This window comes from Castor canadensis, chromosome 13, assembly GCF_047511655.1.
Source record: "Castor canadensis chromosome 13, mCasCan1.hap1v2, whole genome shotgun sequence".
NCBI classification, from domain to species: Eukaryota; Metazoa; Chordata; class Mammalia; order Rodentia; family Castoridae; genus Castor; species Castor canadensis.
In genome coordinates, this window is record NC_133398.1 from 98,259,853 (window position 1) to 98,331,941 (window position 72,089).

Genomic DNA, 72,089 nt, shown 5'->3' on the forward strand with positions numbered 1-72,089 from the left:
GCACCAGTCACAGAATAAGTCTAGAGTAAGATGCAGAGCAGCTGCTTTTCCTAATATGTTTATGTCAAATAATCTGTAGGATGTGAGGCTTTTGGATGTGGGAGGATTTTTGGATGAAGGGAGATTTTTGATGGGGGGTTATTGGCTGAAGGGAAATTGCTGTTGGGAGATTGCTGGGGGGAGGGAAATGAACTGCAGAAGGGAGGATTGCTGAAGGGAAAAGAATTGCTAAAGGTGAATTGCTAACAAGTCTGGGGGCTTAGATTCAAAGAAAGCTAAAAAGAAAGCATGGGACAGTGCAAGTCTGGGGGCAAAGACTTTAAGAGAGATAATGCTGAAGAAAAGCTAAAAAAAGCATAGGGTAGTGCAAATCCAAGGAAAGAGACTTTAAAGAACAGAAAAGAACACTTTGGAAGTGAGGTTTTAAAAAACAGAAAGAACAAAGACTTTAGAAGGAAGGTTTTAAAGAACTGTAAAGGAGTAAGGCCTTAAAGAATAAAGATAGAGAAAAGTGGAGGAAATGAAGAGAAAAATAGGGAAAAGAAGCAATGAGACTGCTGTGCATCTGCATCCGAGTGCCTGGAACACTGGGTCTCAACTTTGTATTTGTCTACCCTGTGCTCTTTCTGCATCTCCTGCTGCCTCCAGTTATACACAGTTAGATAGTGAGAAAATGCTTGCTTCAGGCTTTCAGCCCTGAGTATTCAAAGACTGTCAGCAAAGTAAGACTATAAAGGTAGCTTCAGACCTCAGGATAAAATGTCCACAAATTGAAATCATATTTTAATGTGACAGGAGATAACCAAACAGAAACACATTCAGAGAAAGAGAGAGAGAGAGAAAGAGAGAGAGAGAGAAAGATAGAGATTTAAATTTATGGAAAAACATACAAAGAAAACAGACTCTCAGATATTACAGTATAAAATAAAAAGTTTTAAATTAAGGAAAAAGGAAAGTAAAGTGTGAGAAAGCAGAAAATGTGGTCAATAAGGTAGAGGTTAAATAGACTATTAAAAAAGTATGTAAACATATAAATGTACATTTTCTACTTGTTATTATAAATATAATGATTTCCAGAGTAGAAATCATTTTATTTTATATGGTCTCCAAGTGGATGATATTTTTGGATTGTCACTTTAGCTCTCTACAAAATTTTATTTGAATGTCAAATTTTATTTCTAAAAAAATTATTTTCATATAAATGGTAAGAAATGATGAATGTCAAATTATTCATGATGGAAAGACAATTCCACTTCAGTAACTTCATTAAAGAGGCAAGTGACTGTTATCACTATATACTAGAAAAGAATAAGAAAATTCAGAAAGCATCAACAAAAATCTAGCTGACACTATTGTGAATTTGCTATTAAGGAAATGTACAAATGCCTTGATATACTTAAATATTTACCAGAATAGGGCTTGTAACATCTGATAGATGTCCCAAAGGCAAGTAAATTTTCAGGATGTGGGAACCTGCCTTTGAATCTGAGGCATTTTCAGAACTCCCAGGGACCTCCTAAGAAGTTGAAGAATTGTTGCAAGCATCAGGATGGGTCTAGCCTAAGACATTAAATTGCTACCCAAGTGCTGATACATGTGTACAAAAAAATCAAAGGAAAATTCATTCAGACACTAAGTTAGCAATTATTTTTTGGTGAAAAAGGTAAAAATCAGGAGTGTGGATTCAGAAATCTTTTCAGAAGAGTTAAAGAAAGTGAAAGTTCTGTACTTATCGAAATGTACATATAAAATGGAAAACAATTCTTTTAGACACTAAGTTATAAATTGTCCTTTGTTAAAAGTATAAAATAAATAGTAATGTGGTTGGAGGTATAAGAAAATTGGAATTCTTCATGGGAGTACTGAAATAACTATTAAATTTTGAGTATGAAAATATGATAAATTATTGGAAGACATATTAAAATTATCTTCTCCATAGCCTAAAGGAAAGATTATGTCTAAGTCTTCATGCATGATGATAGGAAATTTTAAAGTTACAATAAGCCTGGAATGGCATAAGAATCCAAAAAATGAAACAACAAAAAAAATTTCATGGCAATTATAAATTATTAGCCTGATCTCAACTGACTCTTAAATGCTATTGTATTATGGTTACCATGGTAACAAAGTAATTGAAGAAAATTTCTAACATCACAATGACAAAGAATATCAAATCAGCTACAGGTTACTTATGTCAGGAAATGCAAATCAATTTTTGCAAACATGTACACAATTGGAAATATAAAGATAGAAAAAAGTAGTTTTCAAAATACATTCCACTATTCATGGAGAGTATATTAATATTAAAGAGAAGAAAATAAAAATTTCAAAGTGGCAAATGTGTAAATTTACTACACATGTAAGATACTATTTTGTTTCGAAAAACTAATAACACATTTTGAGGAAAAAAATTCAATTACATTATGTTAATCAATATTGCCAAATACCTAAGAAATATAACAAAGCAAGGATACCAAAGGCAGACTACTATAACATTCAGTAACAAAGATCAAATATAAATCCAGCACAAATCCAGAAAAGATAAATCATTCTTTCCTTGGTAGTGTTCAAAACCAGATCTGAGAATATAATGGCTACCTGGAAAACTTAAAGTGTGATGGAATTTTCAAACCTCAGGTTGAAAACACCAAACAAGGTCAACAGTTCTATTTTCCAGAATGACCCTAGACAAACATAAAAATGTTCATAGAGATAGACTAAAATTCATAAAAATTCAAAAGAAATATAAGCATGTTGATGTTAGAGTACAAAATGCATCAATATGAAAATGTTGAGAAATTATTAACTTGCAAGAAGACACAATAGAATGAATAATTGTCAATAATGGCTTTAAAAGGAACCATTTTGAACATTCTATCAACCAAATACTGTGGACACATGATCCACACTTAACATGAAGTTAAAATTGCAACTCAAAGGTTGCTCTTTGATAAGATAAAAATTCTTGCTTTCACAGTTCTACTTTAGGCAGTTTTAACAGAAATTCTGACAGTGGTGTCTCTTTTGAATTGTATATTTCATTAATAAAGAAGTAATTAATGTTTTAAAAAATGAAAATAATTGAAATGTAAAAGACAAAACACACTGATATGGCTTAGAAATTATTACAGAAAGATGCTAATACCTCAATATGATACACACATTTTCACATATGAAACATTTTTTAAAATAAAATCAACATAACCAATGTAAAAGCTTGGTGGGAAGAGATAATAAGCAAGACTTGTTCTCCCCTTGCATATGAAGAGGACAAAAATCTATTCAAATCTGGTGAACTTGGAGAACTCAAAAGATTTCTAATATTTTGAGGTATGACTCAAATATTATATTGGGCTGGCCAACATCATTTTAGTGAAACATTGCTTAAAATATATGGAAAAAAATCAAACTAAAGAGCACTTTCAGGTATTAACTTACAAATCATATTATAATGAAAGAGGTAATCATTAATTTGGATGGAGCAGATATATATTGAATAGATTGCATGATAATGTTGAAAAAGTAAGCATTATGCTGTCAATTCCAAAAATTGAAAAAGAAAAGACAGATATAAAAAGTTGTGAAGATCAAATCTAAATGCCATAGAAATCTATAAAGTTTAGCAAAACTATGTTATGCAGAAGTGGCAAATTAATAGTGCGGTTTCATATCAACTAAAGCAGAAGATTCACTATATCCTTTTCTTGGATGCTTTTGGAGGCCCAAACAACCTGTTTAATTTTTTAATTTTTACTTTTTTAGGTTTATTAAATGAATGACTAGTTTTTCATGTTGCAACCAAAAGCATCTTGAACACTCTTTAAGTAATAATTGACTATAAAACGACAATTAAAAAGACTCCTTTGATATCTTTTCTGTGAAAGAAGTGTTTATTTAATGTCCACTCTCTTAAGACAATATTCGTAATTTACTTCTTCACTTTCAATTAATCAGGCTAAAGTTTTGATTTTTAAAAGTTTATGATTTGTTTGAATATTATTTCCTATTTTTCTGTCATAAAGATTATTGCTATCTATTGTTACATTTTTCCTTTTTTCTCTTGCTTATGATATATCTTGTTTCTTTTTTTATCAACACATTAAAATTACCAAATGGATATGGAATTATTGTGATATTTACACACATCCATATAATATGATTTGGTCAAAATCATGCCCCTTCTTAACTTTCATCACCTTCCCTTCAAAAATTTTAATATACTTTCTTTCATTACATGCATTCATTTACAGTACTTTTTTCAACCCCTGAATGGTATCCTTTCTCAAATCTATACCTCACTTGTTCCATCTCCCCATCACAGTCCCTGATTTACATTCCTCTCAGACTTTTGAAAGTTAAGGAAGTTAGTTTTCTATAGCAGTCTTGAGAAAAATAGCATTGTCCAAAAGGCTGAATTATGAGATTGCCATACACTAGATATTGCTGAGCATACAAGAAGCTTTCTTGCAGAGCAGAACCTTCAGGCTTTCTGATCTCACAATGAAAAATTCAATAAACTTGGGCATGTTTCCAGTGTCAGTGTGGCCTATTAGAGGTTTTAAAGACTGAGAGGATAATAATAATTTGTAAACAAAAGCAAATCCACTAACAAAATAATGACATACAGATGTTAAAGAAGTTTTGAGAAGGCTTAGAAATAAAATATTTAGAGGAGCAAGTAAAAGTGAAAAATATATACAAAAAGAATGCATAGATATAATGAAACTTCTAAAATTTATGGATAAATTGAAAGATTTATATAACTCTAAAGAAAAAGTTAAACAAAAAGGCATTCAAAATATAGTATGTCATATATTGTGTATAAGAAATGAACAATTTGAATAAAGAAAATAAGAGGAGCTAAATAAATTGGGGTTGCAATACATCTATACTTGGAATTATCACAAGGAAACTCATTGTGTAGCTACCTGTATCTCCAAAAAACAAAAATATCATGGTTTTCATTTTATCTTTTCTCTTTTTTCTTCTACAGAATTGGAGAATAGGAGGGTGGAACAGGTCTTGCCTGGGGGAGTGGTACCAGTAAGAAGGGGGAAATGGTGGGGAAAGAGTTAGGAGGCTGAATGTGATGCAAAAATGTGTACACATGTACATAATTGGAAACATAACACCTGTTGAAGCAATTCCAGGAATGAGGGAAGGCAGCACAAAGGAGAGTAGTGGGGGTGAAATTAAGTATGATATATTTGATACACTGTAATATCCTTTCTAAATGCCACGATGCACCTCTAACAATAATAAAGGAACAAAAATAATACTAAGCATTTAATTTCAAAAACTTAAAACAAATAGTGTTTTTAAAAGACTACAGGAAGACACAAACTTACATGAAAGTATGACAAATGAATCATTTCAAAAAAGAAGTAAGAAATTACTGAGAATCAAATAAACCCCAATATATAGCAGAATGGAAGGTGAATTTAAAATCCCACTAAGCCATAGGAAAAAATATATTACTTTAAAAGAGGAGTAGACAAAAACCCCTAATTTGACTTTTAATAACATGTAGGGGAAATTTACCTGGAAAATATGTAATTTTCAGGAAGACACTTAGCTTAAAATGAAAAATCCAACTAAAACAACATGTTGTTGGTGCTCACATGAGCCCAGACTAGACAATTGTATTAAATGATTATACTAGCAGTTGATGCAATTTTGAATGCATGCACAAGCAAAACAGGAAATGCAGATACTATAACACAAAATATATTTTAACTCAAGGAAATAAAGAATAATTTGCAAATAGAAAAATCATAATGAAAAGTATTAATGAAAAACTTGTGAAAAGGACCATTTCAACTGGAGCATTGACAGGTGAAAATTGAGGGAATCACATATAGTAAACACTGTAGTGCATATCACAGTATTCATAAAAGTGATACAGATACATAGATATTACTTAATATAATTTTCTAATGTCAAAAATGAATTTAAATGCAGAAAAATTTCCAAACAATTCTATGAAGTGCAATACGTGAAAAAGAGTGAGTTATAAGGCAGGCCTATGCAATATGTTAAATACTGTAATGTACGTGAATAGGAATTGAAAAATTTAGAATTTTGAAAGAAGTTCAGAAATAAAAATGAAAAATTATTCCAAGAAGGCCACATGTTTTCATTGACAAAGTGAGCTTATTCTGTATATTAGAGATGTATAGTTATAAAATGTCAGCTTAAAAAATACAACAATAACATTCAGAAATGCAGTAGAACATCTTGTTGGTATGTAACAAGATATGAATTACATTGAAGAATCAAAAATAAAAGCTGAAATAAGCATTAACAATTAAAAAGTATTACCATGATTCATGGAACACAAATTAAATTCTAAGGAGATATCTGTGACACGTCCAAGTTCCTCAAATTCTCATATGCTGTGGTCATGTTTATAAGTCAGGTTAAAATGACATGATAAGATAATTCACATTTTTCACTCTGCTTTTGTTTTAGAGATGCTTATTGTATTTCCGAAATCATTCTTTTGTAAAATTTGAGTAGTATATACATATATTCATGTACTATTTAATAAATATTCAGGCATTGGTTTGTTTGTTGGTTGGTTAATTGGATTAAGCCTTCTGAATTCTTTTACTTTCTTTGCCAGCATGTCATGGCAACAGATTCTTTTCATCCATTATCTGATGAGTACTTTTCTATACTTTTTATTTTGAATTATTCATTTTTCCCTGTACTTACATGGATGTTTTTAAATGGATATCTAATGTTTGAACATTTTATTTCCCAGTTTGCGCCTTATTTGTAACTGTAGCCCATTTTCCAGGTTTTTTTACTCCATGATATGATACTTCCTGCATATTTGAAGTTTTAATATTTATATGCAGAGATGGACATCAAATCAATACTAGATGATTTTTCGTGCTCCCTTGGGAAATACAATTTTCCTTTTCTGGATTTTAACTGGCTTTTAATTATTTTCTTCCTAATGAGAATTATAATAGAGCTTGAGTAGGTTGTGCAGTGATTACGTTGGAGAACGTTTTTCACATCTTGTTTCAATTAACTACTGTGATTCTATTTTACCCTAAAATTATCATTTTAAGACATTATGCCACATATATCTTATTTTACCCCCAAAGCACTCATTTTCTTCTCCCTCTATTCAATAATTTTCTTAAAAGTGGAATATATTTTAAGATGTAGTTGTTTTTTAAATTCCACATTCATTTCTATAAATCTTATATTTATGATTTCTTTCTTATATTTATGATTTCTCTCACAGGTACACTGGAGGTAACTTGCTTTTCTTTGATATGGTGATAACAGAGGGATTTGCACAATATTTTGTTCTCCCAGTTACCTTCATGTATACAGTGTTTATCAGCAGAAATAACTTTAGTTATCATTCCATGTAACATATTTATGGATATATTTTCTAGATTTCTGAAGCTTTGGGGCTTGATATTGGAGTATTGAATGTTCCAGGATTCTATACCTACATTTAGATACTGTATTTTTGGAAATGGGACCAAAACAATGACATTTTAGGAAGAAAGGAAAATCTTCAGAGGACCTAAACAAAAGATGCACTTCTTACATGATTATTAAGCAAGATGCCAATAGGTAAATATACCACACAAATTGTCATGAGAATAATTTGGTTAATAATCAACATATACAAAGCAAAATATAAGTGGGTAAGATGAATTATCAGATTTTCCTAAGCTCTATTCTAAGCACATTTCACTGAATATGACCAAGAAATATTACAATCTGAGGAATCTGAGGAACTCACAGGAAAATTTCCTAAGAAATTTTACTTAAGTTCCAAGCATCAGGATGGAACCTGAATAGGGCCTTACATGTTTCTCCAAGTGAAGCTAAAATTGTGCAGACCATTTTAAAGAAAAAAAGGAATTTCAAATATTGAATTATAAATTATAATATGATTAAAGAAAAAGAAAATTCACAAAGATTGAGTGATAATACACTGAAAAGTATGCAAAAGAACAGAATACATGTTAATCTGAGGAACATTGTGAACCCATAAAGAAGTATCATAAACAGAGTATTTATTCCAAGCATCAGTATATTGGTATGTTTTTAGTATATTTCTGAAAATCATTTTTCTATATTGTGTATTTTAAGTTATATTTTGTCATTTATATACCTGTAGTATCAAAAAGGAGCTCAGTCTATCAATTATACGATGTGGTCATCATTGGCTGATTTCTCATTTTTATATCTGAAAATATCTTGGAATTGTGTACATAGTATTTAAGAGCCAGGATAGCATTATCCCATAATTCACACTTTCCAAATGTTATCCTTTAGTGTTTTTGTGCTTTATCTGATTTTAAAATCATCCTTTCCTTTTAAAAGTTAAATTGACTAATACCTGAATCTAATAGTCATTTTATACTTCATTTGTGCTGATCTATTTTTCAACAGTGGTCTCCTAAATACATTTTACTGTATTATATCTCTTTACAAAGCATTCATTTTTCTTCTTTTAATTATATTTTGTACTATAGTGGCAGTATATCATGTTTTGCTTGTTTCATTATTTACAATGATATCTAATACTATTGAAAACCTTTAAGATGATCATGTAAACTAGTTTCCACACAAGAAACATGTGTCTAATTTAATAGGCTTTTTCATTGTCAGTTCAAAATCTTCCTGAAAATTATACATTTTCTTGGTAACATTTATCTTCACACTGCTTAACAGCCAGATTAGGCTTGCGTGGCTTTTTATCTTTTCAAGATTATATATGTTTCTTGCTGATTGCAAGTGGCTCACACTTGTTAACTTAGTTACTCAGTAGGCAGAGAACAAGAGGATCATGGTTTGAAGCCAATGAGGGCAAATAGGTCATGAGACTTTATCTAGAAAAAAACCCATCACAGAAAAAGGTCTGGTGGAGTGGCTCAAGTTGTAGACCTTGAGTTAAAACCACAGTACTGAAAAATGATACACATATTTCTTATTCTCTAGTTTTGTAGGATCTAAAATTCAGCCTTTGCTTTAAAAGTTCTTGTACAGTATTTCTTACTACATGCATCATTCAATTTGGTCATATTGGTATATGATGGAGTAATAGTTTGAGATTTTGAAATTTTCAACTTTTCAATGTAATTTTAATGATTTATTTTTATCAGTCTTTCATATACTATGGTTAATTTTTATTTCTTACAAGATATTTATTTTATAATCACAGCATATAACTTACTGTAACAAAAATGTATTTTTGGTTGATTTTATTTTTAAACTTGTGTATATCATTGTGTGAATAATTGATATTCTACTCTAGTCCTAACTTAGCACTACAAATATGCTCCCAGTTTGGCTGATGTTTCATTTTGAGCTCAGAAACTGCATCACAATCTTATATTTTATTTGTAAACTTAAACTACACTGTGTTTAAGAGCCAACTTAGAACTGCTGATAATTTACTCTTCATAAGCAAGATATTCTCTACACATATTGCTTTTTATACAATTTTATGTTTATTCATGAATTATACAATTTCATTAGAATTTCCTTGCAGTCTTTTTTTTACTTTGGCATTATTCTAATATTTGGTGGGATAACATTTAATTTATATCTGCTGGAACATTTTCAGGGTAATTGTATTGGTATGTTTTTCAGCAATGTCACACATACATTTTTCCTCTTTATTTTCTCTTCTATTCATTTATAAATTTCCTTCTCAAAATATATTTTGTTTGCTAAATTAGAATGTCTTCTCGGTTGTGGCTTTGCTTCTCTTTATTACTTCATAGTTTCACTTAATCTTTATATCCTAGAATAGACTCACCCCATCTCTGCAAATATGTATCCTTCTTGATTGGCCTTTACATTGTGATTTCAGAAACTGTCACATTTCTATTGTCAGGGTAACCTTCATGAAAGCTCCAGTATATGCCAATTCTGTAACTCATTCTTTCCAGGTAACAAGTTTTATGAATTTTCTAAATTGTTATGGTAACCTTTCCTTGAATATCAAAAGTTCTAGTATATCTAGGTTTTGGCATCCTTTCTTCATTATGTTTCATTGTTGCTTGAGGTAATTGTTTAATATATATCTTCTGAAATTATTTCATTCTCTTACTTATTATAATTTGAATGGTCTTTTCTTCCAACAGTGTCCCACATATACACAGCAGTGTGTTATTGTTCTTTCTAAATTATTTATTTGTCTCTGTATTCACAATGTATTTTCCCTAATATCTGAATATATTCTTCAATTTATGTATCTAAATTGTGACTCTCTTTTATAAAATTCGCTAAATTAATCTGGTCTGAGAGTGGTGGAGAGATGAATTCAATATGATATATTTGACACACTGGACCTTTGAAAATGCCACAATGTACCCATATGAAGATAAATACAGGAAAAAAGAAAAAAAATTATCATATTATAAAAGGGAAGAAATAAGATCTGATAGGACTCAGCAGTGAATCTATCATATCCTTTATTTTCTCTTATGAGAGAATCTATATTGCTGCTTCAATTTCATTGCTCATTATAGATATGTTGAGCAATGTTGGATGGTCATATTTGTTTAGAAATTGTCCATTCCTTCTAGATGTTCCAATTTATTTGAATATAGGTTTTCAGTGTAGTACCTAGTAATTCCCTGGATTTCCTTTTTATTTAAAAAAATTCAATTTAATTCCCCTTTTTCATTTCCAATTTTATTAATTTGAGTCTTTTCCTCATCATATTAATCTGACTTGTCAGGGGTTGGTCAATCTTATTTGTCTTCTTAAAGAACTAGCTTTTTGTTTAATTGGTTCTTTGTAAAATTTTTTGTCTCTATTTCATTAATTTCAGACTTTCTTTTTATTATTTTTCTCCCTCTGCTACTTTTGGTTTTAGCTTACTCTTGTTTTTCTAGGAGTTCGAGATGTTTTTCTAGGAGTTTGAAATCCTTCTGTGCTTTTAATGTCTGTACCCATAACTATAAACATTCCCCCATAGGACTGCTATTGCTGTGTCCCATAGGTTCAAATATGCTGTGCATTCATTCTTGTTAAATTCCAGGAAATTTTTTATTTCCACCCTTATTTCTTTCATGATCCATTGATTATCAAGCAAGGTGTTTTTCATTCTCTAGGTTTTTTAGTATTCTCTGCTGTTTCTATTGTTTGTTGAGTTGTAGTTTTATTGCATTGTGGTCAGACAGTATGAAAGGTTATTTTTTCAATTTTCTTATATTTGTTATTACTAGTTGTGACTGTAAATATATTCTAGTTTGAAGAAAGTTCCATGGGCTGCTGAGAATAAGAATAATGTGTTTAGTATTGTTGCAGTATTGAATACTCTGCAGACATCTGTCAGGTCCATTTGATCTATGCATTTATTCAACTTTAGATTACCTTTGTTAATTTTTTGTATTGTTGACCTATCTGTTGTTGACAGAGAACTGAACTTCACTTCCACAACTGTGTTTGGTCTATCTGTGTTTTATGTTCAGAATATGTCTAGTGAATTGGGATGAATCAACATTGGGCTCACATAAGTTAACAATTATTGTTTCCTCTTGATGTAATGTTCCTTTTATTAGTATTTAGTGATCTTAATTTTCTCTTCTGACTAATAATGTTTGAAATATTTTTTATCTGATATAAGTATTGATACTCCTGCCTCTTTTTATGGTCAATTAAGTCAGATGGTCATATAATTAAAAAGATGGTGGTAGAATTGATGGCAGTGAAGGGAGATTGGGTGAGGGAGTGATGAGGTATGAGGTTTGGAGGCTTCAGGGTAATAAGACACCAATGTATGTAAGGCATAGTTCAGTCATTATGGAGGAAGGTACTATTGGCAGGGATTGCAGAGGATAGGAATAATGGGAGTAATGTGTAATGTTGTTTTACTATTTGGTGAGTGGTGAGTGTGGAGAAGGTAGGGACAGTGTGAAGAATGGGGGAATGGTGAGAGAAACTTAAGAAGAAGATGAAGAGAAAAGTAAAAACAGAAAAGAAGAAAAATTAAGGGGAGGGAAAGGAAAGTGGAACAGAAGAGGGTTATGCACATTAATAGTTTGACAGAATGGAGGAAGGACATAGGTATCAACAAATTTTTTAATTAATTCAAAATAATTAAATAAAATTTAAAGATTGAAAGTACTAAATCATATATATATATTAGTGTGTATTTATCCCCAAAGTTCTTCCTTGTTTGGGAGAAGAATCTGTGAATGTGTATACTCTCAGTTCAGTAAGAGCTCTAGGCTCTTTCCTATGATTTCTACTCATGGGTTAACTCTTTGACTTTGCATCTCTGCCCCTTCTTAATGTTGGTATTCTGGACTGTGTGTCCATGGATGTCACACTTCCTTATCAGATAGTTTGGGGAAATCAGCTCAGAGTGTTTGAGCCCAGGCTTCCTGTGGTGGATGGGCCATCTGATGTAGCAGATTCTCTAAAGCAGAGCTGGTATGTGAGCAGTCCCTTGTCCACAGCCTGCAGGGCAAGTCTGTGAGGTAGAAGAGGGATTTTATTCAACTAATTTTTCTCTTGGAAGTCTTTCAGTTTCCGCTCACTACCATTTTCTCCAAGATGGATGAATATGGTGCTGTAGTTTTCACCAGAATGCAGCTTAGCCGCCCTGCCCCCACATAGGCTGAGTCAGCTCAACTTTCTGCCCCACATCCAGAATGCAGAGGTGAAATTTTCTGCCTGTTTATACCCACCAGTTTTGTCTGGGTGTGATTCATGCTGCCCATGTGCTACACTGGATTAGGTGGTTCCCTCAAGAACAAATGATGTGTCACACTCACCTGTCAGGGTGGCAGTTACACTAGGAGGAATGCAATCAGCTCCTGGATTGCTCAGGCAGACAGGAGGCCAAGGTTCTTTGTCCATGCGTTATGGTGGATCCAGAATGTCCCAGAAACTTTCAGAACTTATTATACAGTTCACTGTGTTGTGTTTGAGCAAGAGAGGATAAAAGAGGCCAAAAAAGGAGAAATGGCTTTCCAGCAGGTAACCAGCAGCTGCTGGTCCACAGCACCTGGGATTCTAGGGTTGTGATGGGATATAAAAACGAATTTCAATCATCTTATTTTATGTGTACACTATATATTGGTGATATCTTAGTTAGCAAAAAAGCCATGTTACCTAATCCTTGTTACCTTGAATCTGAAGTATTCCTCTATAATCTTAGACTTTGATACCAGAGACCTTCAACTATCCACTATCTTGAACTTTCCTTTCTATATTCATTCTTGTATAGAATGTACATCAATGATACTCGCCTTCTTAACTTCCTTTTACCCTCCATCTCCTATAATGACCACATCATTATTTATAATATTGCTTATATTTGTATTTTGTGCGTCACCCCCTTATGAGAGAAAACATGGCATTTGTGATTTATTTTAAATTTATTCCATTATGAATTTTTCATTCATGCATACAAATGTACTTTGATCAACCTCTCTCTTTCCCCAGTAATTCTCCTTTCAAACTCATTTACTTTTTGACAAAACATTATTATTTGCATAAGCATTATGCAAGGGGTTTCTTTATAATATTTTCATAAGTACATATATTGTACCTGGTTTAATTCATTCCCCTCCATTACCAGCTTCTTCCCTCATTCCCCTTCATAAAATGATTTCACGGTTTCAGGTTTCAATGTTCCATATTCATATATTTGTAAAACATACATTGTCCACATTCACCCTCCTTTATCCTCTCTACTTACTGTCCCTCTCTCACTATCACCCTCCCCTCACATTGAAAGAAAATAGTCACTCAGATATTACAGTAGTAACTATTTTGATATGAATATGATACAAATGGCTAATTTCAAAGAAGTCATAATGAAGGAAAAGTACTTTTCAGTACCTATAGGAAAAGGGATGATTATCACAGGATTATAGAGAAGAAAGAAAATATTTTTGAAGGCATAAATTTAAAATCCATGGGCATGTGCATGAATAATTATTCAAGAAAAAGAAACATGTTTAAATTCAAAATATTTAAATTTCCACAGAAGAATGATTTGGTAAAAAACAAATTACCTTCTATAAGGGCATAAACATTGTGGAGAATGGCAAATTAAAAGGTTCCCACAGCCTATGTTCTATTCACAATACATATGAAGTTGATCAGGATATATTAGAATTGTGTAATTTATATGATTCACAAAGAAATAAGCTAAGAAGATGAGGACATATTCTAAGCATCAGGATAAGCAAGTTTGATGATAATATATTTTCATCCAAGTGCTTATTTAAATGCACACATAAATCAAAGAAGGAATGCTTTCAGATATTAACTTATAAAACAATATGATAAGAATGTACAAATCAGTGAAGTGATTGGAGCAAAAACATATTGAGAAGTGTGCATGAGTGTTGATATAATAACCACTAAAAATTGGTTACTCAACATGAAAAATGCCATGCTACATTTATATATTGTATTCCATGCACTAGAAGAAATGTCAAAGAAAAATTATACACATAATCAGATGTATTCACTTACCACTTTCAAGTGTGGAACAGATTTTGAAAAGATGTTTACTTTTAATTTTAAAACTCCTTTTGTGTAAGATTTTGTATACATATTGGTTACTTTGTACTGATATCCCATGGCAACCTTGATATTTTTGTCAGTGTAATTCAGAATCTTCCTCAGTTTTCTACATTTTCCTGGTTAACTTCATGCACACAGTGTTTATCAGCCAGCAAAAATTACTCCAATAACTTATTTCCTACACAAAATATTTTTTATTACATTTTCAAAGTTTCTAGGACTTTTTGTCTTAATACTGGATGTCTGAAAGTTCCGGGAGCATACACCTGAACTTAGATATAATGCTAGTTATGAATATTCTAGTATATGTACAGTAATTATGTAAAGTTTATTACTATGTGCATGCTCAAATACACTTCTCAATACAATATTGCTCTACCCACTTTTCTTATTTTTGTACTCTTTCACCATAGGGTAATTTATAACCACATATTTGAAAGCATTTTCTTTTTTATGTGCATTTATATTAGAAATTGAGTGAAAATAAAATGTCCCAGGCCATTCCTTTTCCTTGGATCATATTCTTCACTTTGTAGGAGATTATTTTCTGTTCTTCAAGTTCCTGAAAATCTATGTTCTGGTCCCATTCGTGTGCATATTATGACATTTTATGACAACCTTATGAATAATTTCCACACAATTTTTTATCCTTTTATATGCAGTTTGGATTTTAAGTAAATTCTTCTCTTCTGAAAATTTAAATATAATATATGTAGCCACTGATATCTTTTGTGGGTATGCATTATGCATGTGATATTGTTTTTCTTCGTGACAATACAAATTTTTTCCTTCTTTTCCAGAATGTAATGGTATTCACTTCTCTCCCACCCTTTACTGGTAAGAAACTTTTCTTCCAGTGTTCTTTGAAATTAGTGATTTCTTACCATTCTCATAACAGCATGTTCTCTACTACAACAGTTGAGTCTCTGTTTCCTTTCTATATTTGATGATGGAGTCTATATACATTTGTTATACATTGTTCTCATTCTATACACTCACATAGAAATATGGCCTTCCTTTGGCAACCTGGTCATCCTGATATCTGAATGTATCCCCAGGATATTTTCTGACCATCTTTATTTACACAGCTCTGAAATTCAACTGAGTTTTGGTTGAACTGGCATGATGTCAGGGAATCTAATTTTTTTTTCCTTTCAGATTTGGTACTGGTTTTAAAATTATTTTGCTTTGTGGTTTGGAATACTTGTTTTGAACTGTTTATCGTATATGTTGCAGTACTGATTAAATATGTTGCTGTATTTTTACTTTGAAAATATAATGAAAAACTGTTCAATTTTATCTCATACATACATATGTATTAGGTTTTTTCCTCTAAAATTTTCATTTATCCCTGTTTGATCTTACTATCTTTTACCTAAATAGTATATATATATAAGGGAATATTGTATATATATATATATGTATATATATATATATAGACATACATATATGTATATATTTATACATATATATGTATATACATATGCATACATATATACATATATATTTATATATTGGGGATTCTTACACAGATAACATATATTCAACTTGATTTTCTTTGTCATTTTAATATCAGGAGTTCTTCAAAATTCTATGTTGTCCTGGCATTCTTCATGTAAACAGTGTTTACAAACCAGGAGTGATAATGCCTCTTTGTACTTTGAATACTTCTTGTTATAATTTCAAGTTTTATATGTCATTTTGAGTTGATCATGTCCTTCAAAAAGTTCTAGGATCATAATCTGGTTTTAGATATAACTTCTTTCATTAATAATCTGCTATGTGGTTGGAAATTTTTCAATGTGTATCTAGTGTTTTTTTCCTTGCTTTTGCAATCGATTTGTGTAATACTTATCATTTTAGCATTGTCATGCACATGTCTCAGTAACACCCAAATGACTAAATTTTCCCTTTCTTGTGACATGAGACACCCAAATTAATGATTTTTACCTTTCTCTTGTATGATAAGTTATTCATTATTTTTAAGCATTTGTTTCTTTGATTTTGTCTGTACATATCTATAAGTACTAGAGTGACAATTTAATGTTCTAGGCCACTCCCATCCTTGTTGGAATGCGTCTCCAAATTCTTTATGGACTTCCCTTGAGATTTCTGATATTTTCTTGCATGCATTGTGGAAAATATGTTTTTTTCCATTTCTGGGTTTGTAATGGGTTTCAATATTTCCCTCATTGTGAAGGTTAGTGTGGAGTTCATTCTGGTTTTATTCTGTGGGGCTTTTGTACATGTTGCTATTTTTATTAATTTATGTGATTTGAGTTCATTTTATTTTACCTACAAGTGTGATCATCAACTTTTAAATTTTACATCACATATATATTTAATGTGATTTTTGTGCCCTCTCAACAGCTTCATTTTTCTCTACTCTTTATGCATTTTCCATAAATAATGGTATGTATCTTAAGAAGGAATTTCATTTTAATTGCCTATCCATTTTTAAGTTATTACTTTGATACATTCACAATTCCTAGCATAGTTAACCTGTAGCCACCTAGCTATGCTTATTCACTATGATGTGACGTACCTCATTAAAATTCTCTAATATCTTGCCTGGTTAACATTAATTTACACAATGCTTAGCATCCAGCTGAAAATGTTTTAATAATATACCATTTCTATTTAGTTATTTTTTTCCTACAGTTTTTTTAGATGCTACGTTATGACAACTTTGAAAGGACTTGGTGAAAACATAATGAAGGCAGGTAAGATATAGGTGAAGCCAAGGACTTTTCTTAATAGCAAACCAATTGCTCAGAATATAAACAAGAATTGACAAGTTGAATTGCATCACGTTAAAATACTTCTGTGAACTACAGGAAATAATTGCCAGAATATAGTAGTGACCCATAGAATCAGAGACAAATTTTGTTAACTATTGAATGGGCAAAGGATTAACATCCAGAATACAAAACATTCAAACAATTAAACACTAAAGAATAAAAAACCAAATCAATGAATGAAAAATTGAATAGATGTATCTTTAATGAAGAATTACAAATGCCAAAAAAATACATGAGGAAAGGTTTAACGTCCAGAAAGTTTTAATACCCAGAAAGAAAATTTTAAAAAAGCTAGAAAATGAAATTTAAAAGGATACTGAATTTGAAAAATCACCCAAATCAGAATGGCTATCTCTAAGAAAATGAACATCAACAAATGCTTGTGAGGATATGATGGAAAAGGAAAATTAACATTCTTTTAGTGGGAATGTAAATTAGTCACTAAATGTGGGTTGCAATACACAAATGCATGGGAGCAATGCTAGGAATCTCTCTATATAGCTCTCTTTATCTTAAACTAGCAAAAATCCTATGTCTTTCTTATTATCTCCTATGTTTTCTCTTCAACAAATTCAGAGAACAAAAAAGCTGAAAAGGTTGTGCCTGAAAATGGGTGTTGGGGAGCCGGAGTAGTGGGGAGGTGGCAGAAACAATGTATACACATGTAAGTAAATGTAAAAATGATAAAAACAATGCGTAAAAAAAGAAAATCAGCTTAGAATTTCCCCCAAGAAGCTGAAAATCAAAATGCTATATGATCTTGCTGTAACATTTATAGGCATATGTATGAACAAAGGAAAGAAAATATTATTAAGTGAAATAAGTCAGACATAGAAAGATAAATGTCACATGTCTTCTCTACATGTGAAATCTAAACTTAAAAAATAACATGAATGAAAAAGGGGGAATGTATGAAGGAAACCAGAAGAAGGTAGCAGCAGGAAAAACATAGGGTTATATGATCAAAATACTTTTCATGTACATATAAAGACAGAATTCTGAAACCCTTTAAAATGTTGAAAAGATGGGAGATAAAGTGCTGATTTTGGTCAAAATATATTATATGTATATAATAATGAAAAACCTTTTGGCAATTAATATTTAATAATATATAAATTATCTTGAAAATGAAGATCCCTAAAAAAGAGAAATGAAACACTGAATACCAGTAATCATTTCAATTAAAAAGAAATAAAATTAGTAATCTATAAAATAATGAACTTTATGTGACATTAATGAAATTGATAAACTTCTAATCTATTAAAAGATTATTAAAGAAAAAGGAATAAATTGCCAATATCAGTCATAAAAGAAGGGGCACCAAATGGGTATATAAAGCTCTCATTTAAGATAGTGCTACTTAAATTTTCAGTGGAAGAAGGTTATCTCCTACAGGTATTTGGCTCCACCTAAGAAAGTAATTAATACTGAAACAACTTTAAAAACTTATCACATAACAAAACTGAGCAATTTGTGTCTTTATACCTGCTCAAAAATCATTCAAAAAAGAATATGATTAATATTATTTCCTTGATACACTTGACATAAAAACATTTATAACCTGGGATTTAATTTAGTGTTAGAAAGATAGTATGCCCTGGGTTTGATTAACTGTATTTTTGATTAATATTTTAATGTTAGTTATGTTATCTATACTAATTTTGAAAAACAGGGTTTCACAGATTATACTTGAGAAATAGCTCAAGTATTCTTGAGAAATTTACTTCATAAATGACATTTAACATCAATAAAAGTACTTGGCAGGGGAGTTGAGGAGGCTAAACCAAGGAATTTACTTTCCTTAATATATATTATAGTACTAAATATTTAACATTTTCCAATTTTAAGTGACTGATGTGTAGTGCATTATGATTATCTAAAAAGAAATACAGTGAAGACAGGTAGTTCTATTGATTTTTGCAAAAAATTAACTTAATTCATTTCATCAGTAGAGGGGGCATCATGGCTGTTTCCATAGCTTAGCTAGTATGAATAATGTAGCAATAAGCAATGGTGTACAGGTAACCTGATTGAAACCTGACTTAAATTACTTTGGGTATATTCCTGGTAGGGAAATTGCTTTATCACATGGCTGTTCTTTTTCTATTTTTTGAAATTTTTTTTTCACTTATTCATATGTGCATACAATATTTGTGCCCTTTCTCACACCTCCCCCCCACGTCCTCCCTTTCACCCATGCTCCCACCCTCTCTCTCCCTACCTATCACTTCCAGGCAGAAAGGGTTCTGCCCTTATCTCTAATTTTCTTGAAGAGAAGATATAAGCATAAAAAGGAAGACAAAGAGTTTTTACTAGTTGAGTTAAGGATAGCTATACAGAGGGATTCCTATAGCTCCATGTGTGTATGCTTTACATTCTAAGTTGACTCTTCTCAAACTGACCTTTTCTCTAGTTCTTGATTTCCTTCTTTTATTGGCCTTGGTCGCTTTAAAGTTTCTGCATTAGTTCCTTTGCCTTGAAGACATCACATACTGTCATGTTTTTTGGGTTTCTTACCTATCCCCATACCTACCTTTTGTGCTCTCTCCTTATCATGTAACCAAGATCCAATCACCTTGCTGTATTGTCCCTTGATCTAAAGTCCACACATGAAGGAAAATGTATGATTATCAGTCTGCTGAGCCAGGCTATGATATTCTCCAGTTCCATTCATTTACTTGTGAATGATAAGATTTCATTCTTCTTCATGGCTAAGTAGAATTCCATTGTTTATAAATACACATTTTCTTAATCCATTTGTCAGTAGTGGGGAATCTTGGCTGTTTCCATAATTTGGCTATTGTGAATAGTGCTGCAATAAACACAGGTGTGCAAATGCCTCTGGAGTAACCTGTGTCACATTCCTTTGTATATATCCCCAGGAGTGGGATTGCTAGATCAATGGCAGGTCTATCTTTCGATTTTTAAGAAGCCTCTAAATATTTTTTCCAGAGTGGTTGCACTAGTTTGCATTCCTACCAGCAGCATATGAAGGTTCCTTTTTCCCACATCCTCACCAAAATCTGTTGTGTTTTTAGTGTTTTTGATGATGGGTATTCTAAGCGGAGTGAGGTGGAATCTTAATGTGGTTTTGATTTGCATTTCATTTATAGCTAGAGATGGTGAGCATTTTTTCATGTGTTTTTTGGCCATTTGAATTTCTTCTGAGAAATTCTGTTTAGTTCACTTGCCCATTTCTTTATTTGTTTATTAACTTGGGGAGAGTTTAGTTTCTTAAGTTCCCTATATATTCTGGTTATCAGTCCTTTGTCTGATATGTAGATAGCAAGTATTTTCTCTCACTCTGTGGGTGACCTCTCAAGTTTAGAAACCATTTTTTTTGTTGTGCAGAAGCTTTCAGTTTCATGAAGTCCCATTTTTCTATACTTTCTCTCTGTTGCTGAGCTGCTGGGGTTCTATTGAGGAAGTGATTGCCTAGATCTATTACTTCCAAGGTGTTTCCTACCCTTTCCTTACCAACTTTAGAGCTTGGGGTCTGAAATTAAGGTACATGATCCATTTTGAGTTGATACTAGTACAGGGTGATAAACATGGACCTAGTTTCAGTTTTTTGCAGACAGCTGGCCACTTATCCCAACAAATTTATTCAAGAGGCTGTCTTTTCTCCATTGTTTATTTTCAGCATCTTTTCAAAAATAAGTTGGATAGAGTTGTTTGGATTCATATCCAGTTTCTCTATTCTGTTTCACTGTTCTTCATGTCTGTTATTTTCCCAGTACCATGCTGTATTTCTTGTTCTTGCTTTGTAATATAGTTTGAAATCAGGTATTGTGATACCTCCAGCATTGTTCATTTGCTGAGTATGGCCTTGGCTATTCACAGTCCCTTGTGTTTCCAAATGAATTTTAGGTTAGATTTTTCAATCTCTGTGATGAAAGTCATTGGGATTTTGATGGGAATTGCATTAAACATGTAGATTGCTTTGGGTAGTATAACCATTTTTACTATATTGATTCTACCAATCCATGAGCATGGTTGATCTCTCCACCTTCTGTACTCTTCCTCAATCTCTTTCCTCAGGGTTTATAGTTCTCCTTGTTGAGGTCATTCACATACTTTGTTAAGTTTACTTGTAGGTATCTGATGTTTTTGAGGCTATTATAAATAGAATTGTTTTCATATATTCTTTCTCAGTTTGTCCATTATTAGTGTATAGAAAAGCTAATGAGTTTTGTATATTGATTTTGTGTCCTGCCACCTTGCTGTAGCTGTTGATGCTGTCTAGGAGTTTTTGAGTAGAGGTTTTTGGGTTTTTAAGGTATAGGAACATATTGTATGCAAATAGGGATATTTTGACATTTTCTTTACCTATTTGCATTCTGTTTATTACTTCTTCTTGACTAAGTACTCTGGTTAGATATTCCAGTACTATGTTGAATAGGAATGAGGATAATGAGCACCCTTGTCTCATTCCCTTTTTTAGGGGAAATTGTTTCAGTTTTTCGCCATTGAGTATGATGTTGGCTGTAGATTTGTCATATACAACTTTTATAATGTTCAAGTATTTCTATTCCTAGTTTTCTTGGAGCTTTTAATATGAAATGGTGTTGGATAATGATGAAGGCTTCTCTGTGTCTATTGAGATGATTAAGTTATTTTTGTCTGCTTCTATTAATGTGCTGTATTACATTTATTGATTTGCTTATGTTGAACCACCCCTGCATTCCTAGGATGAAGCCGACTTGGTTATGGTGAATGACCTTCCTGATTTATTGTTGAGTTCAGTTTGCCATTATTTTATTGTACATTTTTGCATCAATATTCATTAAAGAGATTGGCATATAGTTCTCCTTTTTGGAGGTGACTTTGCCTGGTTTAGGGATGAGTGTGATACTGGTTTCATAAAATGAATTAGGCAGTTTTCCTTCCCTTTCTATTTCATGGAACAGTTTGAGGAGAGTTGTTATTAGTTCTTCTTTAAACATCTGATAGAATTCAGCAGTGAATCTATCAGGTTCTGGACTTTTATTTGTTGGGAGACACTTTATTGCTGTTTCAATTTCATTGTGTGCTATGCATCTATTCATGTGATTAATGCCCTCTTGGTTCAATTTTGGATGATCATAAGTATCTAGAAATCTGTCCATTTCTCCAAGATTTTAAAATTTATTGGGATATAGATTCTCAAAGTAGTCTCTGATGATTTCCTGGATTTCTGTGGTGTTTTTGGTTATCTCCCATTTTGCGTTTCTGATTTTACTGATCTGGATTTTTTCTCCCTTCATTTTAGTCAGGTTTGTCAGAGGTCTGTCAATCTTGTTTATTTTTTCAAGCAACCAACATTTCATTTCATTAATTCTTTGTATGTTTTTGTTTTGTTTTTATTTCATTGATTTCAGCTCTTATTTTTATTATTTCTCTCCTTCTGTTTGTTTTGGGGTTTGCTTGTTCTTGTTTTCTGGAGTTTGAGATGTAGCATTACATCACTGATTTGAGATATTTCTGTCCTTTTACTATATGCACTCATGGCTATAAACTTTCCTCTCAGGATTGCCTTTGCTGTGTCCCACAGGTTCCAGAAGTGGTGTTTTCATTTTCATTAACTTCCAGGAACCTTTTAATTTCCTCTTTTATTTCATGAATGACCCATTGATCACTGGGCAATGTGTTGTTCAGTTTCCAACTGTTAGCATATTTCATATTTTTTGCTATTATTTTTGTTGAGTTCTAGTTTTAATGCATTGTGATCAGATAGAATGCATGGTATTATTTCTATTTTCTTATATTTGCTTAGGCTTGCTTTGTGCCCTAGGATATGATCAACTTTGGAGAAGGTTCCATTGGCTGCTGAGAAGAATATATATTGTGTAGAAGTTGGACGAAGTATTCTGTAGACAGCAGCTAAGTCCATTTGATCTATGGTATGATTTAGATCTAGGATTTTTTTATTAATTTTTTGTTTGATTGACCTACCTATTGGTGATAGGAGGTTATTAAAGTCTCCCACTAGCACTGTGATGGAGTTTATATATGATTTTAGGACCTTCAGAGTATGTTTGATTAAACTGGGTACATTGATATTGGGTGTGTATAGGTTGATAATTGTTATTTACTTTTGGTGTATTTTCTCTTTTATTAGTATGGAATGTCCTTCTTTATCTCGTTTGATCAATATAGATTTGAAGTCTATATTGTACGAGGTAAGTTTTTCTACTTCTGACTGTTTTGGGGGACCATTGGCTTGATAAATCTTCTTCCAGCCTTTCACCCTAAGCCTAAGCTTGTTCCTGTTGATGAAATGGGTCTCATGTAAGCAACAAATTATTGGATCTTCCTTTTTAATCCAGTTTGTCAAACGGTGTCTTTTGATGGGGTAATTAAGTCTGTTAATATTCAGTATTAATATAGGTATGTTGTGGTTCCTGTCATTTAATTGTCTTAGTTGTTTTAGGTTTTGATTGTGTGCAGCTAAATCGATGTTACTCTCTACTTTCTTGCCTTTTCTTCTCCTGTGCTTTGGTACTGCCTGCCCTTTCATAATTTTGTTTGCTTTCACTTTGCAGAATTTCTTGAAGAATCTTTTGTAGTTGTGGCTTTGTGGTCATATATTGTTGTAGTTGTGCTTATCATGGAAGACTTTTATTGTTACATCTATTTTGAATGATAGTTTTTCTGAGTAGAGCATCCCAGGGTTGAAGTTATTTTCATTCAGTGCTTGGAACACCTCACTCCATGCTCTTCTTGCTTTGAAGGTATCCTTTGAGAAATCTGCTGTGATTTTGATGGGTTTACTTTTGTGTGTTATTTGTTTTTTCTTCTCTTACAGCCTTCAATATTCTTTCTCAATACTCTGTGCTTGATGTTTTAATGATGATATGTCATGGGGTGGTTCTATTTTGGTCAAGTCTTTTTGGTGTTCTGGAGGCTTTCTGTACTTGATTGCCATTGTTTTCTCTAGATTTGGGTTATTTTCTGTATTTATTTTGTTGAATATGTTACAAAATTCTTTTGTTTGCACCTCTTCTCCTTCTTCAATGCCCATGATTCTCATGTTTAGTCTTTGATTGAGTTGGTGCATTCTTGCATATTCCTTTCACAGGTCTTGAGTTTTCTGACTAGTAGTTCTTCAGTTTTTCCTTAATTAAAATTTCATTTTTGAGTTCTGAGATTCTGTCTTCTGCTTGTTCTAGTCTGCTTGTGTGGCCTTCCATTTTGTTTTGCATTTCTCTTTTGTTCCTTTTTTCTGAAGTTTTCCATATCATGGGTCACTTCCTCTTTAGTATTGTCAATTTATGGTATTCTTTTTTTAACTTTGGTGTTTATTCAGGGCTTGTAATATTTATTTTTGTTGTCTTGGAATTTCTTCAGTGTCTCCTGTACAATGTGGTTGACCATATCCAGGATCATCTCTGTGAAATTCTCATTGATTACTTGCAGGATTTCTTCTTTCAGAATGTTCTTATGGGCTTTCCTGGGTTCCTCAGTATAGTTTTTCTTTGTTTCGCTGGAGTCTGAATCTGAGTATCAGTTTTCTTCAATTCCCTCTGGTTTCTGTACTAACTTGTTATTGGGGGAAAAATGATTTCCATCCTTTTTCCTTCTTCCCTTCATTCTACTTGGTGCTGTTACTGTCCCTGGACTGTGTATAATTTAGTATAATCTACCTTGTAATAGTAAAGTTAATGATAACTACAATGGAAGAGTAAGAAGAAAAAGAAAGAAAAGAAAAAATAGAGAGCTGAAGAAATTAATGAGTGTTTACTCTTGATGACTGTATTCATCAACAGTAAACTAAGCAAGTATTTAGAGAAAAAGAGAAAAAGAAAAAAGAAGAGGGAATAAGAAAAAAAAATCTTTTTCAATAAAAATTCCAGTCTTAATAACTCTGGTGTTAATTGTTCAGTAGCCAGTCCTGGTTGGTATTTGAGTACTAGCTTTGTTTTTGTCTCACCAGAGGGAAAAATTAATATTAATAATGAAAAAAGAAAAAATAATTTAAAAAATAGAAAAGATATATAAAACTATAAAAAATTAAAATTTCAGGTCCAGAAACAATGATGTTTCAGTCTTAGTAGTTCTGGTATTGCTCTTTCAACATCCAGTCCTGGTGTTGGTATTTAAGCATTAGCAGTGTCATTGTCTTGCCAGGTGGTTGGGTCAACTATCAGCCTGTTTCAGGCTGTGGTTCATCTGCCACCTACTTCCTGCAGGCTGCTGTTGCTGGCTTTATGTATTTAAAATTTGCTGGGAGAGTTTTCACACCCACCTACTGCAGCAAGTTTTGTTTATTTAAAGCTCATGAGTGTGACTGCCCCTTCCCTCTTCTCCAGTGAAGAGTGCTGCATGTCAGCTACTGTTGCAGGCATTATTCAGTAAAGTTCGCTTGGGGGAGCCATCACACCCACCTTCTCTAGAAGGCTTTGTTTATTTAACGTTGGCTAGGGATACTGCCCCTCCCCACTTCTCCAGCATTCTCAATGCATCCTGCCCCCTTTGCTACATGTCCTTTTCAGTTCCTTGCTTATTGTTCAGTTTTTTCCCCAAGGGCATGGGTCAGACTGTCCAGGGGGCTATGCTGGTTTATCCCAAGTGTGGCTGTGGGGATGTCCTGTGCCACTTATTTGCTCACCTGTTGGTCTGTGTCTCCCAAAAATGTTATGAACTGGTGTCTGGAGGTGCAGGAGCCCTCCTGGTTTCTCTGTGTAAGGTGGCATGCAGAAGCTCTGTGTAGGCTGGGGGTTCAGGGTGTCAGAGTTGTTCTTCTTTTGGTGGTTTTTCAGGCCAGGTGTGTCTCCAGCATCTCAACAAGATTTTTGCTTTACAGAGCTCATGCTGTCAACTTCCTCTATCTAGTTGCTATCTTGGATCTTTTGAGGAGTTTTGATTTTGTTTTTCATGTGATTTTTACATACACTGGAATTTTTTTGAGCCACAAAGAAGAATGAAATTTTTCCCATTGGCAGGTAAATGGACAGAACTGGAGAACATCATCTTGAGTGAAGTTAGCTAGATTCAGAAGGCCAAAAGCCATGTTTTCTCTCATCTGTGGAATATAGAGTTAATACAAATGCATGCAATATTATGAAAAACAGGTCATGCTAAGCAGAGATCAAATATGAGAGTTTTCTAAACATTCATGCAGAAATAAGTTTTGAGCAGAATAACAAAAAGATATTTTAGAAAATATCTGATTTCTATTCTATTTAATGTTTCTCTGATTTGTATTATAACTTTCTGTAAGCACAAACTTCTATTACAAGTTTTCAAACCTAACTGGTGTGACAATTTTATGGAAGTGCTGATTTGCCTCCATTTCTTTTCAAAGAATCAGCTTTTTGTTTCTTTGATTCTTTGTGTGTTTTTGTTTGTTTCTATTTCATTGATTTCAGCCATTATTTTAATTATTTCTTTCCTTCTGCTTGTTTTGAGATTTGCTTGTTCTTTTTCTAGTAGTTTGAGCTGAGTATTAGATCATTGTTTTGAGATATTTCTGTCCTTTTAATATATGAACTCATGGCTATATACTTTCCTCTTAGGCCTGCCTTTGCTGTGTCACACAGGTTCGGATAGCTTGTGTTTTCATTTTCATTAACTTCCATGCATGTTTTAATTTCCTCTTTTATTTTATCAATGACCCATTGATCATTCAGCAATGTATTGTTCAGCTTCTAATTATTTGCATATTGTTTACTGCTGTTTTTGTTGTTGATTTCTCACATTGAGTTTAATTGATGCCATCATTTCAAGAATACATCAGTGATTGTCCCTTTTCCCCAAATGGTTATGAGTAGTTTCCTTCCCATTATGACTTCTCCAAAATTACTCATTTATTGCCATGGTCATATTAATGTATTTTCTACTGTCTTATCTAAGTGACCATATTCTTACTGTTTTTATTTGAGATTAAAATTATCTGTATGAATATGGTTAATATCTTGGTTTAGATCCCATCTGGCTTATGGGAATGGTAGACTCCTTTTTTTAGATTTTCATCATTAGGTCTGAAGATACTACCATTTTTACAGCTTCTCTGGTATCCTTTGTTTACACAGGGTTGAAGGCCAATTTAACATTAAATTTGGATCCTAAGAAATGTTTTTTCTTTGAGTGCTGCTACCAGTTTTTAATTTTTTTCCCCTTTTTTAAGATAGGTACAATGGAGTACATAGTTTGCAGCATGACTTTTTGTCTACATGACAGTATTGATTAATTTATACCAACAGATTACTTTTTTCCTAAAATGCAATAGTTAATCTAATATACATTACATATAATTGAAAGATTGACGTGTGGATGATGTTATTTTTAGATACTTCCTGTTTCTCCTTCTTTGATCTTAACACATTTGCCTAAAGAGTAGAATGTACTTTGAGTCATTTCTTTTCATATTATGTATCACTTATGTACATATTTTCTTTGACGGACTATTTGTGGTGCAGGTAACATAAGAGCATCATGATTTTCTTTGACATTGAGATGTAAGAAATTTCCTCTAAATTATATTTTGTCCTGGTAGAATTAATGTACAGTATTTAAGAGTTAAGTGAAATCACTATAATAATTTACCATTTCCACAATCACATTTTTATACCTTATAGATTTCAGTTACAATTTATATTGATCATAGAATCTTGAGAGTCTCAGAGGGTACATTTTGACACACAAATAAAATTTCTTCATGATTAGTCTGTTATATTTAGAGTAATTAAAGATACTTGACTTTTATTATCACATTTTCTGTATTTTGGAATTTTTGTTATTTCAGTGCTGTCATGCACATTTCTCAATATGTTATCAATCCATTCAAATTAGTGATCGTTTCACTTCTTTTATCATAGAAAAATTCAATGCTTAATATATGACAACTGTTTTCCTTTGAATTTATCAGTACATTTGTGTTAGCCTTTGGGTAAAGATTTAATATCTTGGGCTATGACAAATCTTCCAGTTGGAACATGTCCTCAAATTCTTTGGAGATTTCTTGGTAAATTGTCTGAATTTCTCAATTAGTATAATATCCCAACCACCCACATGCACACTATTGATAAAAACCAGGTTGTAAAAACCCAATTATTTATCTCTGCACTCAGTTTTTACATTGGTTATGCTGAATGGATTTTAATTAAATCTTTCTCTTATGAAAATTTAATTGTAGTATCCTTAGGTATGGAACATAATTTAAATAATTATTCAAACATGTAATATGAATATGCATTCATTTAGAATGCAGAGCCTATGGTTCATTTAACTCCAGTTGCTCATATGCAATTTTCCTTCTAGTATATCTGCTTTGAATTGAGTAATATCTTACTTTCCTTAAACAAAATATTTCTAATGTAATTTATATATTTATATGAAATAAAACAATAAAACTTGTTGTAATTGTTTTAAGTAGGTGAATGGAAAAAAAGGGAAGATTTGGTGGAGCAAATCTAACTAAGGCACATCATAAGCATGTATAGAAATGTTACAATGTTTTATTTTTGCCACTGCACATATTTTATTTTCTTCTCTGCTTAATCACTATATATATATATTCTTTTGTAAATAGAGAAATTTGTTTAGGGAAGGACTTTGGTTTTAAATGTATATATCCTTTTGTGGAAAAATTTACTTAGAGTGAAATTTCCTGGCACAGTTATCTTGTGGCCTACTTGATTTTCTCTCCATTGTGATGTCACAAACATCCATGAAAATCAGTGTTGTCCTGATAAACTTCATGAACATAGTGTTCAGTAGCCAGCTAAAAATCTCTGTAATAGTTTTTACTTCTATGGAGTATAGTTTTGTTACATATTCTAGAGTACTATGATATTTTGAGTTCATCCTTGATGAACTAATTGACATTTCTAGTGGAAAACACTTAGATTTAGAGATAAACATTCTTCAAGATTATTCTGATATGTGAAGAGAAAAATTTTTGTCTGTCTCTGGACAGTTTTTGGACTTGTTTACATAATAGTTCATACAACAGTACTGTCGTGCATACTTCTCAATAGACTACTGTTCCATCAAATTATTGATTTCTTTACATCATTTACCACAGAATAATTTATAACTTAATATTTGAAAGCATTATTTATTTGATTTCTTGGTACATTTTTTTCACTAATGTAAAAATTTACTATACTAGGTCTGGCCCATTCCTATACTTGGATCATGTTCTCAACTTGTTAGGAGTTTTTATTGTGAGTTCTTTGAGTTCCTTACACTCTCAATAAAATTGTTTCTCCTCTTTACTGGATTGTTGCTGGGTTTAAGTTTTCTTTGTCAAAGTTGCCATAGAGAATATCTATGTTGCAACATCTTCATCTTGTGATTTATTATGTGTGTGTTGTAGTATTAATTAATTTGACTGAATTTTTTTCTTCTCTAAATATGCAATTGTAAATTTTAAAATTTTGTCTCCCATGTATATTTTATTATTTTTTGACTTCCCAAATTTCACTTATTTACTTTTTATTCTCCATATATTTTCCTCTATAAAAAGGTATTATGAGGAGTTTATTTTTGAGTCACATCTTGTACTATATGTACATTGCATAGATACACTGGTGATTTCTTGAGGCAGATAAGATGTGACCATCCTAATGTTCTTATTCATTGTCATGTCAGAAGATCCTGTAAATTTTAAGATGCGCTAGTGATATTCATATGCAGTTACACGAAACCATGCCAATATGTAACCTCTTCTAAGATTCTTCTAAGATTGAACATTCTGTTCAAACTTCCTAGATTTATAGGTCATTTTGCATTGACTCTTACTTTTTAAAATTACAGAAGCAAACATCTGGATTTGATATAAACTTTCATCATAGTTCTTCTGATGTATGGAGTATAATTTTTATCACTAAGTCTTCTGATATTTTCCCTTTCTTGTATTTGATTCTGTAGTGATTTTCTCCTATATTCTTATGTAAATTCCTCAATATACTCTTGCTCCATTCAAGTTATTGATTTTTATGAATATTTTAAAGGAAGAGCAATCCTATGGCACATATCCACAAAATACCTCAAACAAAATAGAAACTGAATACTATAAAATTTTGTATCACTTCAAAAGATATTAGAGACAATTTGTTGATATGGATGTATAATATGGCATGACATTTTTGTTTTACTAATTTGTTCCTTTATCCCTTTAGTGAAATAAAGAATGATAGTGATAATATATATACTATGTAGCAGCATTTATTACAAACCTTTATAAAATTTACTTGGTTTGCTAATGAATATACAGGTAAAGTACAGTTTAGAGTTATGTTTATTGTCTCCACATCTTTCTTAATTATCTGGAATTCATGAAATGAAATGAAAACTGTTCATTTATTGTAGGTTAGAAACAGCCTGCAGTTTTATCCTTAGACAAACACACTATAAAAAATGCAATATGTTCAAGCTATTCTAAAATATCCAGAACATAATTTATATTTTGGTATCAACACAATAATTCTTTCCTAAAATAGGTTAGATATTAACACATATCACTTAAATTTGGAAGATGAAATTTCATATTTTAAAAATGTGTGTATAATTATAAAAGTTTTGATAAAATCATACTTGTGGAAAAAAGAAATTAGCACAAAAACAGAAAAGTCAGTTATATTCAAATAAAATAGTGTTTGATTCAAATTATTCACTTAGGAAGTAGCATGATAATTTTCTAGAACAACATAAATGTTTATGAATATAAAATTCTTGGGCTCAAATACATTATAAAGTGATAGTGATCACACAAAAAGTGTTGCTTTGCCTCTTAGCCATTATGTAGCTTAACAAGATGAATAAGAGCTATGATATTTATTTTTGGATTACAAACAAAGTGTTTCTCTTAGCTTTAGTTAAATTGCAAAATCATTACATCTTTGACCACATCATGATTTCTCACTTAATATCTGAAAGCATTTGTTTCTTTAACTTTTTTCAGTACATTTCTATCAGAAACATGGTGAAAATTCAGGGTCATATGCTAGAACAATTATGATTCTTTGAGCATCTGTTCAAAAACTCAGGGGATTTCCTTGAAAATTCACTGAGATCCTGTTTCCAAGGTCTCCTTCTCTCCTTTACATTCACTGTCAAGACAATTCAGTTTATAACATCTTGTTAATTCACATTTCCACCCAGTTTTGGGCTTTGAAGATGCTCATAGGGTTTTTTTATGCAAATTTGAGTATATTATTCTTAGGCATTGCCATTTCCTTTAATAATTGTTCAAGCATGTGGCAGTGGCTATTTTGTTTTCACCTTCTATATTCTTCTGTCTTTTGTAGAAATTATGAGTAATAGATTTTTTTCTTTTTTTGCTGAATAGTTGCTTTCTTTCCACTATCTTCTTCAAAAGTAGTAATTTATTAACATTTCTATACCAATATATTTCACTTTTCATGTATCTCTTCATAATGGCTCCCTTTCCTCAGTGCTTGATGATTATATTTTCTTCCTATAATTCATTAGTAAAATTATTTCATTTTTAACAATATCATACAAATGATTTGCTTACAAGTCAAACATTTTATATTTATTTTTATTACCATATTATTATATTAATGGGTGTACATTGTGAGATTTAGAAAAGTGTTTTACAACATACAATAGTTGAATTCACCCTCCATCATTCTCCTTTATGTCTTCCTATCCCCATTCCTGGAACTGTTTCAATACATCTAATTTTTACATTTCTTATTTGAGTACATAATGTTTCCCTATATTAAACCTCCAGCACCCTTTTCTTATACTGTCCTGCCTCCCACTGATACCAACCCCCAGATAAGACTTGTTTTACCTTCTTGTGCTTTTTTTGAAAAAAAAATGCATTTATGAGTGCTTAAGATAGCTATACAGGTCGTTTCATTCTGACATTTCCCTATGTATATGTATTATTACCTGAATTGGTTCACACATTCTGTTTTTCTCATTTCTGCCTTAGTCCCCTTTTTATGCTGATTCCAACAGGTATAAAATTATATAGTCTTTCTTCCCAACTATACATCTGGCAAGGGATTAATAACTAGAATATACAGGAAGCTCATAAAAAAATCTCTCCCCAAAATCTGCTACTCAATGAAGAAATGACCAAATTAGCTGAGCAGAACTTTTTCAATGAAACAAGTCCCAAGCGGCCAAATAACACATGAAGAAATGCTCAGAATTCCAGTCATAAAGGAAATGTAAAAGATTCCACCTGACTCATGTTAAACTGGCTATCATCAAGAACACAAACAACAAGTGTTTGCAAGGATGTGAGGAAAAAGAACCCTCATACACTGTTGGTGGGAATGTAAGATAGTACAATCACTATGGAAAACAATAGGGAGTTGCCTCAAGAAACTAAAAATAGGACTCCCATATGCTGCTCCAATACCACCCTAGGGATATACCCAAAGGAATGTAAGTCAGAATACAGCAAAGACTCTTCCACACTGATCTTTATTGCAGCAATATTCACAATAGCCAAGCTATAGTAACAGCCAAAATGCTCTAAAATTGAGGAATGAATTAAGAAGATTATATATATGAATTAAGAAAATGCTTGTGTGTGTGGAGGTGTTGTATTCATTAGGAAGAATGAAACCACTTAGTTTGAACATGAATGGATGTAGTTGAAGGACATAATGTTAAGTGAAATAAGCCTTGTTCATAAAGAAAAAAAGTGTATTATTTCTTTTATATGTGAAAGATAGTCACAATACAAGTGCAAAAATATTAAAATTGGGTTAAGGGGCAATAATGAATGGAAGAAGGAGGCTAAATGAAGGAAGCTAAGAAGGTGAGTATAGTTGATGTGCTTTCTATAAAAGTATCACTATAGAACTTATATCAGTGTATTTTATAAATATATGTGAGTGACTATTTTGTTTGTAACTTTTTCTTTAAATTTTAATAAATATCTTTGAACACGTTTCTTCTCATTTTCTTTGCACATTCTGTCACTTGTAAATGCAATGTTTCTTTTAGGCCTTTTAATTCTGAGGTCAGGATCTTCTTCTATTTTCTGTGATTTCCTGAGAGTTTTTCTACACATTGCAAAAAGTCAAAGATAAAATAAAGTGCATATAATTTGTAGCACCCTGATTAATTAAGTGGCTGAATTTTTTCCCTAGAACTGCAGTAGTCAATTTTTTCATTTACATCCTACATAAAAATTTAATGTTATTTTTTCTTTACTTCAATTTTTTTTCTATGTTCTCTGTTCAATCTCAATAAAACTTTTCTAAACCATGGAATGGATTTTGTACATATATTACAATTTAAATTACATGTTCTACTTTGTGAAGACTTACTTAGAATCTTATTCTTAAACAAGTATCCTGTGGTCATGTTGAATTTCTTAGTGAGAAGTCAGAAAGTTCATAGTAATTATTTTTCTGGAAACCTTACTGTACACAGTGTTTGGAAGCCACATGAAATTATACCAACGATTGACCATTGTAATGTAATAATGTTTGTATACTTTCTAGATTTATTTGGCATAGAATTCGTTCTGGCTTATAATAAATTTTAAGGCAAAATTTAAGGTTTTATATATAAACTTCCTTCCTGATTTTTCTCCTAAGTGTAGGATAATTTTTATGATACCTGTCTTCTGCTTTATTTCTGTGGTTTTGAATTCATTTTTCACATTTTATGTAAGTATTCTCATTCACAATTTTCAATAAATTATTGCTTCATCACTGATATTTTATGTTTCAATACATGATAATTTATAACTGAAAAAACTGACAACTTGTATGTTCATTTCTCTCAGTTCTTAGGGTATTGTTTAGTGTCCTAGAACATCCACCAGGACTCTTGAAATTTCTCTGTGAATGATCTCTGTTCCTACAAATCTAATATATTCTGGCCATTGAAAAAAATCTATTACATACATTTATGAATAACAAAATACATATAAAAATGTCAGAAAATATAGGTGCCATAAACAACATAGACTCTATGTAGCTTATGTAAGACATGGATAAATTCAAAATCAATACCAATCTAGAAAAGAAAAAATCTTGTTTTATTAATTCAAAAGTTCTAGGAGTAACTGAAATTCTTACATGTCCTGGTCACCTTCTTGAGCACTATGATTAAAAATAAGGATATGCCCATCTGATAATTTACATTTATTTCTGTGATAATTTTTAGTGATTGGATTTTAAGTAGACTTTTGCCTTCTGAGTATTTGACTGGATATTTCCGTATTGCCATTTCTCTTTCACAGTTACTCAAACTTGTGGAAGGAAGCTTTTAATCTTTACCACAGAAACTGTTTACTTCTTTTCAAATGCATTGGTAAGTATTCCATTTCAGTACTCCTTCATACTCTACATAAATTTTGATTTCTTGTCTTTTATTCAAACTTTATAGCTCTCCTCTAAATATACTTTGCACTTGAATCACTGAATCCTTATTTTGATCCTAAATTGCTATCACTCTTTGGTGATTTTTGATATTCTAGGCTATGTCCATCTGAGCACTTTGAGCATGTGATATTAGTGCAACTTTAGGAATGATCATGAATCTCCTTGAGTTTGGGAGTAATTTTCCTATAAAAATTGAATTAGCAATATTTACCCTTCTTTCACTGGTTCTTTTGAGTAAATAATATTGGACCATAAAGTGCTTTCCTCTAACTATAAATCAATGTAAAATCAATAGCATTATTATATACAATAATGAATAGTCTGAGAAACATATAGGAAACAAATACCATTTACAATAGGTTCAAAAAATATAAAATACCTAGGAATAAATTTAACAAAGGAAGCAATCAACCTATAAAGTGAAAACAAGTCATGAATGAAGACATCAGAAGATGGAAGGACATCTCATGTTCATGGATTGGCAAAGTCAATATTGTGAAAAATATCTTCAGTCCTGACATCAATCTATATGATCAATGCAATCCTTATCAAAATCATAAGGAAATTCCTCACAAAGATAGAAGAATATCAATCTTAAAGTTCATTTGGAAGCACAAGAGACCTTGAATAGCCAAAGCAATGCTGATCCAAAAGAGCAGTGCTGGAGGTAACACAATACCAGTCTGCAAACAATACCACAGAGCTATAGTAATAAAAGAAGCATGGTAGTGGCAAAAAAAGACCAGAAGACCTATAGAATAGAAGACCCTGACACAAACCTATGCAACTATAGCCATCTGATTTTCAACAAAGGTGGGCAAAATATAAACTGGAGAAAAGGCAGTATCTTCAACAAATGGTCCAGGGAAAACAGGATTTCCACCTGTAGAATACTGAAACTAGGTCACGATCACCTTGTACTAGCATCAATTCAAAATGGGTTAAAGATCTTAATGTAAGATCAGAATCAGTGAAAGTAATCCAGGAAAAAGTAGGGAACACATTGAACCACATAGGCATGTGTAATAGCTTTATGAAAAGAATTCAAATAGCTCAGCAATTAAGACAAAATATTGACAAATGATACTACATGAAACTGAAATTTCTGCACAGCAAAGGAAACAATTACTAAACTGAAAAAACAGGCTACATAATGGAAGAAAATCTTTGTCAGCTGTACATCTGATAGGCGATTAATAACCGGAATATACTAGAAGTTCAAAACACAAACCTCTCAAAGAATCAACAACACACTGATTAAATGAACTAAACAGACAATTCTCAAAAGAATAAGTACAAATGACCAATGGACGTGTCAAAAAATGGCCAACTTCTTTACTACAATGGAAATATAAAGCCAAACTACATTGAGATTTCACCTCATCTCAAATAAAAATGGCTGTTGCCAATAACACACAAAAAAACAAATGACAGCAAGGATGCCTGAGAAAAAGAACACTTCTCTTCTGGTTGTGGGAATGTAAATTAGTGCAACCTCTGTGGAAAGCAATATGTAGGTCCCTCAAAAAACTAAAAATAGAACTAACACATGATATACCAATACCACTCCTAGGCATATATCTGAAAAAATGTACTCCAAAATATGATAAGGCAACTTACACACTCATGTTTTTTGTGGCACTACTTATAATAGTCAAATTTTAGAAGCAGCCCAGATGAACCAAATTTATGAATGGATTAACAAAATGTGGTATGTATACAAAATGGAGGTTTATTCAGCCATAAAAAGAATGAAATAATATTGTTTACAGGTAAATGAATGGATCTGGAGAACTGCATGGTAAGCATAATAAGACAAGCTCAAAAATCAAAGGTTGCGTGTGTTCATATGTGGAAGCTATACATATAAACTATATATATATATATAATACATAAGTAACATATATATATATATATATATACATATATAGTCATATATATACATATATGGTAACAGAGAAAACAAAATTGTAGTAGTGAGTGTGACAGGATACTACAGGAGGTGGGAGAGAAAGTGTTAAAGAATGAAAAACTTTGAAATAATCCATCTATATATGAGTATAATATAACTCACTTTATAGTAATCTGTTGAATACAAGGGGAGCATGATGAAAGAGAATGAGTAATTAACAGTGGGAGGGGGTTACTTTGATAAAAGCATGATATATACAGACCTGAAGGAAAAGTGTGAGCTTCCTGGACTCTCAATATACACTTAATTTAAAACTACAAAGGCAGATCCAAGATGGCAACTAGGACAGAGCAGCAGACCTCATGAACTCTTGAACCAGGGACCTTGCTGACATGCTGCAGATACATTTGGCTGAGGTAAAGCACTAGGAAGAGCCAAAAATACAGCACTCTAAACCCTTAGATCATGGAAAGCTTTCCATGCTCTATCTAATAAAAGAACAGCTGGCCTGCCAAGTACCGACCCCATAGGCCCACAGAGCTCTTGCTCAGCTCCGCTGGGCTCTCTGCACCTTGGGCTGTGCCGGGCCACAGCATCAAGCCAGATCAATGCACCACTGGGCTCCCTATCCCTAGTGCCTTGCTGGGCCTCAGCCCCACACAAATTCCACACTCTACTGGGGTCAATGCCCCTTGGGTTCCCAACCACTCAGACCCTGCCAGATCCCATCTCTGTGTGGAATGATCAGAGCCATGCCCCACTGGGATCCCCACCCCTCAGGCACTGCCAGATCCCCACCCCACCAGAATCCCTTCCCCTCAGGCAGAGCCAGGCCACAGCTCTACAGGCTTTCCAGATAACTGCTCCATCAGGCTACTGCTCAGGCCACCACTAGAAGGCTCCAAACCTGCCTAAGAGACACACACAGACAAGACTGGTTGCTAAAGGAGTAACATCAGAATAACTAAGACTGCAATTCTACTATTCCAGAACTGGTGATATTTTTTCTTCTTTCATCCTTCTTTAAAAGTTTGGCTGCCTGGTTTGCTGTTTGATCAACCATCTCCTCTCTCATTTTTTTCCCTCTCTTCTCTCTTCCTTTCATCTTTCCTTCTCTTATTCTTTTTTATCCTTCTCTCTTGGTTTTGTTAGTATCAATATTGTAACCCACCTAATAGTAAATTACACACAGTCCAGGGACAGAAACAGTACCTAGTGGAAATATGGGAAGAAGAAAAAGAGATGGAAATCATTCTCCCACTAAAAATAAAGTACTACAGGATTTAGAGTGAAATGAAGAAAACAGATACCCAGATCAAGACTCCAACAAAACAAAGATAATCTACACCAAGGAACCCAATGAAGACCACAAGAACAACCTGAAAGAAGAAATCCTACAAGTAATTAACAAGAATTTCATAGAGATGTTACTAGACATGGTCAACCAAAACTTACAGGAGCCACTCAAGAAATTCCAAGAGAACAAAAACAAAGAATATGAGAAAACACAGAAACAAATAAATGAAATCATAAAAGTCCTAAATAAACACCCAACTGCAACTGAGATCACAATAAATATAGAGATAAATGAATTAAGGGTAAAATTTGACAATATTGTAGAGGAAGTAACTCATGATATGGAAAACCTCAGAAAAAATAATGAAACAGAAATGCAAAACAAAATGGAAAGCCACTCCATCAGAATAGAACAAACAGAAGACAGAATCTCAGAACTTGAAGATGAAAGGGAATTAAAGGAGAAACTGAAGAACTATTAGTTAAACAACTCAAGACCTGTGAAAAGAAAATGAAAGAACTCATTGACTCCATTAAAAAAACAAACCTGATAATCATAGGCATTGAAGAAGAAGAAAAGGGGCAAGCAAAAGGAATGGGTAATATATTCAACAAAATAATAACAGAAAATTTCTGAAATTGATAGAAAACTATGTCCATTCAGGGAAAGGAAGCCTCCAGAATACAGAACAGACCTGACCAAAATAGAACCACCCCATGTCATATTATCATCAAAACAACAAGTAAAGAGACTAGAGAAAGTGTATTGAAGGTTTTAAGAGAGAAATAACATACAAAGGTACACCCATCAAAATCACAGCAGACTTCTCAACAGAAACAATAAAAAAAAGAAGAGCATGAAGTGAGGTTTTCCAAGTACTGAATGAAAATAACTTCAAACTTAGGATACTCTACACAGCAAAACTATCATTCAAAAGAGATGAAACAATAAAAGTCTTCCATGATAAGCAGACACTCAAACAATATATGACCACCAAGCTGCCATTACAAAAGATTCTCCAAGGATTTCTGCACTCAGAAAATGAAAGCAAACAAAACCATGAAAGGGCAGGCAATACCAAACCACAGGATAAGAAAAGGCAAGAAAGTTAAAAGTAACATTGATTCAGCCATACACAATCAAACCCTTAATCATCAAAGATAATTACATGACAGTGATCAACACATAATTATCAATGCTAACATTGAATGTTAATGGACTAAGTTCCCCCATCAAAAGACACCATTTGGAAAACTGGATTAAAAAGGAAGATCCAACAATCTGCTGCCTACAGGTGACCAACCTTACTGAGAGAAATAAGCAATGGCTGAGAGTAAAAGGGTGGAAGAAGATTTACCAAGCCAATGGTCACTGAAAACAGACAAGAATAGCAATATATATCTCGAACAAAGTAGACTTCAAACCAATACTGATCAAATGAGATAAAGAAGAACACTCCATTCTAATAAAAGGGGAAATACACAAAAAGGAAATAACAATTATCAACCTATATGCACCCAATGTCAATGCACCCAGTTTTATCAAACATACTCTGAAGGACCTAAAACATATATGAACTCCAACACATTCATAGTGGGAGACCTTAAAACTCCCTTATCACCAACAGATAGGTTACCCAAACAAAAATTAATAAAGAAATCCTAGAACTAAATTGCACCATAGATTAAATGGATTTAGTTGATGTCTACAGATTATTTCATCCAACTTCTGCACAATATATATTCTTCTCAGCAGCCCATGGAACCTTCTCCAAAATTGATCATATCTTAGTGCATAAAGCAAGCCTCAGCAAATATAAGGAGATAAAATTATCCCATGCATTCTATGTGACCATAATGTATTAAAACCAGAAATCAACAACAAAAACATTAGTAAAAAACATGCAAACAATTTTAAGATGAACAACACATTGCTCAATGATCAATGGGTCATTGAGGAAATAAAACAGGACATTAAAAGATTCCAGGAAGTTAATGAAACTGAAAACAAGATGTAACAGAACCTATGGGACACAGCAAAGGCAGTCCTGAGAGGAAAGTGTACAGCCATGAGTGCATATATTAAAAGGACAGAAAGGTCTCAAATCAATGACCTAATACTACAGCTCAAACCCCTAGAAAAACAAGAAAAAGCAAATCCCAAAAAAAGCAGAAGGAAAGAAAAAATTAAAATAAGGGCAGAAATCAATGAAATAGAAACAAACAAACAAAAAAAGCATACATAGAATCAATGTAACAAAAAAGCTGGTTCTTTGAAACAATAAATAAGATTGACAGACCCCTGGCAAACCTGACTAAAATGAGGAGAGGAAAAACCCAAATCAGTAAATTCAGAAATACAAAAGTGGGGATAACAACAAACACCATGGAAATCCAGGAAATCATCAGAGACTACTCTGAGAGCATGTACTCTAATAAATTTGAAAATCGTGAAGAAATGGACAAATTTCTAGAAACTTACAAGTACCCAAAACTGAACCAAGAAGATATTAATCATCTGAATAGATCTTTAACACAAAAAGAAATTGAAGCAGCAATGAAGAGCCTCCCCCAAAAGAAAAGTTCAGGACCTGATGGATTCACTGCTGAATTCTATCAGACATTCATAGAAGAATTGATACCAACCCTCCTTAAACGGTTCCATGAAATAGAAAGGGAAGTAACACTAACTCATTTTAGGAAGCAAATATTACTCTCATCCCAAAACTAGACAAAGACACCTCCAAAAAGGAGAAAAGGCCAATTTCCTTAAAGAATGTCCATGAAAATATACTTAATAAAATAATGGCATACAGAATCCAACAACCCATCATAAAGATCATTCCAAATGACCAGGTTGGCTTCATCCCAGGGATGCAGGGGTGCTTCAACATACGTGAATCAATAAATGTAATATAGCACATTTGTATGCCATTTCTTGTCCTGGACCTCAGTGACCAGAGCCAGAAAAAATTAGTTGATGACCAAGTGTGTGCTCAATAGTCACTTTAATGAACATTACTTCTGATTTTTATAAACTCCTTTTTCACAGAGAGCATTTGGTCAGAAAAAGAATGCCAAGTATTACATGGCAAGCTTACATTAGTACAGGGAAGCACAGTTAAAATTAACTCTTTGTTATGTCCCCTTTAAAATGGGAACAGAGAAGCAGAAGAAGCACATGGTCAGCATAACTTTTCTTATTTATATCTGAAGGACACGAAGCTATCTGGGGAATCTTGATCATTGTTTTTCTGGATGTTTGGTTCTGTGATCTTTGCCTCAGTTCCTTAGAGCTTTCTCACAAGGCCAGATACCAACTCACACAGGCATGGTCCCACTGCCTGCTCCAACACACATTAATAGAAACAAAGACAAAAACCACTTGATCATCTCAATATATGAAGAAAAAGCCTTCGACAATATCCAACACCATTACATGATAAAAGTTCTAAGAAAATTAGGAATAGAAGAAATGTACCTCAACATTGTAAAGGCTACATATGACAAACCAGTTGCCAACATCATACTTAATGGTGAAAAACTGAAACCATTCCCCCTAAAATCAGGAATGAGACAAGGGTGCCCACTATCTCCATTCATATTCAACATAGAACTGGAATTTCTATTCAGAGCAATTAGGCAAGAAGAAGAAATAGAAGGAATACAAATAGGTAAAGAAACTGTCAAAATATCCTTATTGGAGATGATATGATCCTATATATGAAAGACCCACAAAACACTACCCAAAGACTCTTAGACACCATTACCAGCTACAGAAAGATGGCAGGGTACAAATCAACTTACAAAAATCATTAGCTGTTCTATACACCAACAATGAAAAAACTGAGAAGGAATACATGGAAAAAATTCCATTCACAATAGCCTGAAAATAAAACCAAATACCTAGGAGTAAATTTGACAAAGGATGTAAATGACCTCTACAAGGAGAATTACAAACTCCTGAAGAAAGAGATCGAGGAAGATTACAGAAGATGGCAAGATCTCCCATGATCATGCATTGGTAGAATCAACATAGTAAAAATGGCTATACTACCAAAAGCAATCTACATGTTTACTGCAATTCCCATTAAAATCCTAATGACATTCATCACACAGATTGAAAAATCTACCCTAAAGTTCATTTGGAAGCACAAGAGACTGCGAAGAGACAAGGCAATTCTCAGCAAAAAGAGCAATGCTAGAGGTATCACAATACCTGACTTTAAACTATATTACAAATCAATAGCAATAAAAACAGCATGGTACTGGGAAAATAACAGACATGAAGGCCAGTGGAACAGAATATAGGACCTGGATATGAACTGACACAACTATACCCACCCTAATTTTTGACAAAGGTGCCAATAATATACAATGGAGAAAAGACAGCCTCATCAACAAATGTTGCTGGGATAAGTGGTTACCCATCTGCAAGAAACAGAAACCAGATCAATGTAAATCACCCTGTTATTGTATTATCTCAAATTGGATCAAGGACCTAAATATCACACCCAAAACTCTGAAGTTTGTACAGGAAGGAGCAGAAAACTCTCTGGAACTAACAAGTATAGGCAAAGACTTCCTCAATAGAACCTCAGCAGCCCAGCAACTAACAGAAAGGATGGACAAATGGGACTTCATAAAATTAAAAAGTTTCTGCACAACAAAAGAAATGGTCTCTAAACTGAAGAGACCACTCACAGAGTGGGAGAAAATATTTGCCAGCTATACATCAGACAAGGGACTGATAATCAGAATATACAGGGAACTTAAGAAACTAAACTCTCCTAAAATCAATTAACCAATTAAGAAATGAGCCACTGAACTAAACAGAACTTTCTCAAAAGAAAAAATTCAAATGTCTAAAAAGTACATGAAAAAATGCTCAGCATCTCTAGACATGAAGGAAATGTAAATCAATACCACACTAAGGTACCACCTTACCCCTGCTAGAATAGCCATCATCAAAAACACCACCAACAATATGTGTTGGTGAAGATGTGGGAAAAAAGGAACCCTGGTACACAGCTGGTGGGAATGCAAGTTGGTGCAAGCACTCTGGAAAAAAATTTGGAGGCTTGTTTAAAATCTAAATATAGATCTGCCATAGGAGCCAGCAATCCCACTCTTAAGGATATACCCAAAAGAATGCAACAGAGGTTACTCCAGAGGCACCTCCACACCCATGTTTATTGCAGCAGTATTCACAATAGCCAAATTATGGAAATAGCCATGTTGCCCCATTACTGATAAATGGATTAAGAAAATGTGATTTTATACACAATGGAATTTTACTCAGCAGCAATCCCACTCTTAAGGATATATCCAAAAGAATGCAACAGAGGTTACTCCAGAGGCACCTCCACACCCATGTTTATTGCAGCAGTATTCACAATAGCCAAATTATGGAAATAGCCATGTTGCCCCATTACTGATAAATGGATTAAGAAAATGTGATTTTATACACAATGGAATTTTACTCAGCCATGAAGAAGAATGATATCATTTGCAGGTAAATGGATGGAACTGGATTGCATCATTCTGAGTGAGGTCAGCCAGGCTCATAAAACCAAATATCATATGTTCTTCCTCACATGCAGAATTTAGATCTAGGACAAATGCAGCAATGTGGTTGGACTTTGATCAAATGACAAGGGAAGGCACATAAGGGAGATATAAGAATAGGTAGAAAACCCAAAACATCAAAACATTTGATGTCCCCATTCCGGAGGAGATAATACAGAAACCTTAAAGTGACAGAGGTTATCATGAGAAGGGGATCAGTAACCAGTTTAAAGATTACTTAGAGATGAATTAACATGGGTTATAACACATGTGTACACGAAAGCAATGCTAGGAATATTTCTGTATAGCTCTCCTTAACTCTTCTAGCAAAAATGCTTTGTCTTCCTTATTAGGCTTGTCTTTTCTTCAACAAAATTAGTAATAAAGGCAGAACAGGACCTGCCTGGAACTGAGGACAGGAAGGTGGGGGAGGGGAGCCATGGGGAGAAATGACTCAGAAATGTATGCACATGTGAATAAATGAATAATTTTTTAAAAGAACTACAAAGGGCAGGAGAGAAAAATAAATCTTTTCTGGGTTTGGGTATCAGTGAGAGGGGTTGGCACAAGAAAAGGATATTTAGCATGCATATGTTAGATGTATTTTATATCCATATATGAAAATAGAAAAATAAACCTTGTTGAAATTGTCCCAATAATGGAGGGAAGGCTTAAATATATGCACAAGAATAGGTAAATGGATGATGAAATTATGGTGCACTTACACAATGAAATATTATTCATCCATAGGAAGACTGAAATTATGTCATTTGCAGAAAAATGAAAGGAACTGCAATCATTAGATTAAGCAAAATAAGCTAGACTCAGAAAGACAAATATGTGTTTTCTCTCATATGTCAAAAACAAATAAGAGTGTACAAAGTGTAATATTTGCTATTTCTAGAGTCAGGAAGAAGGGAGAGGGGAACATAGACCCCTATGTATTCTAAGTTTGATTGAAGTGTATTGTATGTAATCATGAAAATACTGTAGTGAAATTCACTTTTATAAAGTAAGTGAATCCAGTTAATATGAAAATGAAAAGCTGAAGTTTCACATGTTGAATAAATCAAAATTATTTATTGATCTTTTTATGAATCAAAATTATTGTGCCTAAACTTGGAAATCTTCACCTAATATATGATCACCAAAATATTCTCCCTGTTTTCTATAATATTTTTACATTTTGGATTCGTCTATTTAATAATTACATTTAAATGCATTTGAATTTACTTTTATTTTTAGGTTATTTATGGAGGAGAAATAAATTGGAAAAAGTGGGTAACAGGTATACCTTTCCAAGCCCCTGGAGAGTTGATGGTCCAACTGAACCCATTCGTTCCAAACCCAAGTGGCATCCCTTGTACCATGGGGGATGACTTCATTTTTGTTTATGGCAAGAAGTATAGAAACATTTTTTTGCCTGTGAATATTCAGTGTTTCTAATATAATTTGCTGAATAAACCTATCCTTTTTACTCTCAAGTATGATTGAACCTCTTCTAAAAATCAATAATGTGTGATATCATTGGTTTATTGATGTGTATTGGCATCAATACCACACTTCATTGGTTATTGTAGCTTTATCATAAGTGTTGAAGTTAGGTATCAAAGATTCTCTCTCACATTTCTTTTCCTTTTAAAAATCATTTCACCTCTTCTTTATCCATCGAATTTCCTTTTATATTATACCTTCTTATAATACCTTTTGGAATTTCTTGTGATTGCATTGAATCTATTTATCACTTTAGAGATGATTGATATTTTTGACCATTCAAACTGTTCCAATCATGCCCATTTATATATCTGCAAATTTTCTGACCTTTTGAAAATTTCCCCAACACTGTTTTTAGCTGCTAGTGCCTAATCTTCATGACTTTTTTCAAATCTATTATTTCCTTTTTGCAATGATTGAAAAATTTTAATCCTACATCCATTCCTGGGCTAAAATAAAGAAAACATCACAACAAAAGAAACTCATCAGTAAAATTAAGAAGTTTAAAACAATATACGAAAATCATTCAACTACAGGGAAGAAATGGTGAAGCTCCAGGCTAAGGCTCAAGGTTTGGAAAGTCCCTGAACAGTTGCTGGAGTTCATCCAGAATGGAAGGCTGAAAAATGTGTAGTCTGATTTTTATGAGTTATGAGAGCCTTAATAGACACTTTTTTCAAGAAGAATAGAGCTTACACTTACAGACTGGCTTCATTCTACCTGTTCAAACTAAAAAGAAGGATCTTTACTAATCTTTCATTTTCATATTTCAGGCCATAAGAGTAAAGTTTAAAATTATTATACTTAATTATAAATATTTTTTCAAATACTAACAGAATCAGATACACAAACACACACTCTGTCCTCTGGACAGATTATAATTTATACATTCATTGTACCTTGACTCATCAGAATCATCACACATGTATCCATATCAATTCATAGGACCTCATTCTCTTCAAAAGAGTGACTTCACCTTAATTTTAGACACCACCTAAGGCAAAGAGTTAATCTGCATAATTTTTCACTCCATAACTATGCTTGGTTTTAGGCAGCTTCAGACTTATTGCCAAAGGAGAATCTTTTTCAGGGCACACAATCAAGACTTTAGGTTATTTATACACTCCTGAGACTGGGTAATTGAATTTATTAGTTCATTCATATATGTAATTTCTTTTTCCAGAGATGTAAGAAGCAATCATCTGATATTGGTTATGTTTATTATATTCTTGGCTTTCCAGAAATGTTCAAAGGGTCTATGTAGACTCAATACATCCCTTCTCTCTCACATGTGGTGATTTAGGATCTTCAAAGGTATTCATTTTGTTCATATCAAAGATTATCATTGTTCAGTATACCACAATAAGGATATTCTTTAGGAAAGGTAATTCTAATCAAATTAGAAAGCCAACTACAGAAACCCCTAAAGGCAATTGAGTTAATTTATCCTTATAATTAAATTTCACTAGAATCAATTTCAGCCCTAAATATGTCTTAGCTGTAGGTTCTATAGAGGAACAGAAAAATTAGGATTTATTAAATTCTCTTATAGGAATTGAAGCCACATATCCAAAGGACTGCTGTATGTATCCTAAAGAGACAGAAAACCCAATAATTCCTTAGACAACAAAGCTGGATGCCTGAGAAGTGATACCAATATTGCAGCTCCAGTCTGAGGATGAAGTCCTGGAATCTCTGCAGAAAATCACTTATGTGAGGCCACATTAAAAGGCTGAATAGCTGGGAGTCTGAAGCATATAGTTTATGATACCCACAATAGACACACCTGTTCAGGAAGAATGGTGTTTTCTTGAGATGGATGGTTTTCCTCATTTCACATGGAAATCTACAAAATTGGAAGTTGCAAATCACATGCAGGTTAGGTGTTACCTCCTCATTTTCTGTCCCATGTGCCAATTATTCCTGGAAACACACTTACAAATACAACCAGAAATATACTTTAATAATCTCCTAGGATTCTACAAATCAACTAAGTAGACAATTAAGACTAACCACTACAATTTGAATTCACAGATGAAGGGCTTATACATGTAGAAAATATTATGAAATGTGCAAAACCTTTTCTATAATTTGTGAGTATTTAAAAGGCTTCTGTGTAAATGGTCAATATGCAAATATCAATTACACTTTTATAATGATATAGAAAGACATGTTATTAAGTAAAATTGCAGTACCAACCATTTCCAACTTTAGAAGGAAATGTGTATACCATGAGAGTAATATTTTGCATTTAATGAAAAGTATTTTTGCTAATTTTGAAAGAAGCAATTAATCTGAGATACAATGTAATTTGATGCTACAATAAAAATTTAGAGCTTGTTTATTTATGACATTTATTTTAGCTTACTCATGATACAATCATTAGATAGTATTCAATGGTACACAGAGAAACACATTAGATCTCTTTGTCATAACCTTGAAATCACAAGCAAACAAATGGATCAATGAACTATTTGCTTCCTGTAGAACTGCAATTACAGTGAATAAATGCATTAATTCCTTAACTGGTAATTAAAATGTATTGACTTATTATCATAGAAAAAGCAAAAAATAAAACCCAACAACTCCAGGTGGTTTTAAGAGCCAAGTAAACAAGGAACAACTATACAGTCTTCTGTATAGTCTATATAGACTATAAATATAAAGTAAGTTTAGATTATTTCAGAATGACCTTTTGAGTGGCTGGGCTGCCAGCCAGAGGTGCCACCCTAGCAGTGGCATCTGATTATCTGGACCTGGTGGCTGGCATGGAGTCTTCACACTATTGCCTCAAATCCCATAGAGACAGTGGCTTTGAAGATGCGACCATGAAGCTTCAAACTTAAATTGTACAATCAGAGGGTACTTCTGGAGAAGAAGCAGTGAAAGAAGTGCCTAGAGCCCCTCATAGTCCAGCCAAAGCACTTCAGGCTCTGGTGTCTGAAGCCAAGAGGTATCTAGGAGCACAGGCTTCTGGTGGATCCTCAGACCCCATATACCAATGTCATCCTCCATATTGTGTATTTAGGAAGCTCAATTCTGTGGTGGTACCCTTTTCCAAGACCTAAGAGAAGGCAGGAGGAGTCTGAGATGGACAATAAGGACCAAGTTAGCATCCTTCCAGGCACTGATGGTCTAGCTGCCTTCTTGAAACCAGATACTCACTGTTTAGAAACCAAACTGCATGTTCTCTCAGTGGGCCCCTCTGCTATGGAAGAGCACACTGAAGGAAATGTGGATGAGGAAAGTGCTCTGTACACTGCTTCCAAGATGGACCTTCAAGAAATTCTCCAAAAGCATGGTATCTCTAGTAGCTTGACCTTTGACAAGAAGACCAATGGTGAGGAAGACAGAGAAAAATAATTTTGCAATCACTGTATTCAGAAACAGAGACCCAATTCTGCATCCATCTAGAAATTAACCACAGATACAGGAGCTTTTAGTACAATAGCCTAACAAGTGAACAACCAGCTGGGAGAAGTGGAAAACTTAAAGGACTTTGCATATAGCACCCCCCTCAATCGATCACCTTAAAGTTTTGAGTAACCAGGGACAAGAAAGGAATGGATTAGTGTCTCTTCCCCACCTACTATATGCACTTGGAAAAATACAAGAACCAGAAGATATTTCTTCTTTCAGGTAGAAAGTGTAAAAAGAGCAAAACATCAAATTATCTTATCTCCACTGACCCAACAGATTTATCTCAAAAAGAGGACTGCTACATTGACAAACTTAGATCAAACCTCATGGGGACCAAGTTCGCAGTGTATGACCATGGTTTCAGTTCAGTAACAACCCAGGGCCAGGTAGAAAAGGCCCACACCCAGCAGAAGCTATCAGCCATTTGTTATGAAACAAATGGGTTTGGATTTAAAGGTCCTAGGAAGCTGTGATTATTTCATGGATGAATCTGAATCATGAATGGATCCTATTACAGCCAAGGAATGACCAGAGAGTTTGCTTTCACAATGGTAAAACAAAACCATGGAGAACTTGTTTGAACTGCTCAAGACCCCCATGTGGAACTAAAACATTCAATCCTAACACAACTTCCATGGTCGGGCCACTCAGGCATCTGTGAAGAACTTTCTGATAGTCCACGGGATTGACCCTGATTACATAGTCATGGAATTTGGATGTGTGGCAGAGGACATCTTCACACTGGACTACAACAACAATACGCTTTGTGCACTTCAGGCCTTTGCCATCAGGCTTTCAAGCTTCAACAGTAAGTTTGTTATGTGAACTATGGACAGCCAGCAGATCTAGGACTTTTCACTGCCTTCCTCACCCTGCCCCAGGATGTGGAGAACAACAGTTTGCCCCTTTTGGAATAACCAAACACCAAGTGGGTGTCCCATGTGCATGTGCATCTGTTTTTGTATCACACACATATGCATACACACACATTTTCTCTGGGCTTCAGAGACCTGGTCAGTGATCATGGCTTAGCATGGAAGAGAGACTGTTGAAAGCACAGATTGGCTATCATCCAGGGCACATCCAGGACTTATGAGGTCACTGCCCAACAGACACTGCCTCAGGAGTGAAGTTTCCATGGGATGGGGAGGTGCTCCATGGTGAGACTGCAGGCCTAGCATGCCTGAGGTCCTGAATGCAATCCCAGCACTGCAGAAGGGGTGTGTGTGTGTGTGTGTGTGTGTGTGTGTGTGTGTGTGTGTGTGATTTCCTGTGTTAGGAAATGTGCAGCAGAATCAGATTCTATGATTAAATACTTCAGTCACTTTTTTTGAAGACCTTTTCAGAGAGGTCATAGAGGGACTGTCTCAAAAATTGCATTTAGTATTCAGGACAGGAGCCTGAAAACATTTTCCACCAATGGCCTCATAGTCTCTCTCACTCTACTCACATCTGCTTTGGTAGCACAAAAGCAACCATAACCCTTTCACACAGGAATGTGGCTGAGTTCCATAAAACTTTGTTGACAAAAAGGCAGCAGGCTAGACTTGACATGTGAGCTCTGGTCTGCTGCCCTTGCTTCAAGTATGTCTGTATAATCTGTGGGCTTGAGCTTCTTCCAGAGTGGACCTGAGCTTGTGAAATCATGAGTGAGGACAGACACAGAAGCCCTGTGGATTAAGAGGCACTCAAACTGTAGCACTGTGGCATAGCTTTACCTCCTTGTGGTGATGATGGTTCTGGAGTGTCATCTACTATTAGGGCAGAGAAAAAAAGTCTATTCACCTGGACTCCCCACAGGTGACATCATTCTGGGAGAGGGCAGTGCCTGCACTTGACCCATACACTAGGAACAAACCTGGACTTGGGCTTCCTCATCTGAGGGAGTGTGACATTTGCTTTTACAAGCTGGCTGGTTAGTGTGGGCTGAGAAGTCTCTGACACCAGTCTCCCTTCCTTGTCATCCCACAGAGCAGGTCAGGGGTACCAATCTCAGTTGAAGTGGCTGTGGCCAAATCTGTTAACAATACTGGAATTTTCTCTAATTGTCTTCATTTAAGTTTTGGCTGAAAAAATTCACTCTTCAGAGGACTGAGGGGCATTTGATAGCTGCTTTCACAGCTGAAGGAAGACTACCACACTGTTATTATGGTGCCACTAGCATGGAGGTCACACACACTTGCTGCAGGGTAGGCCAGGGAACCTAATGCACAGAAAGTGTCTATGTCACGGCAGGAAAGGCACAAGAGGGCTTGGTGAGAAGCAGCTCACAGACCTCGCTCTGAAGAACTTCTTGGGCCATGTGGGGCCCTTTGTCCAACATCCACTGGTGCATGGGTGCTGAGATTCCTGCTGAGGCCTTCTGCATCCCAGACTTTCCAGCAGTTGACAACTCTTCATTGGTTCCTTTCTCATCCCATCTTGAGAATACCTCCACAGTCTAGGTCCCAAGCTGCTGCTCCAAGGTACTTGCCCTTCCTCCTCACTTCCTGTTTCTCCTCATGCCATATCAAAGCCATGTGACTCACAGAAGGACAGTGGGAGTTGGAACCCCTGCTGGGCCCCATCTGCAGGTCCTACTTGTTTGTTTTGACATGACTTTCCACCTCAGGCTTCCTTCCTATCAAGTGCCTCATTTATAAAATTGCCCCGACACCTGTCACACCCCTATTGCAATGTCCTGACACACTAATGATCCAGAGCATGTCCACTTATCTCCATTTGTGGGTATCACAGTGTTGGGGTCAGGCCCACAGCAGGACAACAGGCTCTAATATGCTTCCTCTTGCTCTCTCCAGCTTAGAGCTGGAGACCCCAGTTCCATGTACATTCACCTCAATCACCTGCTTGAGTGTGCAGGTGATTGGTTTTGCATAAATTTTATTTATACATTTTGTATGCTACATAAATAAAAGAGTATACATCTTTATATCTCAATATAGATATATATATATGATAAAAGACCTTTTGAGATGAAAGCATCCAACAAGATATTGACAAACTCAATTATATTACTATAAGTGGTAGTGTTCAGCAAAAATACATTAGAAATGAAACTAAAACAATCCACACATGTAATAAAGAAATTTTCACTCTATAATTTACTAAGATACTACAATTAAGTAGAACAAAGGGAAGGTCATTGTTAAAACTGTAAAAATTCATTTCACAAAAGAGGACTATAAATGGTCCATTTTCTGTTAGAAGTCAGTAAAATTCATAATAAAGGAAATGAACATTTAATTAAATAAGATTATAAACACAGTAGATTGCAAGAGTAAATGAAAATGTGCTGGTTATTATTTGTATCACTAGAATATTTTAACTGGAGGGAAAATTGATTCAACTATTGTTTTTTGGAACAACCCAAAGAAAAATAGGTGTTACTATATACCAGTAACTCTCCTTCATTTACCTGCATTTCCCAAAGATGGAAGTTACAATAATCTTTTTGACATCAAGCACTTGAACAAAGGACATTTTCCCTCATTACCTAGAGAAAGAGATTTCCTTATAAACATGAATCCATTGAAATCCAGAATTTTATTCCAATGTGAATAAGAATGGCACTATAACTCTTCCAAAAGCTTATAACCAATCAATAAGGAAATCCAAAAATCTTGATAGTTGCAGTGTCTGACAGAGAAATAAAAAAGTGTAACTTTAAAAATTATTAAGTAACCTAAAATATTGTAAAAAACATCTGCGTGAAGTACAAAGTCAATTAATGACGTAGATGACAAAGACAGAAAGATGAGTGAAAAATCAGGAGGAAATTGAGAATATGAAAAGCACCAACATGAAATGTAAATGAGATTCAAACATTAACATAGAAACACAGTATATAGCATGAACAATACACAAGATCAAGCAGAAAACAGAATATCAGAATTTTAAGGTAAGTTCAAGAAAATATTACACTGAGAGAAAATAAATGAAAAATACTAAGCAAGCAAAACTACAACTTTCAAGACTTTTGGGACACAATCAAAGACTAAACTTAAGCGTTTGAAGGATAGAAACTGATTTTTTTTAAATATAAAGGTATAGAAAACATATTCACTGGCACTATATCAGAGAACTCCAATCTACAGAAATTACATGGACAACTAAACATATGAGGTTGTTAGAACCTTAATGAACATAGCCAGAAAAGAATTTCACCATGTGACTTGAGAGTAAAATGCCAGGATTACAAGATAAGGAAAAGATGTTGAAAGCTACAAAATAGTAAATATCAACTTATTAACAAAGACATTCACAACCGACCTATTAGCAAAAACATTAAAAATCAAGAAATTGTGGAATGATATATTTCAAATCCTACAAGCAAATAACTTTTAGCCAAGATTACTATATCCAGCAAAATAATATTTTAAAGCCAGCAAAAAATAAACATCTTGCAAAACCATTATTTTAGTATAAAAACATTTATGATTACTAAGCCAGTATTACAGAACATATTTAAAAGTAGCTTACACACATATGAGAAAGAAAAAGTTATAAAATACATTCTCAGGCAAATATAAATTTCATGATATGAATTGCTGAACACACAGGAATTAAGAAAGAATCAAATATGTTCTACTCAGTAAACAGTAAATTCTCAAGATAAATAAGGAAGAAAGAAAGGATCAAATAGTACTCAAATCAAGCAGTAATAAAAACAACAACAAACCTCACAGGAATTCAAAAATACACCTCCAAATAAAGGCCATGTATCAATTCAAATTGTAATACATATATGCATGGTAATGTTACAAGAAAATTTCCTGTAGAACTCTCTTTTTTCTCACCAATTTTTATTATCGTGCAGGGTGGGGGTACATTGTCACATTTAAAAAATTTCTTACAATTTATCTGATATGTCATTTTTTTAAATTATTCATTTAGTCACATGTGCATATATTGTTTGGGTCATTTCTACACCCTGTTCCCCGCCCTCACCCTCTATCCTGCTTCCTCCTTGCTTCCAGGCAGAACCTGTTTTCCGCTTTTCTCCAGTTCCACTGAAGAGAAGATCTAAGCAATAATAAGAGAGACATAGCGGTTTTGCTAGTTGAGATAAGGACAGAAATACAGAGAGATTCCTAGCATTGTTTCATGTACAAATGTGTTACAACCCAGAGATGTGATTCATCGCTAACTGATCTTTACACTGGTTCCTGATCCCTTTCTCATGTCGACCTCTGTCACTTTAAAGTTTCTGTAGTAGTTCCTCTGGAGTGGAGACACCAAATGTTTCATGTTTTGGGTTTCATTCTTCAATTCACCCCCTCTATCATATTCCATCATCCTTCCCTTACCTCCATTCCTAAAATAATTTCAAAATGTAATTTTTCCATTCACATACATGTGTACACAGTATCTGTACCATATTCACCCTCCTTCACCATCTCCACACCTTCTCCCCCTCCCACTGGTACCAGCCCCTCCAGGGAGGACCTGTTCTACCTTCTTGCTTCCTTATTTTGTATAATAAAAGAAGAAAAAATGACACAGAGAGTTTTCTTGTGGTGCTTCCATGGTTATATGTATGATAGCCTGATTTGTTTCATCTCTTCCATTCCTCTTCTTTCTACCTTAGTTCCTTTCTTATGGTAGTTTTAACCAGTTTAAAAAGTACATATTGACTACTTTATAGAGAGTACATCAACCATATTCACTTTTAACTTCCTTATTTTACCCTCCCCATCTCGATTGTGACTGCCTTTCATGACCTGTTTTCATGGTATTGCTATATTTGTGTTAGGTCTATATTCCACATATCCCAGAAAGCATGCAGTGCTTGGCTTTCTGCACCTGGTTAACTTTACTTAAAATGATGCTCTCTAGATCCATCCATTTATCTGAAAATGACAAAATTTCATTCTTCTTTGTGGCTGAATAAAATTCCATTGTATGCAAATGCACATTTTCTTGATTTATTCATCCATAGTGGGGCATCTTGGCTGTTTCCAAAGCTTAGCTATTATGAATAATGTTGCAGTACACATACATGTGCAGGTGCCTTTGCTGTAACCTGAGTCACATTTTTGGGTGTGTCCCTGGAAATGGAATTGTTGGAACATACAGTAGTTCTATTTTTAGACTTTTAAGGAGACTCCATACAGTTTTTCCATAGTGAATGTACTAATTTACATTCCTACAAACATTGTATGAGGGTTCCTTTCTCTCCATGTTCTTGCCAAAATTTGTTGTTTGTGTTCTTGTTGGTAGTCATTTTAACAATAATGAAATGGAATCTTAACGTGATTTGGATTTGAATTTCTTTTATGGCCAGGGATGTTCAGCATTTTTTCATATGTTTTCTTAGCCATTTAGACTTCTTCCTGTGAAAAAGCTCTGTTCAGTTCATTTCTCCATTTCTTCACTGGGTCTTAGATTTTGAGGAGCTTAGATTTTTTGAGCTACCTGTGCAATTTGGCTATCAAACCCTTGTCAGATTTTTGCTGGCAAAGATTTTCTCTCATTCCTTGGGCAGCCTATTCAATTTAGAAACTATTTCTTTTGCACATGCTGTGCAGAAGCTTTTTAATTTCATGTATTCCCATTGGTCAATCCTTTTACTTAGTTGCTGAGCCACTTGAGTTCTACTGAGGGAGTCTATGTTTATGCCTATTATTTCCAGTGTATTTCCTGCTATTTCTGCACTAGTTTCAGTTGCAGATCCTATATTAAGGTCCTTCATAAAATTTGAGTTGATAATTTCACAGGGTGACAGAAATGGATATATATTTTCAGTCTTCTGAAGGCAGATATCCATTTTCCCAGCAGCATTTGTTGAATATTCTGTCATTTCTCCATCATGTGTTTTTGGCACCTATGTCAAAAATCAAGTTGGCATAGCTCTATAGATTCCTGTCTGGTTCTTTCATTCTCTTCCACTTATTTTCATATCTATTTTTTGTGCCTATAGCATGCTGTTTCCATTGCTATGGTTCTGTAGTGTAGTTTGAAGTCAGAAATTGGGATACCTCAGACATTGCTCTCTTTGCTCAGTATTGCCTTGGCTATCCATTGTCTTTTGTGCATCCAGATGAACTTTAGGATTGATTTTTTTCAATCTCTGTGATGAATATCCTTAGAATTTTGATGGCAATTTCATTGAACATGTAGATTGCTTTTGGTAATATAGTCATTGACACTATTATTCACCCAATCCATGAGAAAGAGAGATTTTTCCATCTTCAGTAGTCTTCATCATTTTCTTTCTACAATGGTTTATAGTTTTCCTTGTAAAGGTCCTTCACATCCCTTTCTATGTTTATTGCTAGATATTTTACTTTTGAGGATATTAAATGGAATTATTTTCTTACATTCTTTTTCAATCTGCTCATCGTTTGTGTATAGAAAAGCTAGCGATTTTTGTGAATTGATTTTGTACCCTACTACTTTGCTGAATCTGTTTATGATGTTTAGGAAATTTTTGTGGGTTTTTTCAGTATGAGATCATGTCCTGCAAGTAGTGATAGTTTGACTACTTCCAGTGTATTTTATATTTCATTTATTTCTCCTTCCTGTCTTACTTCTCTGGCTAAGAATTCCAAGACTATGATGAAGAGTAGAGAGAATGGACACCCTTGTATATTTCCTGACTTTAGAGGAAATTGTTTCAGTTTTCCCAATTTAGTATGTTGTTGGCTATTGGCTTGTCATATATATTTTTTATTATGTTGAGGTACATTCCTCCTACTCATAGTTTCATCAGAGATTTTGTCATGAAGAAAAATTGAATTTTATTGATTTTTTTCTGCATCTGTTGATATGATAATGTTGCCTTTTTCTTTGCTTCTGTTAATATTGTGTGTATTACATTTAATGATTTCCATATGTTAGACCATTCTTGCATCTCTGGAATATAACCAACTTGATCATTTTGATATGCTGATGTGTCTGATCTTTTTAATATCCTGTTGAATTCAGTTTGCTGCAATTTTTTAAAAGCAAAGAATAATAGGCAAAATAGGTCCTATTTGGCAGTTGGTAACAATTGGAGATGGGGAAGTTATAAAGACAGAGTGAAGGAAGCTGAAAGTAGTGGAAATATTCTGTATTCATGTATGAAAATGAAAAAATGAGACATGTTGAAACTCTTCCAGGAATGAGGGAGGATAATGGAGACTACAAATCCAATTAGTCACAAGAATTACAAAAGTTACACATAAAAAATGAAAGGTATAAAAAATATAAATTTGTATATAAGAGAAGTCAACGTTCCTGATTTTGTAAAACAAACACTATTTTACATAAAAGTTCTAGTAGATAGAGATACCATAATAGTAAGTACTTCCATGTCCCATTCTTACAATAAGTAGATATTCAGACAAGAAGTCACAAAAAAGTCTCAAAATTAAACTGTACCATAGACTGAAGAGACATAACAGAAATCAATTTTACAGAAATCTGTAAAATTTACCACCAAACATCCATGGCATGACCATTCTTTTCATGCCTATGAAACTACTCTAAAGTAGATTACATACAGTCCATAAAGTAGCATAAAGATAAAACATCAAACTAATTCTCTGGAATGTATGTATCATAATTAAATAAAATTAGAAATTAATAGCCAGTGAAACTGCAGAAATGTGCGAATACCTGAAGATTAAACAATGCATTTTTGAATTTTCAGTTGTGAATTGAAAAAATCATGGAGGAGATTTAAAAATATAAAATCAAATAAAATGCAAAACAAATTAATTTAAACATTAGCATGTAGCAGAGGCAGTTCTAAGAGGGCAGGATATTATGAGTGCAGACAATAAAAATTAACCTAATTGTGCAACTTAAGCTCTTAGAAAAACAAGAATCATCCCACTACAAAATCCATTCGTTGGAAAAAATTATTAGGAGAGAAGTTGATGAAGTGAAGGAAAAAAAGGAAAGAGACAGTGAAAATAAATTCATAAAATTAAGATGAAAGTGGAAATATCAAAACATATACCAGTGTAACCCACAGGATAATTACAGAATATTCTGAAATTTTACATTCTTATGAATTTGAAAAATCTCAAAGAAATGGATAAATTTATAGGCATATATCATTTATCAAAATTATAACAAAAGGATACAAAATCTTAAGCAGTTCTATATAAAGCAGCCATAAAGTCTCTCATTAAAGAACATTCTGGGACTGGATTGATTCTTTGCTGAATTCATTCTACTAACTCTTTAAATAAAACCTAACAAAATGATCCTTAAAATATTTCATAATGTTTAATGCTTCCCAACACATTACATAGAGCCAGTATTACCCTGATACCAATATAAGACAAGGGTACAACAAAAAATAAACTACTAATTTTGTTAATAAGTAAAGATAAAACAATATAATCCTGTCATAGAAAATTCAAAAACATGTTTCAAACATCATACAATATGATTAACTTAGTTTCATTCCACATTTGAAAAGAACTATGAAACACATGCAAATCAATAAACCTTTATGGCACATAAGTAAAACTAGGGACAAAAATCATACGATCTGCACAATAGATACTGAACATATCTTGGACAAAATTCAATATCCTTTCACAATAGAAACAGTGAAGAATCTAGGCATAGAAGAAACATAACTTAAGTATAAAAAAGGCTCAATTTAACAAACCCATAACCAATATTCTCCTAAATGAGGAAAAATTCAAAACAATTCCTCTAAAATCAGAAAGGACACAAAGTTTTCCACAATCACCACTATTATTTTGTGTAGAGCTGGGCTTCATAGCCACTGCAATAAAAAGGATAAAATAAGAAAAGAAGAAATCAAGCTACCTTTATGTTCAGACAATCTGATCATTTATTTAATAAACCCCAAAGAATCCAATGTGATATTATTAGGTTTAATAAACATAGCAAAGAGACAGGATACAAAACAAGCATAAAAATAAATATTGTCCCTAAATATGGAAAACAAATACATTGAGCAAGAAATCAGTAAAACAATGCCATTCACAATAAGCTCAAAATTATCCAGAGAAAATCAAATCAAGTATATAAAATGTCTCTATGAAAGCTATATAACTATGGTAAAAGAAGTTGAAAGAGATAAGATGAAAGGAACTCCCATGTTCATGGAATGGAAAACTACATATTGTGAAAATGATCTACAGAACTAGTATAATTCTCATCAAAATTCAATTGACAAACATCACAGAAAGATCATTAAACTTCAGTTAAAAGCACCTTATACTTATATATTCAGACACTGCATAGCCAACTCGATCACAGATAACAAGAGCAGTTCTGAAGGTATAGTACTTCACATCCAATCATAATACAGAACTTTAGTAGCAAAACACAACATGGTTCAGACACAAAAACACATTTGAAAACTGATGAAGTAGAACAGAGATTCCATACATAATTCTAAGAATCTACAGCAATATGATGAAGATTCAAAAATGTACATTGGAGAAAAAACAGCCTCTTGAACACAAGGTGCTGGGAAAACTGGACATCTATACATAGCAGTCTGAAACTGGATTGTTTCTTCCATTATGAAAAATTAATCCTAAATCAATCAAATATTTTAATGTGAGATATGCAACATTGGGAGCACTAAAAGAAAATGGCAAGAACTTTTTAAAACATATGCATACATGTTGTCTTTCATATAGCTGTCCAGCCAAGTGCTGGTGGCTCACATCTATAATCCTAGCTCAAGAGACAGAGATCAAGAGGATTGTGGTTTGATACCAGAACAGACAAAAGAAAAACTGAGATAAATGTTAAAAAGCTTTTATGCAGCAAACAATCACCAGTGTGAAGAGACTCCTGCAGAACAGGAGAAAATATTTGCTAGATATGTATCTGAAAATGGACTAATGTTCAAACTATATAATTAGTTTTAAAAAACCAAAGATTTTAAGGTAAATATTCTAGTTAATAATTGTGAAAATGATTTCAACACATAGCTCTTAATATGAGAAATACAAACATCCATTAAATACCTGAAGAAATTACTCAGCAATGTTAGCCATAAAGGAAATGTAAATCAACACTGAATTTAGAATCCATTTCCCCCCATTCATAATGATTATCATCAAGAAGACAAATAATAAAAACTGGTAAGTATTCAGGGAAAAGTAATCCTTATGCACTGTTGGTGGAAATGTAAATTTGTGAAGCTACTATCAAAATCAGAATAGATATTCCTCACACAATGGAATTTTAGTCATGAAGAAAAATGAAATCTTATCATTTGCAGGTAAATGGATGGAACTAGAGAACATCATTCTGAGTGAGGTCAGCCAGGCTCAGAAGACCAAAAATCATATGTTCTCCCTCACATGTGGACTTTAGATCTAGGGCAAATGCAGCCATGTGGTTGGACTTGGATCACATGACAAGGGGAGAGCACATACGGGAGATATAGGAATAGGTAGAAAACCCAAAATATGAAAGCATTTCATGTCCCCTCTCCAGAGGAGCTAATACAGAAACCTTAAATTCACAGAGGTTATCATGAGAAGGGGATCAGTAACCAGTGTAAAGATCAGTTAGACATGAACTAACATGGGTCATAACACATATGTACATGAAAGCAATGCTAGCAACTCAACTAGCAAAAATGCTTTGTCTTTCTTATTAGGCTTGTGTCCTTTCTTCAGCAAAATTAGTGATAAAGGAAGAACAGGACCTGCCTGGAACTGAGGGCAGGAGAGGGAAGAGTGTGGGGGAGGGAGGTGTGGGGAGAAATGACCCAAACAATGTATGTACATGTGAATAAATGAATAATTTTAAAAAAATAGATATTCCTCAAAAAATCTAAAAATGCAGCATCATTCTGTGCGACGTTAGCCAGGCTAAGAAGACCAAAAATTGTATGTTCTGCCTCATATGTGGACTTTAGATCTAGAGCAAATACAGCAATGTGGTTGGACTTAGGGCACATGATAAGGTGAGAGCACACAAGAGAAGTATGAGGATAGGTAAGAAACACAAAACAAGGTAGTATTTGATGTCCTCATTGCAGAGGAACTAATACAAAAACAAAGTGACAGAAGTCAATATGAGAAGGGGATCAGGAGCTAGAAAAAAGGACGGTTAGAGATGAATCAACTTAGAATGTAACACATTTGTACATGGAAGCAATGCTAGGAATCTGTCTGTATAGCTATCCTTACCTCAACTGGCTAAAATGCTTGGTCTTTCTTATCACTGTTTATACACTTTCTTCAACAAAATTAGAGATAAGGGCAGAACAGATTCTGCCTGGAAGTGAGGGGGGTGGAGGGGACAGGGAGCGGGAGGGGGTAGGGGGGAGAAATAGCCCAAACAATGTATGCACATGTGAATAAACAAATAAATAAATAAAAATGCAACTACTATGTATTACTGTTATAAGCAATCATGATTACATACCAGAAGAATCAAGGTTAACATATAATAGAGACATCTGTATATCATGTTTATCAATGAACTACTCACAACCACCAAGGCAAAGATGGAGACTTAGGGCCCATCAGTAGATGAAGCAATAAAGACCATGTGGTACATGTACACGATACAGTCTAATTTAGCCATAAAGAAGAACAACATTATGTCATCTGAAGGAAAATGGATGCAACTTATGACATGGAAGCAGAAGGTATACTATTAAGGAAATGAAAACAGAGTACCAGAATGGGGAAATAGAGAGGAATGGGGAGTGAATATGATCAAAGTACATATACATATGTATATATATATATGCACAAAGGACAGAAAGAAATCCATTTTTTTCTACAATTAATATGACTATTTTTTAAATATAGAGAAGGCTTTGAAAATGAGTACATAACTGCCTAACATATATTCCAACATGCTTGAAGCACAAGAATGAGAGGAACAATAAGAGATGGAATTCATTTACTAAACTTCAACTCTAAGATGGACTAAAAGAAGCACATTTATATAATAAATTGTACAGAGATATCAAAAGGGACAAAAAATACATTGCAGTTCTATGAAAATGACAGCATTTTAGGGAAACTATTCTAAGAATGAGAAGAGGGAGAATAAAGGAGAATGATATATGGGCTGAAATTTACTATGATACATTTTAAACACTTTTGTAAATATCACAATTTACCCCCATACAGCAATAATATGATAATAAAAAGTTTAAATATATTAAGGGAATCAACATAATTTCTATTTATATGTTTATAATGCCACCTTATTTTCTATGTCTCCTCTCCTTCTGTTTTACAAAGAAACATGTCATTACACTTAAAGAAGACCTACCCAGGCACTCCAGGAAAACAAAATCCCTGCAGATGCTTCTTTCTCCAACAAATATTATTCATCCATTTATCACATAAGATAATTACAAATTATTGGGACATCATCCCGTCAAATTTTGAGGCTTATCATACAGACAACTAAAGTTATTCAGTTTGATTGATCCACAGGAAAGTTATTTATCAATTGAACTAAGGAAGGGTGCACAGTTTTCTATCTCTTATTCCATGCATGAGACAATACATGAATTGTCTTCTCTCATCTGGATATCTGCACATGAACCAGTTATAGAATACGCTGCCTGTCTGACATTGAAGGAAACCCTATTGTTCTCCACAACATTCTCTACCTCAGAAATTCTTGTTTGGAAAGTAACACTTTACTACGAGAGTGTATTATTCTTAAGAGGACTGAGATATCATTGAATGTTAACTATCTCAAAGTCATCCTAAAACACTGTTAACTAAAACTGTCTACAGATGATACTGAATATGGCAGATTCAATTATTTACATCCTAAGAATATGATCTGCTAATAGCATACAGTAGTAACTCTTTCAAAGGTTAGGAATACCCATCCTCTCCATGCAAGAGTAGCACTAACTATAAGATGCAATTCACCTGTCCCCAACAAAATAATCAGGTGAGAGCTGATCTCTGTATATGACTGAAGCATTGCTTACATATTTTCCTAATCAGTTCAGCTTCTACAACTTGATTTCTTACTAAAAGAAGCACTACTTCATATTTTGCTTCTGTAAGAACCAAGCAAATGAATTGTGCATAGAGATTTGAAACTGTCTAAAAATCAGAGTAAGACCAAAAGTTGTCATGCTTCAAGACAAGTTAAAATGTATCTGATCATTAAAATATAATGTTACTTTAGAAGAATGTGACAGAAGAGTGGACATTCTGGCTCACCTGCAATCCTGTCATCTTGCTAACACTGTAAATAAAAATCAAAACTAAATGATATCACAGAGAAGAAGCTGTTCTCCTGATAATTTTCCTCAAGGCCTTCTTCATGTCCCAGTTCCTCAGAATGTAGGTAAAGAATTCAGCATTTGAGGCACTACAGAATAGATCACTGAAGCTGCTACAGTCTTTTTGGATGAAACAGTCACTATAGAGCTAATGTATATCTCAAAACCTGCCCCATAGAACATGAAAACCACTGACAAATGAGACCCATAGGTGGACAAGACTTTATACTTTCCACCTAATGATGGCATTCTTAAGACAGAGGACAGAATGTGAACATATGAGAAAATTATTTTAGAGAGAAGTATATCAACAAATATACAGGATGAAACATAGATTAGAATATTATCAATAAGTGTAGAATGGGAGAGCTTGATGATCTGAGGAAGTTCACAGAAGAAATTGGTAATGTCCAGGTTTGTGCAGAAAGACAGCCATAACGCCATTAGACTGTGGATCAGGACATCCACAGTGAAAAACATCAAGAATATAATCAGCAGAATACATAAACTGGTACTCATGATGACCAGGTACCTGAGGGGGTGACAAATAGCCAAATAGCACTCATAGTTCATTACTGCAAGTAAACAGTTTTCCACACCTGTAAAAATGAAGATAAAGCTGATTTGGATGAGGCAACCTGTTTATGTGATGCTCTGATTCTGTGCTTTGATGTTCAACAGCATCTTTGGGATTGTACCTGTGCTTAAACAGATATCATTTAAGGAAAAGTTGGAGAGAAAGAAATACATAGGGATGTGGAGTTGGAAGTCAGGGCTCATGGCCAGAATGATCATCAGGTTTCCTATGATGGTGATCAGATTCATGAAAAGGAACATGTTGAAGAGGAGGGGATGCAGTTCAAGATTTTCTGTCAATCCCAGAAGAAATAATTCTGAAACAGTTTTTCTGGTTTCTAGCTTCCATGCTGTTGATGAGTCAGAAGTTTTGAGTGAAAAGAAGATAAAATATATGAACCAGCAATGGAATTGGCACTTGAGAAGGTGTTAGAATATCACCCTTACATTTGGAATAGAAACATTTAGAGCTGTGAGAATTACAATACACTGCCAAACTACCATAGGTAGTGTTTTTAAAGAAAACCTAACAATTAATACACTGAAGAAGCAAAATGTGTTTTGTAGGACCATGACTATAAGTCAAATAAATGTAAGAATATTTTAATGTCACCAGATTTGAGAAAAGGCATTTTTATCCTCAGAGGAAAATAGTTTCTGCACTTGTAGAGGGTATGAGATCAGAAAAGTGAGAGCTTAATGATGAAAACTATGTGAGAATATCTCAAAGAAATAACTGACAGTTGGTAGGAATGGTATGGTGATTTGTTTGCCAGTGTCTTATGCATGTCTTCTGTTCACTCCTTGTCAGAATGAAATTCTCATAAAATGATTCCCCTCATTTTCAATGCATTAGATAAGGGAATTAGCATTATTTGGTTATATTCAAGGGGAATGGTGTTCAGAATCTCACTGGCATATTGATGAAGAAAATGAAGACAGATGAGTCAATGAACTCCTGGTTATGAAAGATCATTGCTAAGAGCAGGCAGAGTTGATGATTTCTTACTTAATCAGAGGAGGGTAGTCATAGAGTAGCTCACAGTATATATAACCCTGGGGATACAATATCCAAAGCTCCTCATTAGATCAGCAGTTTTGTCATCATTTTGATCCCATGAGTTTGCATCCTTAGAGGCCACAAATACAGAACATTAGCATTCATGATATTTCACTTCCTGAACCAAGATTCCGGATGTCCACTGCTCTTTTCACTCCATTACTTCTGTTTCCTTGTATTTCATATAATTTATTCATTTAACACAGGAAATTTTAAAAATAATTTTAATGTTAAAGTTTACCTATAAAATTATTTCAATATGTCTTAGGATGTGGTGAAGACTGATTGAATTTTAAGTAAAAAAGTAAAGCCTATATATATAAGGTTAATAATGTAATTGAATAATGTAATTAAATATATTAGCTAAGATACTGCAAAATGTCAACCATCAGAGATTTCTCTCCTTACATGGTATTGAAAGTTTCCAAAAATTGACTTTTTCTCTGTATTTTCTAATGATGATTGCAACCTACCATCTTTGAACAATATTAAGTGACAAAACTATAGATAAGGATGTTATTCTTTGCTGAAAGACTTACAAATATTTTCTCCAATTTCATCACACCTTAAAATTAATATATAAGCATATATTAATTATATAAATTGAGGTGTTTATGGTCATGTTTCAACACATGTATATAAAGTTCTGTAATCATATTAACACTTTATATTACTCTTATGTTTTATGCCATCAACTAAATTAGTTTTACCTTTTCTACAAAATTTTTAAATGAATTTCATTATGCCTTTTCATATTTGCATAAAATGTGTTTCAATCATACTTGCTACCCTGCATGCACTCTTTTCCTCTCTCCCACTTCCAGCTAGTACACCCTCAAATATTCTCCATTTTATGTCACATATTTTTTATCTTTATATCTATATTCTGCATATGAGAGAAAACATGTAGTAGTTGGCTTTCTGAGACTGGCTATTTTTGATAAAAATGATATTCTCTGGTTTCATTCATTTTCACCCAAGACATAATTTCATTCTTTTTTATTCATGAATAATGTTCCTGAGTGGATTTATATACCACATTATTCATACTTCTGGGGTTTTTTTAGCCTTTTTATTGGTGAAACTTGGTTCAAAGTCAGGGCTTCATACTTGCAAATCAGGTACTCTACATTTGTACCATGCCTGTAGTCGATTTTTAGAAATCACTTTTTGTCTGCTTCATTTTCATTCATTTTAAATGTACATGTTTTTTCCACAGTAGGGGACAGTGAGTTGAATTCATTTAGATTGACCTTGTAATTATTAAAAAAATCAGTTAAAGATACAATATTTGCATAGATTTGAATCTTAACTGAGTAGTATTAGCTAGTCCTCCATGATAGCCCCTATTTCAAAACATTCTGTATTTAAGAATTTCAGTATTTCCATATTTATCAACTTGTTCATGATAACCATACTCTCTGTGAACTTTGTTAATTTATTATTCACAAGCTATATTATTTGAAAACCAACTTTGGTTAAGGTGCCTATTTTCACCCTCTAACCCCATTCATATTTTGGCATGTATTAATTTTATGTAAAAGGAGAATTCAGTGTGACATTTAAACTAAAACCCACCTTAACTGCAAATTTATTACAGTTGGTTTGGACTAAACATGGTGAAAATCATAGGTAAAATGTAAAATCTCAAAACCAAGCAATTTAAATCCCTTCATGTTCATTACATAATTCATTTGGTTAAGAGAGGCTCTCTTTCCCATATGGTGAGGTATGTATAAATCCTTCTGAGATCTGCTTCATGTTTCTGTGCCCATAGTTTTGTGAAAATATGCGCCCCCTCAAAAAAAAACTAGTTCTCCCAAACAAGAAAAAAACTACTGTGGATGTTTTTAATCATAAAGTGAAAATTTTAGATTTGTTGAAAGGTGATATGCTTTTAGTGGAGGTTGGGTGGAATTATGGGAAAAATGAATCAAGCATTTGCATTAGTATTCAACTGTATACATTGTGATCATTCATAATTTTTCCTCAGTTGTGGTCTCCTTGGACCCATAGACACCAGGAGTCTACTTACATGTGAAGAGTATGCAATGATCAAACCCAGTCTCTCCCTTTTAACCTCTATCAATCTGTACTCTACACACAGCATGAGATTTTCTTGATACCTTTCTCTGAGAAGGAATGTACAATTTTATTGTAGTGTCTGGCTTATGTAATGACCTTAAGTTTCTTCAACCTTATGACAGGTGACTGAGTTTCTTTCTTCTTTATGACTAAACAATATTCCATTTTGTATCCATACTACATTTTCTTTATCCTTTTGTCTGTTTTGACCCCATGATTTATTTCACATTTTTGCTATTGTTAATAGTACTGCAATTAACATCTGTATGTACATAGTTCTTTGGTATATTGATTTCATCACCTTTGCATGTATTACCAAAAATAAGGTAGCCGGTACATTTGATAGATATATTTTAATATTCAGAGAAATATCTAAGTTCTGTCTTTGTATTTGTATCATTTTACATTTACACCAACAGCCTTAGTGGTTTTTTTTATGCTCATCAACATCTGTAAATATTGCATAGGGCTTTAAAAGATGCAAATCTCATGAGTATGACATAGTTGTGGTGAAAAAACTTACAAGATTGGCAATCAAGTACAAACTGCACCATGGTTATATTAGCTACTCAATTTGTCTGTATCTTCATGTTTGATTGTCTTATAGTGAAACATGATTACATATAGGGATGACCAGATAATCCAGTATAACTTATTTCTCTACCAAGACAATTTTCTACAAAACTGACCATCACTTTTTTTCATATAAGTTAATATTCACAAGATAAGATTGGGACATGGACACACTGTTTTGAGGACGATAATTCAAACACATACAAAGATGTTCTGCAGCTGATTCAATGAAAATCCTAATATCGAGTGATCCAAGGCAGGTTGCCCAGTTTTCTTCCATAAGAAATCATATCTGTGTGTGATATCAGCAACTATTTCAACCACCTAGTTACCCTAAGGTGGATCAGTCCTAAGATTATCAATTTTATGGAGTACTGAATGAATCTCTGTACCCTGACTCAGTATATTCTCTGTGTGGTCCTTGTAATGAAAGATGATTCTCTTTGTTGTTTCAGGATATTAGACTGGTTTCCATTTATACGGAAGCCTAAAAGTACTCACATATGAGTTCAAATATTTCACCATTGTCTAAAAGTACTGATAATCAGACTATGCTAATTGTTACAAGATAACACTAAGTATAATGAATGTTAATGTTGCTTCAGAGTAAATAGTTTATCAGTGACTGCTCACATCACAGTGATTATAATATTATGTACAATACTTAGCCTGCTTGTGCATTCTGGGACATCCTGTATGTATAATTGAAATGGTCCTATTCATGCAATAAGGCAAACTAGTCAGCAAATATGAGAACATCTTACTTAGGTTTACCTGATGTCTCTTCCCTTATTATTTTTCCCCTTATGAAATTAAAAATTCCCTTAAATATCCAATAAAAATGAATTCAACAGAGAAAATATCACCCATATAATGCAATTAAAGATACCTGAATCAAAATTTCTTAAAATAATATGTACAAATGGGAAAAAGATTGTTTGGATGTTCAGGGATGCAATATAATACATTAAATAGTTTCTAATATTCTTTAGCAGAGTAGGATAAAAGTAGTTTCAGGACAATTGAGGAAAGAGAATACCATTTGCCTGTTAAAATATGAATATTATGGAAGTTTTTATGTTATGAAATCAGCTCTGCTAATAGTCATACAGGAAAATGAGAAAGAAAACAACAACATGAAACTTCACTCAGCATGAGTATATGATAAAATATATCACAACAAAAACAAATTAAATAGTAAATGAAATATGCATCTGAATCCCACCAGACCTTGCCTCTAAACATAAATGAACGGCCTTTAGTTACCTTCTTTTTTGAAGACTAATGATATTTAATATATCACTTTGATATTCAATACTGAAGATATGTCCTTAGGAAATGCAAACAAACCAAATCAATGGTTTCTGGTGACGTATCACCATGAATAGGAGACTCAGGGGCAGTTTCCTGACTGTGGCAGTTCTTTTCAGTGAGTTGATCATAGGCTGATATCTACACTCTGTGCATCCCTGAGAGTTCAATATAAAAACTCCTCATGAGTCCATCTATTTTGATAAAATTCTGACCCTCGGAACGCATATGCTTAAAGACTATGAGTACAGAAATGAAGAATTTAGGACTGTTGATTTCCTGACCACTGAGACCATGACCGCATCATTTATTGCATTTCCCTTATTTCTGCTCACCTCTGTTTCATCACCCTTGCTCACACAACACATAATACTCCTCTATTAAAATCCAGTGTTTGTGAAACAATTAACATCAGTAAGCCAAATTTCTACTTTAGCTGTGAAAATAGGCACTGTGTTTAAATAATATGTGTATATTGTTACCTATGTTATTGTGAAAATGCAAACATTCATGGAGAGTCTCTTTACGCATCATTAAATGTTTCCCTTATGGTGATTTGTAATATATTTTTAAAATATAATGTGTTTTCTTTGTTCACTGCTGCCTGCAAAATGCATAGACAGCACTGTTGCACCCTGGTGAGGGTTATGTGAATACATTATCTCATTTTATTACAACTGTTCCAATGTACTTTTTCTTCACATTAAGGGACTGTGAGCTGAAATCATGAGTGTTTTTTACAGTGATGAGTACTGAACCAAGATCTTTGAGCACATAAGACAGAAGACCTACCATGGAGCTAAATCCACAGTCTCCAATTCTTCATTTTTAATTCATGTCTCCATTTGATTATAACTTGAACAAAAGCCAGTGATATAGAGATGTGTTCATAGACTTAGAATACTTGATTTTACTTCTTTTTCTTAATGATTTCATTAGCAGGTAATAGTTGTACAGGGAGTCACATTGTGATATTTCCATATGTACTAACAATATATCTTAGATTTACCTTCCATCATCTCCCTTCTTTCCCATTCCAAACTCCCATCTTTGGAGAACAATTTCAATAAGTTATATTCATTGATTTTCATATATGGAACAAAACACATCCACCATACTTACCCTTGTTCCCTCTTTCTTTATGCCCACACTTTCCCACTTGTAGCCATACCTGGAAATGTGGAAAAAATTATTTTTCTCTCTTGTCTTTTATTTTTTTTAAAGTTAGTGAATATTGATTGTCCAAGGGGGATTTGCTTTGGTAGTCAGGCTTAAATATATCATGGATTTATCAGAGTAACTCCTCCCCTTCACTACTTACTCTTGTCTATCACCATGCTCCACTAATATTCAACAGTTTACTCTACAGTACATTATATAATATTCATACATAGATGGGTTGTTTCAATCTCTAACATTTTCTCTCTCACAAACACACATCCCATAGCACCCTCAAACAGATTCACAAATATAATTTTGTTCTCTATGTCTCTATCTATCTACCTCTGAGATCATATGGCTCTCTATATACATTTAACTTATAGTTATCACTTCCACATCTGAGAGAAAGTATGTGATCCTTGATTGTTTAAACTTTTTACTTCATTTAACATGATGTTCTCCCATTCCATCTATTTACATGAAAAAACATAATTTCCTTGTTCTTTATGACTGAATAAAACTCTATTGTGTATAAATACCACATGTTTTAATCCATTCATCAGTTGTCAGATATCTGAGTTTCTTCCAAAGCGTGGTTATTGTAAATAGTACTGCAATAAACATGAGTATGCAAGTGGCTCCATCATGTCCTGGAGTACATTATTTCATTTATGTGCCTAGGAGTGGTATCACTGGATAACGTTTTAATTCTGTTTTTAGTCTCATGAGAGACCTTCATATTGCTTTCTACAGCAGCTGCACTAATTTCCATTCTTCACTGACCCTTTGATCAGTCAAAAGTATATTGTTTAATATCCATGAGTTTGAATGTTTTTTTCTGGTTCTCTTTGCTATTGATTTCTAATTTTATTTCATTGTGGTCTATTAGGATTCAGTAGACTATTTCATTTTTTTTGTATTTTAGAGATTTGTTCATGTCCTAGGATGTGATCTATTTTGCACTATGTTCCATGGGTTTCTGAGAAAAATGTGTAATCTACTGTCATATGAAATACTCTATAAATGTCTGCCAAGTCCATTTTGTAGAAGGTAGTGTCTAGTTCTAGGATATCTTTGTTGATTTTCAAACTGGATGTTCTGGCTATTGAAGAGTGGGATGTTGAGATCTCCCAGTTATTCTATGTGGTTCTGTCTGTTCTTTTAAGTTCAGAGGTGTTTTTATTTTGTGAATGTGGGGGTTCTGGTATTCAGGGAATATATGTTTAGAATTATTATATCTTCTTCCTGGATTGTTCTCTTTATTAATATGTAGTGGTCTTCATCTCTTCTGACTGATTCTTTCCTAAAATCTACTTTGTCTGAAAAGAGAACAGTTACTCCTGCTTATTTTCACTTTTCATATACCTGGTAAATCTTTTTCCAATGTTATACTTTTAGTTTGTGTCTATGATTGTAAGTTGTGTTTCTTGTAGACAACAGATTGTTAGATTTTGCTTTTTGATACAATCTAACAATCTGAATCTTTCGAAGGGATTTAAGTCCATTTACATTTAGGGTTTTGATTGAGAGGTGACTAGTGATTCCTGTGTTTCCTTTGCTTTTTTTCCAATTTGAGTCTTGTGTTAGTTGTTCTTTTCTTTTGGCTTTTCAAATCCCAGCTTTTCTCAGTAAGCTGCTTATTGCTTATTGTTGTTTCTAATAGGCAGCTGCTCTAACTGGATTTCTCAGTCAGTAGGAGCTAGGTGTTTTGTTTTTTAAATTGAACTTACTCAATGGGAATTTGGTTGAAAGGTTCAGTGGGGTCACACAACTCTTGATGCTTCCTGCCAGAGGTGCTCTTGGTGGAAATATTCTACATAGATAACGAAGCTGGGAGTCACAGAAATCTATGCGGTATGATTTTCCATATCACTCCAATTCTCAGTCTCCAAACTGGCCTACCTGCAAGGAACTTCAGATATCTGAGCTCTCTGCCAGGGAAGGTGAGATGTTTTGCATAGGTGAATTCCCTCAGGCAGTTGGGTGGAGTACCCAGTTTCCTACCCCAGCACCTTTAAACTTTTCAGCTGTCTGCAAGTTCAAGTCAAATGCCTTTATAAGTCAGCTGTCTGTTGGCTCACTCTAGGTGGCACCTTGCCATAGCCTCTGAGGTATGAGAAATACGGACTTTTTTTGTTTTTGTTTTGTTTTGTTTTGTTTGCTGCTGGTCTACTTCACAGGGAGAAATTATTATCCTTGATATCTGCACTCTGAGATTAGGATTAATGGATGGTATAAATATTTTTCCATGGCTAGTTTTGAGGCAGGTTAGGATCAGGGAAAGTTTGGAACTAAGACTGCCCTGAATTGCATTAAAAGATTTATTTTAAATACAATAATTTAGAAAGAATGGGAACTTTCCCTGTCATGGTTGGGGCACCTGAGAATTTACACGGCTGCTTATGGGAGTAAACCCAGTTCCTCCTTCTAGCTCAAAGAACAATGCTGTCAGCTAATGACACACCCAGCTCCTCCTGGTGATTAAAAGGTTAATGGACCCAGGTAATGACACATGATCTCTCCTCACTTCCACATTTAAGGTGTTAACCCATGCTCCACCTCAGGAACTGCCTGTGCCCCTCCCCACTCATTAGTTATTAGATGATAATCACCTGGTTCTTCCCTTTCCATACTTTAGCATATATTTTAAAAGCACTTGAAGAAAGCAAGCACCCTCTCTCTGCCTCCTGATTCCACCTGGGATTCACATTACTGTCTTTTGTATTTACTTACCCTAACTTTAATAAACTCCCTTCACACCAAGTGTCTTGCCATG

General features: G+C 33.6%; 1 pseudogene; it reads left to right on the forward strand.

Moving 5' to 3' along the window:
- Window positions 1-17,218: 17,218 nt before the first annotated feature.
- On the forward strand, window positions 17,219-49,163 carry LOC141415478 (tubby-related protein 3-like; annotated as a pseudogene).
- The last annotated feature ends 22,926 nt before the right edge of the window (window positions 49,164-72,089 follow it).